At 46.2% G+C, this 60,948-nt stretch overlaps 2 protein-coding genes across 3 annotated transcripts; both read right to left on the reverse strand.

The window, feature by feature from the left end:
* Window positions 1-18,907: 18,907 nt before the first annotated feature.
* LRRC23 (leucine rich repeat containing 23) lies at window positions 18,908-27,681 on the reverse strand. Of its 2 annotated transcripts, none has more exons than XM_075842334.1 (8): window positions 27,533-27,681; window positions 26,168-26,311; window positions 25,754-25,866; window positions 23,898-24,154; window positions 23,501-23,631; window positions 20,716-20,852; window positions 20,422-20,641; window positions 18,908-19,651 (listed from the first exon to the last, which is right to left on the reverse strand). In XM_075842334.1, the coding sequence occupies exons 2-8, from the start codon at window positions 26,306-26,308 to the stop codon at window positions 19,637-19,639; spliced, it is 1,014 nt and encodes a 337-aa protein (XP_075698449.1). In that variant the 5' UTR covers window positions 26,309-26,311; window positions 27,533-27,681; the 3' UTR covers window positions 18,908-19,636. The 2 variants fall into 2 exon arrangements, with proteins under 2 accessions (XP_075698449.1, XP_075698450.1); XM_075842335.1 differs by lacking the exon at window positions 27,533-27,681 and adding an exon at window positions 27,455-27,516.
* A 19,559-nt stretch (window positions 27,682-47,240) lies between these two features.
* On the reverse strand, window positions 47,241-59,616 carry TPI1 (triosephosphate isomerase 1). The gene is made up of 7 exons (XM_075842949.1): window positions 59,417-59,616; window positions 53,034-53,157; window positions 52,870-52,954; window positions 52,290-52,422; window positions 50,446-50,531; window positions 49,002-49,089; window positions 47,241-47,522 (listed from the first exon to the last, which is right to left on the reverse strand). Exons 1-7 carry the CDS (start codon window positions 59,526-59,528, stop codon window positions 47,404-47,406), a joined length of 747 nt encoding a protein of 248 aa, XP_075699064.1. The 5' UTR covers window positions 59,529-59,616; the 3' UTR covers window positions 47,241-47,403.
* Between the last annotated feature and the right edge of the window lie 1,332 nt (window positions 59,617-60,948).

Consider the following 60,948-nt stretch of genomic DNA (forward strand, 5'->3'; position numbering starts at 1 on the left):
GAGATGAGCGTGCAGATTCAGTGCTGCTGTGAACTCTGCTCTTACCATTACGTAGCTCTCAGTCTGTTACCTCTCCTCCACTCCTGTCCTCAATAACACCTTCACATGATTGGCAAGTCACCACCCCGCACAAGATCCGCACGCTCATCTCCTGAAATACTCTGTGCAGCTGTGAACTCTACTCTTACCATTACGTGGTGACTTGCCAATCATGTGAAGGTGTTCTTGAGGACAGGAGTGGAGGAGAGGTAACAGACTGAGAGCTACGTAATGGTAGGAGCAGAGTTCACAGCAGCACTGAATCTGCACGCTCATCTCCTGAAATACTCTGTGCTGCCTTAAACTCTATGGACAGGTCAGGATCCTGTTTCTTTTAAATGCTGCACTGTAGCGCAGCCTTATATAGTGGATCGAGCGGGTTCCCCAGCAGCATTTAAAAGAAACAGTGTGTGTGTTTGGGTATGTGTCTTTGTCTGTTTTTGTTTTTATATGTGTGTTTGTGTTTATGTGTGTTTGTGTATATATGGGTGTGTTTGTGTATATATATGGGTGTATTTGTGTAGATGTGTGTGTGTGTGTGTGTGTGTGTGTGTGTGTGTGTGTGTGTGTGTTTATATATGTGTGTGTTTGTGTATATGGGTGTGTGTATATGTGTGTGTTTGTGTATATGTGTGTGTTTGTGTATGGTTGTTTGTATGTGTGTGCGTGTATATATGTGTGTAGGTGAGTAGAAGTATTGTTATTGTTCACATTGATAACTGTTTTTTTATGTTGTTGCAGATTTTGATGTACCGATTGGACTACATCTTCGATTCGTTGGACTACTGCGTAGATCTACGTTTTTTTTAAATTTTAATAAAATGGTTAACGAGGGTTTTGTTGGGGATTTCTTATTTCAATAAAAAAGAATTGTCTTTGTGTTTTTTTTTAAACTTTATTAGTGCCTAGATAATGGCAGTTGGCTGATTGACAGCGTCCATTATTAAGGCGGTACTTAGTGTTAGCCGGTGCAGAGGCTAGCACTAACCACCCATTATTACCCCGGTACCCACCACCACCAGGGGTGCCGGGAAGAGCTTGGTACGATCCAGTACCCGACCATCTGTTGTGATGGTCGGGTACTGGGGCGGCCGTAGGCTGGTATTATGAGGCTGGGAAGGGCCAAAAACAGTGGACCTTCCCACCCTTGTAATGCTAGGCTGCTGCTGCTGCTGTGTTGTATCGGGCTGGTTATAAAAATGGGGGGGACCCCACGTCGGTTTTTTTTTGGGAATTTAACAAATTTAACAATAGACGTTGGGTCCCCCACATTTTTAATAACCAGCCATATACAAGGCCGCAGCAGTCTGGCATTACATGGGTGGGAAGGGCCACTGGTTTTGTCCATTCCCAGGCTAATAACACTGTGTTGTATGTGGCTGGTTATGATAAATTGGGTGGAACCCCATGTCTTTTTAAAAAAAAATTAAAAATAAATAAATAATAAAAAAAAAATGACGTGGGGTCCCCCCCACTTTTATAACCAGCCAGATACAACACAGCAGCAGCAGCCTAGCATTACAAGGGTGGGAAGGTCCACTGTTTTTGGCCCTTCCCAGCCTCATAATACCAGCCTGCGGCCGCCCCAGAGCCCGACCATCACAACAGATGGTCGGGTACTGGATCGTACCTGGCTCTTCCCGGCACCCCTGGTGGTGGTGGGTACCGGGGTAATAATGGTGGTTAGTGTTAGCCTCTGTACCGGCTAACGCTAAGCCTCGCCTTAGTAATGGATGTTGTCACTCAGACAGCGGCCATTACTAAAGTGGTAGTAATAAAATTTGAAAAGAAAAAGACAAAGATATAGATAAAATATTTTATTGAAATAAAGCACCCCCAACACAACCCTCATTAACCATTTTATTGTAGAAAAAAAAAAACGTAATCTAAGTAGTCCTCGAAACCGACGTAGTCCAAACACCAAACCTGTAAAAAAAAGAAAAAATGAAATAAAACATGTTGTAAGCTTAGATTCAGTTTAATGTGTGATACTGACTGTTATACCATGTATAGAAGCCTGCCGTGAAGTTGACTTAGATACAGGGCGCCAGCAGACAGTATCATACATGGCCATACAGACATGTATACAAACAAACATACATACATGCAAACTATCATACATACATGCATACACACACACATGAAACCATACATACAAACATGCAAAGATACATACATATATACAAGCATGCACAAATATACATGCAAACATAAATAAATGCAAACATAATTACATACATGCACATATATATAAACATACATGCAAAAATAAAAACATGCAAACATACATGACAACATACATACATGCAAACATACATACATACATACAAACATGTATACATACATGACAACATACATACATGACAACATACATACATACATACATGCAAATATACATTCATGCAAACATACATAAATGCAAACATACATACATGCAAATATATACATGCAAATATACATACAAACATGCACATATATACATACATGACAACATACATACATGACGACATACATACATACATAAAATGCAAACATACATACATACATTCATGCAAACATACATGCAAATATATACATACATGCCAACATACATACATACATACATACATACATACATACATACATGACAACATACATACATGCAAACATACATTCATGCAAACATACATTCATGCAAACATACATACATACATGCAAACATACATTCATGCAAACATACATACATGCAAACATACATGCAAATATATACATGCAAATATACATACACATATATACATACATGCCAACATACATGCACATATATACATACATACATGACAACATACATACATACATACATGCCAACATACATACATGCCAAAAAAAATAATAATACGTTCATACTTACTTTCCTCCTGTCCGGGCTCCAGCGATGACGTTTCATCCATGTCGCCGCTGCAGCCTGTGATTGGCTGCAGAGGCGGTCACGTGGGATGAAGCGTCATCCTGACGTGCGTGACCGCCACTACAGCCTGTGATTGGCTGCAGCGGCGAAAGGGATGAAACGTCATCGCTGGAGGCCGGACAGGAGGAAAGTAAGTACGAACGTATAATTTTTATTTTTTTATTACATTTAAATTGTATTTTCCGCGCGCCGAGCATGTACTGTCAAGGTTGCTGAAAGAGTTAGTGCAGCCCATTAACTCTATCAGCACCCGAGACAGTAGCATGCTCGGCGCACGTAAGTGACAGGTTCGGTCCGAACTAGTTCGGTCCGAATCGAACTTTTTTGTGAAATTCGGCGAACTAGCCGAACCGAACTTTTGAAAAGTTCGCTCATCTCTAATCCTGTCCTTGGACCAGGCCAAGGCTTTTGACCGGGTGGACCACGAGTACCTCTGGTCGGTCCTTCTGAGGTACGGCCTACCGTGGGGGTTTGTCAATTGGCTACAGACCTTATACACTGGGGCTGAGACTTTTGCGCTGGTGAACGGTTGGGTTGGAACCCCCTTTGAGGTTGGGTCTGGTGTCCGCCAGGGTTGTCCCTTGAGCCCTTTGCTATATGCGTTCGCAATTGATCCTTTTCTTAAAAGGATCGATCGTGGGCCATTGGCGGGAGTCAGGGCCGGCCTGGAGGGGCCGGAGGCCACTCAGAGGGTGGTTGCGTACGCAGACGACGTCTCCATTTTTGTCTCCTCGAGAGGGGAGGCAGAGTGGGTGATGTCGGAAGTGGAGCGTTACTCATTGGCATCTGGGTCCAAGATCAACCGGGATAAGTGCAAAAGTCTCTGGCTGGGAGGAGGAGATCCTGGTTTTGATCTCCCGGACACCCTTCCAGAGCCTCAGGGGTCTGCTAAGATCTTAGGAGTCGAATTTGGCCCGGGTGATTACCCCAAGAAGAACTGGGAGGATAGGCTGAATCTAGTTGCCCAGAAGGTCGACCAATGGAAGGGTTGGTCCTTAACCCTGAGGGAAAGGGTTCACTTGGCCAAGGCCTACCTGGTGCCCATGTTGCTTTACCTGGGCAGTGTGTGCATCTTGCCAGAACCTCTCTGGACTCGGGTCTATAGCCTGTTCTTCCAGCTGTTATGGGGGAACAGGCTCAACCTAATCAAGAGGGAGGTTACTTACCTACCAAGGACACTAGGCGGGTTAGGTATGGTTAACCCGGTGGTGTTCCTAGTGAACACCTTTGTTAAGATCAACCTGGCAAACCTCTGGCAAGAGAGGGCTCCTTGGTGGATATCCTCCTGCAGGGGGTGGTTTCGGCCTTTCTTCCAGGAATGGGAGAGAGGAGGGCAAGTGAAAGACCTGCGTACACCTCACGGACATCTCCCGGCTTATGCCACCCTGGCGCTGAAGATTGTTCGCCGGTGGGGTCTGGAGGTGTGGGAGATCAGGACCATGTCGAGAAAATTTCTTGACAAGAGGGTCCTGATGACCCACTTCCAGAAGCCCCTGGCGCTCAAAGACTGCCCAAGTAGTGACCTCGGGGTGGGATTAAAACTTTTAAATTCAGCGAGGATTCCCCAGAAGTTTTGGGATCTGGCTTGGCGTTGCTTCCATGGGAGACTGTATGTGAGGGACAATCTAAAGTGCAGAAGCTCTGATGATCGGGATTGCCCCCGGGAGGAGTGTGGCGGAGTGCTGGAAAGCATGGAGCATTTCCTGCTTCATTGCCCTTTCAATACAGAGGTATACAAAAGGGTGGGAGCCTCCATTGGTTGGCCAGGCCTAACCAGCCTCTCCTATGCTGGGTGGGCCTATGGAGTGTTCGGAGACCTCGGTGGTAGGGACCATTGCACCTTGTTTCTAGTCAGTATAGTGGTCAGGCACTTTATGTGGAATGCACGATGTCTAGTTTCTACCCAGAAGAAAATCCTCCTAGTGGATGAGGTTGTTAGCAATATCATGGGTGACCTGGTGAAGGTGCATTCTTTGGAGGTCGGCAGATTGGGAGCATCCAAAGCCTCTCGTCTTTGGAGGGGCTTTTCCTTTTGGGTGCCTTAATGTGTCTGCCTTCATGAGGGAGGGGGGGTCGTCACCGGTGCTCAACTGGAGGTGGGGGTCTGCGTTCCGCTGAGGCACCAAAAAATTATAGAGATAGGGCTCGGAATAAGGGAAAGGTGAGGGTCAGCATAGGGTCAGCTTTCAATAGGGTCAAGAAAGGGCTAGTAATAGGGTAAGGAGATAGGGCAAGCGATAGGGAGGGTGCAGCGGTGGACGTGGTACCTTGGCCTCTGGGGGGGAGCTGGGGGGGCTTTCCCTTCTCTCTATCTGGTGATGGGCTAGGTAAGCACTGGAAGATTTTTGTTTTGTTTAGGATTGAAATGGCAGGAAAAAGGTTTACAAGCGACCGAACTTGGTGCTTTCGGGTACGGTGTATTTTGTATATGGTTTGGTATTTGGACAAGTTGGTGATGTGTATTGTATTATATTGTAGAAATGTTGTTAGAATAGGGATAGACTTAAGTGGGTTAATAGATAGGTTGGGAGGGGGTCGGGTGGGGGGGGGGGGGGTTTGCCTGACCCAGCCCCGGACTATGCGGACATGGGAGGACATGGGGCGGGGGGCTGGGCTGGGGTGTTGGGTGTGGTGGTGGGGGCCAGCATCTGGACTATGCGGACGTGAGAGGACATGAGGCGAGATGCTGGCTGGGGTGGTGGAGTTTAGGTAAGAAGGGTAAGGTTAGGGAAAGTCAGGATGTGTATAGTGTGTTTAAAAAAAAAAAAAAAATTGGGATTAGTATTATTATATTTTGGATTGTTTTTGTTATTATTATTATTTTATTTGTTATCATTATTATGTTGTTTCTTTAGGCCCTTGGTTGACGCGGGTCGGGGGATTTTCTGTTGGTACTTTTGATTACGTTTATATGATGTTTGTATATATTCTAGTTATTGTTTAGTTTCGGATGAAGTGTAGATGTAAGTATATAAGAGTGGGGTGTATGTGGCCGGGTCTGGTATGGTTTTCTCTTCTCATATACAGAAATGTATATAAGAAAATTTGTTTATAAGAATTTGGTTGTGACTTTTTGGTTATATGGAATTAGTTATGTATTTGTTTTTCAGTTTATGTTTTGTAAATTTATATAAAATAAAGAGATACAGGATGTAACTCAGGATCAGTACAGGATAAGTAATGTAATGTATGTACACAGTGACTCCACCAGCAGAATAGTCAGTGCAGCTCTGGAGTGGGTGGAGTAGGAGGTGTGGAGAGAGCTGCTGAGACTTCCGTGCAGGCCTTGGATCCAGGGACTTTCCTTATCCTATCTGCCCAGGCCTCATACCATCTGCCTGGGCTTGGAAAGTACCCTGAGGGGGGTTCCATCCTAGGATGGAGCCTCAGACCTCTACCTCCCGGAGCATGCCAGCGGGGGGTAGAGGGTCATCCCAGCTGGCTGAGAATATGCAAACGGTCGCGGGGGTGAGGAGATCATCTCGGGGCAAGGCTATCCTGGCTCCCCCCGTGGCTGGAACCCTGGATAAGGGTATGGAGACGCGGTCCGGCATGGTGATAGAGGTGTTGTCGTCTGGAGAAGGACCAGCACTGTCCGGACATTTGGATGGCGGTCGTGTGGAGGAATGGGGATAGCTGAGGACCGGAGAGATGGTGGAGAACTTCAGCTCCTGTCTGGCTATGCGGTTGGAGGAGTATCGGGACCTCAGGAAGTCGCTGCAACGGCTCCGTGCGGACTTGGCGGTCTCCAGAGGAAGGGCTGCAAAAGCCACAGGAGGTAAGAGGTCCCGATACCGTTTAAATGTGAAATCCTTGTTGGAGGAAATAAAAGAAGTGTAAGAAAGACGTGAGGAGATTTTAGCAGGCGGAGGGGTGTTTGGAGAAAAGTTAAAAAACGAAGAGAGGTTTGCCGAGATCGCAGCACCTATAAAAATAGAAAGCATGGAGGAAGACAGCAGAGCCCCAGACACAGCAAAGGAAAATGTGGTGGAGACAATGGAGCATGAAAATGCAAAGTCCAGAGAAGGCACAGATTCTGAGGCACCCAGGAGCAGTGAGGAGGAGGAGGGTGGACTCACAGCTGGGAATAATCAGGAGTGTTTTGAAACTGACAGTGAGCGGCCTCCAGGATTACTCACTCAGATCCGTAATGTGGAGTCGCCGGTATCCTTCCAGGGATTTTGTTTCGGTGCGGAGTTACCCGCAGAGGAGGAAAAGGAAAAGAAAAAAAAATTTAAGAAGAAAAAAAAGGAAAAGGAAAAAAAATGTGCTAAAGGTTCATTTAAACTTGTGTATACAGCAAGATCCTTCCTGTGCTCTGAGCCAGATGAAAGTCAGGATCAGGGCGCAGGTCCCGCAAGACCCCCAGCTCAAGCCTCTGCAGTGGGGCTGGAGCGGGAATGCGGGGAGAGTGTTACGGGTCCGGCATTAGAACACGTGGTGGTCAAAATGGCGCCGGACGCCAACCCCTGCAAAGGGGGCGGTACTGGTGGCCTGGTGACGCCAGGGGGTGTGTCCCCGTGTCCGGTGAATGGCGAGCCCGGGAAACTGGTCTTTGATGCGAGTCAGGGGTCAGGAGAACGGGTAAACCAGAAACCGGATGTGGTGTCTGAAAGCCGGAAGTCTGTCGGTGTCGCAGTAAAGCCGTCAGACGTTCCGGACAAGGGCGGTCACAGAGGGGGCTCCGGCTCTGTTGGCCACTCCTCTGTGGGAGGGGGGAGTGGTCCGGCGCCGGAGGCGGCTCCAGTGACGTCAGTGGCTCCTTCGTCCGCATCGCTGAAAAGTGGTGTAGGCGAGAAGGGGGCTGCTGGCGTCGGGGGCGACGGTGGCCCCTTTCCCAAAAATGTTCCGCGCATAGAACAGATGGAGGTTAATGAGGCGGAGGGCACAGCAGGGACACCGCTTATAACATCTGGTGGCGTCCCTGCAAAGGTGCCTGATGATGCGGAGACTGAAGCAATGTCTAATCAAACAAAATGTACAGCAAAAATACATAACATAGAACCAGGCCTGGCCAGAAGGATGACTGCAGGGGGACCTGGTGGGTTAAATGAAAAAGTTGCAGCTGTGGATGTGGAAACTGCTGGGGGTATGCAGGTGTCTGTAAATAAAGTTGCTGGAGTGTCTGCTGGTAATGGGGTGTTGAGTGCTGTGTCTGTGGGTGGTGGGGATGGGGTATCAACCAGGGGCAATGGGCCTGGCGCTCCTCTTGCTGAGACATCCGGCAGGTCTTATGCTGGTGTGGCAGCGGGGGGACAGCGGGCCCACCCATCTTCATCCTCAAGGTCCGGGGACGGTAACTTGCAACAACGTCTCTTGGACGCTTTAAGAGAGGGAAAGCAAACCCTAACCATAGGGGGAGTGCAGAAGGACCTGTCTTTCTGGATAGACAGATATGGTCTAAATGCCTTCCGAGAGCAACGAGGAGATCAGTGGTCGCTCCCAACAGCCGGGCAGGCTGTAGCCAGGAGGAATGTGGTCCGTCTCCGGTGGCGTGGCAATGATGCGTGCCCTCCCAGAAAGAGGGTGGTGGAGCTGCTGCTGGGGATGGGCTTCAAGGCGAGTGACATCTTTGCCTTGATACATCCTCATGGCTCGGTCGAGTTTGACATCAGCTTTGTTCACCTAGGGGGCCTTGAGGTCTTCTGGGGGAACTACGAGCTGATGAAGGACGAGCCTGGCTGGCGAGACTTTGCTGCACAAGCAATTTCTCGCCAAAGTGGTCCCAAGAGAGTGACCGTTCTTACCCGTAATGAGTCACTCTCTTGCATTGATATCATGACCTGGTTGGGAAGGTACGGAGAGGTAGTAGAGATGCCACGGAAGAACATGGATGAGTTTGGCATCTGGTCAGGGGCCTGGACGTTCATGGTTAAATTAAAGCGTCTGGGACAGACGGTGTCCCACATACCATCGTCTGCTTTCCTGGGAAGAGATCGGATCCTTGTCTTCTACCAGGGGCAGCCGAAGTTGTGTTACCGGTGTGGCAACCCCTCACATTTGAGTGCAGGCTGCAAGGTGCAGAAGTGTGCTCATTGTGGGGGGATTGGTCATCTAGCCGCATCGTGTGACCGTATTCGCTGCAACCTGTGTGGTGACTTAGGTCACCCGTTCAGTCGGTGTCCTCGCTGTGTTGTCAATGCTTGTTCCAAACCTGCGGAGGATGAAAGGAGGGAGGCCTCCGTGGGTGAGGGTGTGGGCAGGGACGATGGGGCACAGGGGCAAGGGAAGAATGCAAAGAAGGGTCTCCCTTCTCGCCAGAGAAGGGCGGAGAAGCGAAGGAAGGAGAGGATTTGGAGGGCGCTCCAGGAAACTGGGACGACCTCTGATTCGGATCTGGATGCCCCCCCTGAAGCTGATGCCCCTGGGGAGGCCGAATTGAACGGGGAGATGAGGAGGATCCACAGGGAGCAGAGGGCTGAGGACTCTCAGTCCTCCCACTATGAAAGTGTGGGAGAGGAAGAGAGGACTCAGCCTACAGCAAAGGGGACACCGGGCAAAACCCAAGGGCCAAATACATCTGGCCCCGCCCTGGCCAAGGAAGGTAAATCCTGTACCCCCCTGGTGCGCTCTACTGATCGATACCATGCTCTCGTGGACATTCCAGCCTCTCATACTAAGAGGGAGGGCATGGTAGGGCACCCTAGAGTCGTTGAGCCTCCCCTGCTGCAGGGGCCGTTGCCCCCAGAGGGGGAGGTTGACCCGGAACTTGGGGATGAAGATGGGAATAGGGTGGTGAGTATGGACTCCTCAGTTTGCAAGAAGCGAGGCAAAGAAGGGGGGTCCTCATCAGATAGAGGGGGGGTGGGAAGAAGAAAGCCGTCTAACTCAAACATCCATGATGGCGGCACCCACTCCGTTGACGCTGGCATCAATTAACGTTGCCAGCATTAAGTCAGATAGGGCGAGATTTGCAGCCTTTGATTTTCTTGGCCGAGTTGAAGCCGACATTTTGTTTTTGCAGGAGACCAGGCTGTCATTTTTTTGCAGACGTCGTTAAATCTAGGAGGGAGTGGCGACGCGGGCCCTCCTACTGGTCTCTTGCGGCTGAGCCCTATAGCGGAGTGGCGGTCCTTTTCACCGCACCGGTAACATGCCGACGGATGATTGAGTTAGAAATGGGGAGGTGCTTGATCTTAGATGTCCTCATGAGGGGACAGGAATTAAGACTAATCAATATATACGGACCCCAGAGCAAATGGGACCGTAAAAGTCTCTTCATGAGGATTAAGCCTTTCCTTTTTTCAGGTCGACAAGTTATCTTTGGAGGGGACTTCAATACTGTCGTGAGGCCCCGAGATAGAGGAGGTTCCGGAGATAAAAAATTGACCTATGATAGTGTAGCATTAAAAAATATAGTTAGAGATGCTCGCCTGGTGGATATCCACATCAGGCATACCCCAGGCCACTCGGGGTTCACCTATCGTAGAGGTAGTTGTAGGTCTAGGATAGACAGGTTTTTTTTGAAGGAGGAAGCCATCTCTTCACCAGTGTCCGTTGTTGAGGTGGAGTTCTCCGATCACTGTATGATTATTTTCTCTTTGAACATCGCAGAGTCCCTCCAGATGGGAAGAGGTATATGGAGGCTGAATTCTACTCTCTTGGAAGAAGCGGAGATAAGACAGGCCTTTGAGGATTTTCTTCAGAGCCAGGTACCTTTGTTGGATCTCAGTGGTACTAAGTCTGAGTGGTGGGAGTTGTTTAAAGTCCGGGTGGCAGGATTTTTCCGCAGGCTCTCGAGCCTCAGGTCCATGAGTAGGTACCGCCTATATCAGGAACTGAGGAGGAAACTCGAACATCTGGTCTCAACCGGGGGTAGTGGGGAGGAGATCTCCGTGGTGAAAGCTTTGCTCAGGAGGTGTCAGTATGATAGGCACACATCTTTAGTTCTTGAGAGGGATTTCGGGAAGTACCGCTCGCCCGACCCCTACAGGAACTGTAAGATGTCAGTGAGTCGTAAGGTAGTGACAGGACTGATTGATAGTACAGGATCTCTGAAGAGATCCAAATCAGAGATCTTGGAGGTCGTCAGATTCTTCTACTCGCACCTCTTGGGGAAGCAAGATCCAAACCGAGACGAGATGTCGGCTTTCCTGGCTGAAACCATCCCAGAGCCAGCGGTAGACCCCTCTCTCGGTGTTTTGATAGACTCGATCAAGGAAGAGGAAGTGGGATTGGCGATTGATGGGCTTGCCCTCAAAAAATCGCCAGGGCCGGATGGCTTAACATCCGAGTTTTATAAGACTTTTAAAGGAACCCTAGTTCCCCTCTTGACTGAGGTGTTTAATGAGTGCCTTTCCTCGGGTACTTTGCCAATGTCAATGAGGAGGTCGGCCTTGATCGTTTTATCGAAGGGTAAAGACTCGACCCGTATTGAGAATTGGCGTCCCATAGCGCTGCTCAATACGGACAGAAAGGTTCTCGCAAAGGTGCTGTTTAATCGGCTGGTGAAGTTTGCATCCCGGCTCCTTTCGCCGGTCCAGCATTGCTCTGTTCCAGGCCACAGCACATTTAGTGCTGTCCTCAGTGTCAGAGAGGCAGTGGAGCAGGGAAATTCTGGTCGGTGGGAGGGGTACATCCTGTCCTTGGACCAGGCCAAGGCTTTTGACCGGGTGGACCACGAGTACCTCTGGTCGGTCCTTCTGAGGTACGGCCTACCGTGGGGGTTTGTCAATTGGCTACAGACCTTATACACTGGGGCTGAGACTTTTGCGCTGGTGAACGGTTGGGTTGGAACCCCATTTGAGGTTGGGTCTGGTGTCCGCCAGGGTTGTCCCTTGAGCCCTTTGCTATATGCGTTCGCAATTGATCCTTTTCTTAAAAGGATCGATCGTGGGCCATTGGCGGGAGTCGGTGCCGGCCTGGAGGGGTCGGAGGCCACTCAGAGGGTGGTTGCGTACGCAGACGACGTCTACATTTTTGTCTCCTCGAGAGGGGAGGCAGAGTGGGTGATGTCGGAAGTGGAGCGTTACTCATTGGCATCTGGGTCCAAGATCAACCGGGATAAGTGCAAAAGTCTCTGGCTGGGAGGAGGAGATCCTGGTTTTGATCTCTCGGACACCCTTCCAGAGCCTCAGGGGTCTGCTAAGATCTTAGGAGTCGAATTTGGCCCGGGTGATTACCCCAAGAAGAACTGGGAGGATAGGCTGAATCTAGTTGCCCAGAAGGTCGACCAATGGAAGGGTTGGTCCTTAACCCTGAGGGAAAGGGTTCACTTGGCCAAGGCCTACCTGGTGCCCATGTTGCTTTACCTGGGCAGTGTGTGCATCTTGCCAGAACCTCTCTGGACTCGGGTCTATAGCCTGTTCTTCCAGCTGTTATGGGGGAACAGGCTCAACCTAATCAAGAGGGAGGTTACTTACCTACCAAGGACACTAGGCGGGTTAGGTATGGTTAACCCGGTGGTGTTCCTAGTGAACACCTTTGTTAAGATCAACCTGGCAAACCTCTGGCAAGAGAGGGCTCCTTGGTGGATATCCTCCTGCAGGGGGTGGTTTCGGCCTTTCTTCCAGGAATGGGAGAGAGGAGGGCAAGTGAAAGACCTGCGTACACCTCACGGACATCTCCCGGCTTATGCCACCCTGGCGCTGAAGATTGTTCGCCGGTGGGGTCTGGAGGTGTGGGAGATCAGGACCATGTCGAGAAAATTTCTTGACAGGACGGTCCTGATGACCCACTTCCAGAAGCCCCTGGCGCTCAAAGACTGCCCAAGTAGTGACCTCGGGGTGGGATTAAAACTTTTAAATTCAGCGAGGATTCCCCAGAAGTTTTGGGATCTGGCTTGGCGTTGCTTCCATGGGAGACTGTATGTGAGGGGCAATCTAAAGTGCAGAAGCTCTGATGATCGGGATTGCCCCCGGGAGGAGTGCGGCGGAGTGCTGGAAAGCATGGAGCATTTCCTACTTCATTGCCCTTTCAATACAGAGGTATACAAAAGGGTAGGAGCCTCCATTGGTTGGCCAGACCTAACCAGCCTCTCCTATGCTGGGTGGGCCTATGGAGTGTTCGGAGACCTCTGTGGTAGGGACCATTGCACCTTGTTTCTAGTCAGTATAGTGGTCAGGCACTTTATGTGGAATGCACGATGTCTAGTTTCTACCCAGAAGAAAATCCTCCTAGTGGATGAGGTTGTTAGCAATATCATGGGTGACCTGGTGAAGGTGCATTCTTTGGAGGTTGGCAGATTGGGAGCATCCAAAGCCTCTCGTCTTTGGAGGGGCTTTTCCTTTTGGGTGCCTTAATGTGTCTGCCTTCATGAGGGAGGGGGGGGGGTCGTCACCGGTGCTCAACTGGAGGTGGGGGTCTGCGTTCCGCTGAGGCACCAATAAAAAATATAGCGATAGGGCTCGGAATAAGGGAAAGGTGAGGGTCAGCATAGGGTCAGCTTTCAATAGGGTCAAGAAAAGGGCTAGTAATAGGGTAAGGAGATAGGGCAAGCGATAGGGAGGGTGGACGTGGTACCTTGGCCTCTGGGGGGGGCTTTCCCTTCTCTCTATCTGGTGATGGGCTAGGTAAGCACTGGAAGATTTTTGTTTTGTTTAGGATTGAAATGGCAGGAAAAAGGTTTACAAGCGACCGAACTTGGTGCTTTCGGGTACGGTGTATTTTGTATATGGTTTGGTATTTGGACAAGTTGGTGACGTGTATTGTATTATATTGTAGAAATGTTGTTAGAATAGGGATAGACTTAAGGGGGTTAATAGATAGGTTGGGAGGGGGTCGGGGGGGGGGGTTTGCCTGACCCTTGGTTGACGCGGGTCGGGGGATTTTCTGTTGGTACTTTTGATTACGTTTATATGATGTTTGTATATATTCTAGTTATTGTTTAGTTTCGGATGAAGTGTAGATGTAAGTATATAAGAGTGGGGTGTATGTGGCCGGGTCTGGTATAGTTTTCTCTTCTCATATACAGAGATGTATAGAAGAAAATTTGTTTATAAGAATTTGGTTGTGGCTTTTTGGTTATATGGAATTAGTTATGTATTTGTTTTCAGTTTATGTTTTGTACTTTTCTATAAAATAAAGAGATACAGGATGTAACTCAGGATCAGTACAGGGTAAGTAATGTAATGTATGTACACAGTGACTCCACCAGCAGAATAGTGAGTGCAGCTCTGGAGTATAATACAGGATGTAACTCAGGATCAGTACAGGATAAGTAATGTAATGTATGTACACAGTGACTCCACCAGCAGAATAGTGAGTGCAGCTCTGGAGTATAATACAGGATGTAACTCAGGATCAGTACAGGATAAGTAATGTCATATATTTACAAATAAATATATCATAAATGTTTAGAAAATTGACTAAACTACAGTGTGCAAGCTTTAAAACCACAGGCCCCTAAATACCCTATATGACTGCACCGAAAACAACATGATTGCATGACATGTTTGGAATGGACTATTGAGGGACTCTTTACAGTACACAAAATTGTATAGATTTAAAAAATAAAAAAAATAAGGTGTCAAATATGTACACAGACTATGAGGGTTAGTTTTGTTTTTTAGCAACAAATAGGGTCCTGGGAAATAAGCAAAGAAGCCATCCCTCTTGCCATTTTTAGAAGGTTGTTCTCATTTTTACAACTCTCCTAATAATATGTAATATCCACATAATACTACAATTCAATTTTAAAATAATACCACCATACACCACTAAATCCATATTGTGTCCAAGTTACATTAGTCCCGAGGAGGAAAATCCCAAACTCGTGTGACAAAGTATAAGGGTATGTGCACACACACTAATTACGTCCGTAACTGACGGACGTATTTTGGCCGCAAGTACCGGACCGAACACAGTGCAGGGAGCCGGGCTCCTAGCATCATACTTATGTACGATGCTAGGAGTCCCTGCCTCGCTGCAGGACAACTGTCCCGTACTGTAATCATGTTTTCAGTACGGGACAGTTGTCCTGCAGCGAGGCAGGGACTCCTAGCATCGTACATAACTATGATGCTAGGAGCCCGGCTCCCTGCACTGTGTTCGGTCCGGTACTTGCGGCCGAAATACGTCCGTCAATTACGGACGTAATTAGTGTGTGTGCACATACCCTTAGAGGTTTGGATGACTGTCTTTTCAAAAAAGTGATGTCACTAGTTATCTACAAATTTTCAAGCACCGAGCTCCAATCTGCGGCATGTGGGCGGGGGGTGGGGATGAAATCAAAAGCTTTTTAGCCACATGAAACCTCAAAAATCGGATCGCGTGGTGTGGGATGATTGTGCGATGTCTCCTGTTCATCAACGTGCCAGTTATCACCACTTGTCGCAAACTGAGTGGGACAGAATCCTTGAACTGAGAAACCTTGGTTTATCACTCCAGTAGATACGTGCCTAGGCCGAGATGTCATTACTGTTCAACGTTGCGTATCCCAGAGGTTGGGAAAACAACCACGAACGGGAATGACAGCAAGAGTTGTGTGGAGGCGAACCTCTGCACGGCCGGATCGTCTGATTGGAAGAATGGCGCGTAGGGATTCATTCTGTACTGCAAGTGAAATTGGACGTCACATCCCAAACCTAGGGCGGCAACCGGCGCCGACACAAACCAACAGAAGGCGTTTGCACGACATTGGGCTGTGAGCCAGACGTTCAGCTACAGGTGATCCATTGACCACACGCCACCGCTCTCAAAGGCTATCCTGGTGCACAGCAAGACGGCAATGGAGGCTGGAATGGAGGTCTATCCTCTTCAGCGATGAGTCCCGCTTTTGTTTCAGATGCAATGATAGCCGGAGATTGGTCTGGAGACCACGTGGGCAATGCCATGAAAAGAACTTCACAAGGGAACGTCACACCGCTCCTACTCCCGGGATTATGGTGTGGGGCTGCATAATGTACGGTAGCCGGACCCCTCTAGTCTTAATTTCCCGTACACTAACAGCTCGGGTTGTATTGGAGAAATGGCCGTACCACTGGTTCCACGACCAAATCAAAGTGTCCCAAAAGCCATTTTTCAACAGGACAACGCCAGGCCACATGTTGCTCGTGCTACTGTGAGCAGTCTGCGTGGCTCTCAGATCGAGCACATCTCAGACGTCATTTGTCGGCAAATACAAAGTGAGCTGCCAGCAGCTATTCTTGATGATTTGCGTGCCCAAGTGCATGCAGGGTGGCATAACGTTCCTCAGACAACCATTAATAACCTCAGTGATAGCATGCCAAGGCGTGTAAATGCGTGGATTTCTGGTGGTTGGAATATTTTGTTTCTATTTTTTTTATCATTTGCAAATCATTAACATGTCCATCGATCCGGTGACTGGGAATGTATATTTTTATGATGTAGCAGTCAGAGGGGTTCCTCAGGTGTACTTAGGCGGGGGTCACACGGCCCCCATTGCCATGGAAGGGGCTGCAGGAACAGACATGGTGCAATGGTGAAGATGATAACGCATAATTGTGTAAGGAGACATCTTACACCCTGAGCTTGTCTTCCGTTCCATAGTGATCAGGGCGCTCCCAGACCTCCTGGCGTATGCAAACACTGTTCCTATGATGTGGATATTTTTTAACACAGTGTCAGTACATTTAAATAGTGTCACCCTTGACTAGGCCCCTGGCAGTCTCCCTACCCCCACCCTCCTGCCCACGTCTTCACAGTGCAGCACGTGGACTCTACAGAGCTACACAGAAAATATATCAGAGATTTTCTGTATCCCATATACCCCCTCTGCTGCGCCCCTCCCCCGTTACTGTAACACAATGCTATAAATATCCGTGATGGCCTCCTATTCTTCTGTCATATGCACTTCCCTCCGTCTTCTTCTTTAGTCAAAGATTTCTTATCCTGAGGCCTTTATTTTATGGTTTTAGTGGACAACAAAACATTCACTTCTGGAAAGAAGCCAGCAAGGAGTCCTGTTCCATGTGGACACCACTCGTCAGTATCAAAGAGGGATTTACATATTCATATTAAAGTAAAAGGGTTTCTGGTTTAATATTTTTTAAAAAAGCTTAATCTCTGTGCTATCATATTTGTAATATACTTTGTGTTTAAATTCCAATATCTCTGCTTGCGGTCATTGAATGGCAACATTTTTATTTACATTCAGGAGCTGCAAACCATTATGGAATTTCTATTTATGTGATGCCCTAATATATGCATGCAGGTTCACTAGATCTGTCCTGGTCACCAGTAAGTGTTCTTATGATTATCTGCTAGATCTTCCCCGGTCAGCTGTGTTATTAATATCTGCTATATCTGCCCCAGTCACCTGTAAGTGTTATTATGTGTTTCCCGGTCACCTGTAAGTGTTATGCTTATCTGCTAGATCTGCCCCAGTCACCTGCAAGTGTTGTTATTATTATCTGCTAGATCTGCCCCGGTCACCTGTAAGTGGTATTATTATCTGATAGATCTGCCCCGGTCACCTGTAAGTGTTGTTATTATTATCTGCTAGATCTTCCCCGGTCACCTGTGTTATTATTATCTGCTAGATCCGCCCCGGTCACCTGTAAGTGTTGTTATTATTATCTGCTAGATCTGCCCCGGTCACCTGTAAGTGGTATTATTATCTTCTAGATCTGCCCCGGTCACCTGTAAGTGTTATTATTATCTTCTAGATCTGCCCCGGTCACCTGTAAGTGTTGTTATTATTATCTGCTAGATCATCCCCGGTCACTTGTGTTGTTATTATTATTATTATCGGCTAGATCTGCCCCGGTCATCTGTATGTGTTGTTGTTATCCGCTAGATCTGTAGCGTTGTACCTCTTAGTTTCTGACGTCTTTTCTCGGAAAGCCGAGCGAGCCGTGTACTACGTGCGATAGACTTTTTATTGAGCCCTTGCACCGCTCGCTTGGCTTTCCGAGGAAAGCCGAAACAAAGTGGCACAGTGCTCATCCGAGCGGTTCTGCCGCTCTGTTTAGGAGATCGGCAGGGGTCTCAGTGCTCTGACCCCCACCGATCAAAACTTTTGACATGTCACTATGACATATCAAAAGTTTTTTAAAAGTTTATTTACCCTTTAAGGAACAGTGGACACAGGACCCCATTTATGGTGATCCACCAGTTATCCCCTAACCAGCGGATAGGTGTAAACAGGTGAAAACGCTTCACAACCGGAATTCCCCTTTAAATCATCTTTCCCCATTGACCTTCATTGAAGCGGTCGTCCCGGATCCCAAAAATATGTGTTTCATCCAAAAGCAGCGCCACACCTGTCCACAGGTTGCATCCAGTATTGCAACTTAGTCCCATTCACTGCAACGGAGCTGAGCTGCACAACAAACACAACCCATGTGTGGCACTGTTCTTGGAAAAAGTAGCCATGTTTTTCTAGTCCTGGACAGCCCCTTTAAAAACGGTTTACCATATGATTAAATACGTATGTTGTACAGCCCTTGGAAGTTGTTGTGGGTCACTTGTGGGGCTCCTATAAGGTAATAAACTGGTCACCACTGCTGCAGATCACAATAGAAAACGCACTGTGCACTTGTAGTGTCTCTTATCAGACAGCAGATATTAAATTATAAAAGCACTGGAGGGGACAAATGCCCATAAGAAATGTAAGACTATGCCCTGGCTGAGAATAAGGAGCAAAGGCTGGCGCTATATTGGGGAGACGGCTACAAAGCGAAGGCTAGAGATTGGCCACAATCTCTAGGAGAGATATCGATGAACTTGGCCTCCAGCTTTCCCTGTTAGAATATTGCACCAGGCAATCAGGATAGCTGGGGTATGTCGTTCTTCTAATGTTTGGCAACCAAAGCAAGTCAAAATGTAGCCAAAAATGACCTCCTGCTATGAACTCGGACTGCTGGAGGGTTCTCTGCACAGTAGGATGTGACCTGTCAGCTACATAAACATACGCTGGCAGAGCGGGAAGGCTCCAGATGTGAGAGTCCGTATTGTGATAGGGACTTGTGCGCAGAACCTCAGAGAAATATATTATGTAGTAATAAAACATACCGACACAAGTGATAGAAACGGCTCTTCATTTACTCAGATTATTTGCAGTCATTTTCAAATACTGTGCACTAAAGTCCTTCTGACACCTGCAGACCAAACATGGTGCCAGCGCGGTTGTTAGCCACGTTGCGACCGCGTCAGGGCCGCTCCGTGTGGCTTTACCCTAACATAGCAACCTTCCCTTCTGAGAGTACTTTCTGGCACCTGCAGAGTATTGTAGAATGATACCTGCAAAAGTATTGCAAGATAGGATCCTCCCATATGGCACCCAGAATGGTTGAAAAATATGATCCCCCTACCCTAATCTGACCCTTGTACAGTATTACAGGATACCAAGCAATTTCCTCTGCTGCAAAATTTGATGGCAAATGATTTTAAGAGCAGGCCCTTTTACATGGGTCGATGATCGGGGCAACTGAATGATCATTCCCAATCATCGGTCTGTGTAAAAAGACCCAGCAATCCGCCAACAAACGGACACACGCTCGTTTGACGGATGATCAAATCATTGTTGTCGGCAGCACATCTCCCCGTGTAAACATGGCTGCGCTGCCGACAATTATGTAATTGTATGGCGACGAACGAACAAGCACTGATCGACATGCTACAGTCCATTGTCAATCAGCGCTCATATATCAGCCGGTGTTAAAGGGTCCTCACACTATTACATCGCCCCTCTTCCAGCGATAACGGTGGAGGACATTTTTCTTTGGCGAGCAGCTGAAACTCAGGATTGTTTTACGGCTCAGCAATCTGAAAGAGAATAGATAATTGTGTAAATATACTACCTCCAAATTGTTACATATAATACACAACCTAAAAGGGGTCGTCTCACTAAAAATATCCCTTTCATTATGCCCTTTAGGGCTCATAGAGGGGGGGGGGGGGTACACCTCTGGGGAACTTTCTCTATAAGCCAAGTATCAGCGTCTACTGCTCTGGCGGAAAAATATATATCGCTGGCTGCAACTTACCCTGGTAATACCTCGCTGGAGGTTTCAGAAGCTGGACCCGCAGCGATCACCTCAATGCCGGGACGGCTTAATCTCAAAACGGGGTTGACGAGATGAGGGAACCCCTTTAACAAATCGCTGTAATCTCTTCTTAGGGTATGTTCACACGAGGGCGTCCGTTACGGCTGAAATTAAGGGGGATGTTTCAGCCTGAAAACATCCCCGTAATTTCAGCCGTAACGGCATGTGCAGGCTCTTGAACGCCGTGTCCATTACGGGCGTAATTGGCGCTGCTATTCATTGAAGTCAATGAATAACGGCTCCAATTACGGCCAAAGAAGTGACAGGTCACTTCTTTGACGCGGGCGTCTATTTACGCGCCGTCATTTGACAGCGGCGCGTAAATTACGCCTCGTGTGAACAGACAAACGTCTGCCCATTGCAATCAATGGGAAGATGTTTGTCAACGCTATTGAGGCGCTATTTTCGGACGTAATTCGGGGCAAAAACGCCCGAATTACGTCCGTAATTAGTGCGTGTGAACATACCCTTAGAATTTTCTGTACGTACCCCATCCTCTAGTCTAGACCTCTGGGTCTCTGTAGCCTCTGTCCTTTCTTCCTCCTCAAAAAAATCCTTATCAAGTCTTTCCAGATGAGGTAGAGCAATCAGAGTCTCCAGGCGATAACTGTCTTCCTCCTCGCATGGGTTCTCCCGCAAAACCAGTGCCCGCAACATGGGCAGGACCTTGAGCTTCTCCACCTCCTGGAGCCTGGATATGAGATTACCTCTACACAGGAGGATATAGGTGGGTGAGGAACGGTCTATTTGCAGCAGAAGACATCTAAAGGTCTCCATACCAACCTGAGATTGAGATACTGCAGGGCCCGCATGTTCCCCGAGAATCCATCCAGAGTCTCCAACTGGTTCTCTCTTAGGTGAAGGCTGGTGAGATGTACCAGGCTATCCAGTCCTTCCAAGGTCTTCATATTATTCTGCGCCTGGAGTTAGAGAGAACATAGTCAACTAGAGATGAGAACATAACACAAGTACAAGACTAATCTACAGTAAACCACAAGAGGAACGACCCATTCACTTCTATGGGAGAGTGTTGTGGGCATGCTCTACGACATGTACAGGGAGGAGAGGAGCTGAGCTGTCCCCATCACCTATTGTGAGTGGTGTGATCCTGTGTTATCTGCCTCCAGCTTTATTTATAATATAGTGACAGAAAAACACAGCAAAACTTTAAACCATAGATAGTTTTCTGATGAGAATCTCCACTTGTTAAGCGGATCCCTTGAAAACAAGCAGATCGCAAAGTGTCCACCCAGCGATCAACTGTAATCAGTGGGGAAACCTGGCAGTAAGTGTTCAATTCTCCTGCAGCGCCACCACCAGGAGAAATTAAGCATTACACAGTGTCAATTCATATCAATGTGCTGTCTGTAATACAGGACCGGACAGGTCCTCCAGAGAAAGAGACACTCTTTGTAACCGCTCCCCACTCTGACCAAGGGATGAGGATCCTCCCCCCCAGGTATTACCTCAGAGTTCCCTAATAGGATATAGGAAAATGGGTTTTCTAAACTGGACAATCCCCTCAAGTGCATAATAACCTCCTAATAAAGTAGCTGATTTTGTTCATATCTCTGCACTCTGACAGGCAGAACTATTCGTTTTCCCCTCAATGTAACCGTGTAAAGCCTTAATTTTTGCGATTGTTCTTTTTAATTTATAAACCATTTTGGGGGTATATATATATATATATACACATACACACACACACACACACACACACACAGTCGAGTCACATTATTATGACCACCTCTTACAGCGCGTATCCCATGAAGGCAGTGATGTGTCGGGGGCTGGTGGGTATATAAGGGGTGCGATAGTCTGTATGATCACATATCACTCGTTGTTGTCATGGGTAAAAGGGGCGATTCATCAGAGTTGCAAAAAGGGCTGATTATTGACTTTCGGGCCCAGGGTGTCGGTATTTCTCACACTGCGCAGTTTGTGAACGGTTCGCGTGCTGCAGTGGTGAAAGTGTATCGTGAGTGGACAAATGGCACCAATGGGAATAATTGACGAGGAAAAGTGCGGAGCATCACGTGCCATTGATGTGAGAGGTGAACGTCGGCTACAGGGGTGCGTGAGGGCCGAACTGCACTCTACAGTGGAGCAGCTCACTGTGAATATCAACCAGGGGGCGACCAGACGTGTCTAAAACAACAGTTCAGCGAACCGACTGCGTATGGGGCTCAGAATCAGACGGACGGTCACCGCTCCTATGTAAAAAAAAAGGTGCAGCGGAAAAAAAGGCTTCAATTTGCACGGCAGTATCGGAATTGGACCACCGATAATTGGCACAGGTTGTCTTCTCCGATGTGTCACGTTTTCTGCTTCATCGAAAGGATGGACGTTGGCGTGTCAGGCGAGAAACATCAGAGAACAAACACCCGGCAGCCATTGCTGGAAGAACTTGAGCGGCAGCGTTATGGTGTGGGGGATTTTTCATGGCATTCTCTGGGCCACTCATCCATGTGGACGGCTCTGAACCGATTTGGGTGTGAATCCATTGTTGCAGATCACATCCCCCCCCATACATGCGGATTGTCTTCCCTGGGGCACATGGAATCTTCCAGACAATGCGACATGTCACACGGCTAGAAATGTCCGACAGGGGTTGGAAGAGCCCGACCAAGACCTCCAAGTACTTCCCTGGCCTAATTCACCAGACTTCAACCCAATTGAGTAACTGTGAGACCTGGATCGTCTTGTTCACTCTATGGATCCTCCCCCACGCACGCTCCAGTAAATGTGGGATGCTCTGCAGTCAGCACAGCGCCAGATACCGGAGACCCCCGACCAGCACCTTATTGAGTCACTGCCAGCCCGTCTACTGCTGTCCACGCCGGTTACTCTGGATAGCTGCTGCTCATAATAATGGGACTCCACTGTGTATATAATACGTTTTTATCCACATTTCATTGTCTTTATTTAGGTTTTTTTTTTTTACACTTCCAGCAGAAAGCATTATCTCATCAGAGACAACCCCTTTCATATTGAAGCCGTCTATCACCTCCCGGCACCCGGTTTACTTCTCCGGCCACTTCAGTTGGACTGTAGTATTACATGGCAGCAATTCATGGGCATCTTGAGTCTCAGAGAATGGAAGCCACGGCTTTCCGCCCTATGACATATGGACAGGGGTTGTCTTCATGAGACAACCCCCTAACTCTACAGCAGTTTGAGAGGGGAAAACAAAGGATTACGCGGACAGCATGAAACAGAGGAGAGGCAATACAGAGAAAAAAAAGTGCTGAGCAATGGGGGCAGCAGAGAGGAGTGGGGCAGATCAGGACCAAGAACATGCAGGGGAAGCTGAAACATACAGTGCCCCCTCCCGTATTAAATACAGAGAAGATTAATGATTGGGCAAAGTGTTCCTCAGGAGCGCAGACCGAAGCGAAGTCCTTTTCTCCAACTCCCTCCTTTACTTGGACTGGTGTATAATGCGTCTGTCTTCAGCCATTGACTGTATAGTGAAAGCCATGTGAATGCCTCCTGGAGTCTACCAGCCATCATACCACTAGGAGGACCCTACATAATAAGCCAATACCTGGCACCGTCACGCACTCACCAGGTAAAGTTCCCGCAGGTTGGGCAGGTGGAGGCCGGCGGGGCTCTGCAGTTTATTTCCTCTTAGCTCCAGTGTGTGCAGACTATTCAGCTTGGAGCAGTCCAGACTTTCCAAGGTACGGAGCTCATTACCTACAAAGCAGACCGTGCAAAGAAACAGCCTGTATTATACTCCAAAGAAAGCTGAATAATAACGCTACAGAAGTTGTAATGGCGGCCATTTTGGTTGGCACCCAGCTTTTTCCCCAAATACAACCAAGAAACTACCGAAAAAAATGTCACCAACTGGACAGAAGGAGCCGACCCGATTTTTTTCATCTCTCTTGGGACCATGATAAAAAAATAAATATATATATATCATAGGGGACATTTTTTATGATATGATGATCAGCACCAACCTAACAGATTGAGAGACTCCAGTCTTGGGTGTGCAATTCCTTGAAGGTTCTGAATACGGTTCTGAGTCAGGCTTGCTTGTTGTAGGTAAGGCAGCTCCCCCAGATCATTGACTGTGACCAGCTGGTTCTGGTCTACACGTAGACACAGCAGGTGGGTAAGGGATCCCAGCGGAGACAGATCTCGAAGGGAATTCTGGGACAAATCCACATAACGGAGATGTATAAAAGTCTCCAGGATTGAGATGTCTGTGAGCTCCCTGCAAAAGAATCACAACACTGGTACTGAACATACAATGGTCAATTTTCACATAGGAATACTCTCACCAATGATCACCAGTTAGATCAAAAATGAATCTACATAAAAGGTGAAGTCACTGTGTACATACATTACATTACTTATCCTGTACTGATCCTGAGTTACATCCTGTATTATACTCCAGAGCTGCACTCACTATTCTGCTGGTGGAGTCACTGTGTACATACATTAAATTACTTATCCTGTACTGATCCTGAGTTACATCCTGTATTATACTCCAGAGCTGCACTCACTATTCTGCTGGTGGAGTCACTGTGTACATACATTACATTACTTATCCTGTACTGATCCTGAGTTACAGCCTGTATTATACTCCAGAGCTGCACTCACTATTCTGCTGGTGGAGTCACTGTGTACATACATTAAATTACTTATCCTGTACTGATCCTGAGTTACATCCTGTATTATACTCCAGAGCTGCACTCACTATTCTGCTGGTGGAGTCACTGTGTACATACATTACATTACTTATCCTGTACTGATCCTGAGTTACAGCCTGTATTATACTCCAGAGCTGCACTCACTATTCTGCTGGTGGAGTCACTGTGTACATACATTACATTACTTATCCTGTACTGATCCTGAGTTATATCCTGTATTATACTCCAGAGCTGCACTCACTATTCTGCTGGTGGAGTCACTATGTGCATACATTACATTACTTATCCTGTACTGATCCTGAGTTATATCCTGTATTATACTCCAGAGCTGCACTCACTATTCTGCTGGTGGAGTCACTGTGTACATACATTACATTACTTATCCTGTACTGATCCTGAGTTACATCCTGTATTATACTCCAGAGCTGCACTCACTATTCTGCTGGTGGAGTCACTGTGTACATACATTACATTACTTATCCTGTACTAATCCTGAGTTACATCCTGTATTATACTCCAGAGCTGCACTCACTATTCTGCTGGTGGAGTCACTGTGTACATACATTACATTACTCATCCTGTACTGAGAGCTCTTCATCAGGAACTGTAAGGCTATGTTCACACGGGGTATTTTGCCGAGTTTTTTTGACGCGGAAACCGCGTCGCAAAACTCGGCAGAAACGGCCCGAGAACGCCTCCCATTGATTTCAATGGGAGGCGTCGGCGTCTTTTTCCCGCGAGCAGTAAAACTGCCTCGCGGGAAAAAGAAGCGACATGCCCTATCTTCGGGCGCTTCCGCCTCTGACCTCCCATTGACTTCAATGGGAGGCAGGAGAAAGCGTATATCTCGCTGTTTTATGCCCGCGGCGCTCAATGGCCGCGGGCGAAAAACGGCGCGATAATTGCCGCGAAAATCGGCGTGCAGGGAGAGGAATATCTGCCTCAAAGTTCCAAACGGAATTTTGAGGCAGATATTCCTCCCCCAAAATACTCCGTGTGAACATAGCCTAATGGCGACCATGTTAAATGTCACCCGCTGGACAGAAGAGGACGACTCACGGAGTTAACCCTTAATAACTAGGTGGGGGTAATCGCAATGGTTGTGGTCATAGAACAGCCATAGATAAGTCACAACCGACAACATAGACGACCAGACTTACTTGTCTTTTACTTCTAATTTGACGTAGGCGTGAGCGAGGCCGTTTCCAGTCTTACACAGCAGCGACAGTCCTTCCCTGAGCATCTCTTCAGTCAGCGGCACATGAGGAGGGGGCTTAAACAAAAAAATGGGGGCAACCTGGTCAACTTTAAAGAGTAAAAATCAAGAATAAACACCAAGACTAAATTACAGCATAATAATTTGACATGCAGAAGTCTCGAATGGTGGGTAACACCCCATCTTCAAGCTGTAAAGACTTGCACCCAGCTTTCCCAGACAGAGATAAAACTGACAGGATAAAATTTTGGACTTTCTGATAGAAGAAGACGACTCGATTTCTCAAGGAGGGAAATGCTCCGGTGTCTACGGGTTCCCACTTCACTACAGCAAGTTCTTGTTTTACTTTTCTCATCACCTCTTCTATTTCAGGCTCCTCTTCTTCTCCCTCCTCTTCCTCCTTCTCCTCTCCCTCATCGTCTCCTTCGTCATTTGCATCTTCTAAAGGCTCCTCCTCTTCCTGCTCCTCATCCAGAACGTCGTCTTCAGCATCAGACATTTCCTGAAAAATTAAAAATGTATTAAGCAGTGGAGCGCAGAAGCATTATGATAATCCGACATACTTGGGACTGCCGAAAGTGCCGTATTATCAGACGTCCATATGTAATCTCACCACTGCACACCTTCTCCTGGGGCTTGTTGAAGGACAAGATGTAAGCGTATCATCACCAGAGTGTGCCCACCGCCCCTATAGATAAGATGCCATCAACCCCAGCTTTAGACCCACCACCAAAATGATTTCCGGATAATTCGGCACGGGTGTATATTTGTCACATGTCGAATTATCAGGATTTCCAGACCATCAGGTGCCGGACTAATGGACTTTTACTGAAGGAAACATTTCCAAAGACCTCCCAACCCCTAGAATTCCCAATATGACAACTAGAGAGAACACAGAAGCCTTGGCGGTCATCCCACGGATTGGATACGCTGCGTAAAACCCATGCAGCTTATCCGACCTGGAACACCGGTGCGTTTTTTTGGCCGGAATTTCCGCTGCGGAAATCAGCATTGGAAAAAAAAAAAAAGGGCGTCATACTTACCCCCCCCCCTCCCCCTCTCTCTTCTGCACGTAGTCCGGCCTCCTAAGATGACGATGCAGGCCATGTGACCGCTGCAGCCTGTGATTGGCTGCAGCGGTCACATAGGATGAAATGTCATCCCAGGAGTCTGGACTGCAGGAAGGAGGAGGGCATTCTGGGTAAGTATGATTCTTTCTCTGTTTTCCATAGTTGCGATTTTTGCGGCGTAATCACTGCGAATACGCCGCAAAAGTCGCAACACTTGGCTTTCTGTTGTAGAATTTGAATCCCCATTGGATTTAAAGGGGAAACCCGCAACGGAAAATCAACTAAAACACAACATAAATTGACATAGTGCGGAATTAAATTCCGCACCGCTGGTCAATTTATTAACGTTTCCGCTGCGGTTTTTTTACGCAGCGGGGGCAGGGGATTTTCTAAATCTCATCCAATTTACTGCTACTGTAAATGCTGTGGAATTTGCGCACAGAATTCCGCAGCGTTACGCTACGTGGGAACCCGCCTTAGGTTTTACCAGCAAAAGCCGCTCCCTTACATATACTACATTACCCAAATCCACGTGATCTTCTTCACATATATTGATCAGATATTATGCTACATACATTCAGTGCTCAGATAGAGGAGACAGCACACACAGACCATGCTGAGGCCCGATCCCGCAGGAAGAAGCCATCACTCACCTCTCTGCCCGGGTCTCCGCGGTGGTTACAGCAGAAAACCAGCACCGGAAGTCCGAGAAAGCGTTACTGGTTGCTGTAGAAACGGCCGGAAGTGTATAAGCCGGGCTCCATGACGACGCATATATGGTCAGGTGACTCCATAGCCCCGCCCACTCTTTTTGACTTGGCGGGTCGGCGTCGGCGTCGGCCATTTTGTTAGAATTTACCTCAGAAATGTCTCACAGTTGCTGTCAGTGTAATGTGCTTCTGAGGAAACGCTGTACCAGCCTAGTGTATATGTATATTATATACAAGTATATAGAGGGAGATTTAATCATTAATTATATAAAAGCACCATACAAGTGGCGCACCAGTATTCCATGCACGTGCCATGTTGTCAACTCTAGAAATCAGTAATCAGGCTGGACCATGCGTTGTTTTCTACCATTTTTCTAAGTAGAAAGTGGCAGAAATTGTTAATAAATACAAAATACAATAATTTTCAAAATAAAATAATTAAAAAAAGCGTAAGGGCCTGATCACATCACATCCGGGGTTCCGTCGGAGGTTTCCGTCGGGTGAACCCCGCAACGGAAAGTCAAACAAACCACATCTTCTGTTTCCGTCACCATTGATATCAATGGTGACGGAAACATTGCTAATGGTTTCCGTTCGTCACCATTTCGGCAGGTTTCCGTTTTTCTGACGGAATCAATAGCGCAGTGGGCTTCGCTATTGATTCTGTCGTTAAAACGGAAACCTACCGGAATGTTGACGAACGGAAACCATTAGCAATGTTTCCGTCACCATTGATATCAATGGTGACGGAAACGGAAGCTGTGGTTTCAGTTTGACTTTCCGTTGCGGGGTTCACCCGACGGAAACCTCAGACGGAACCCCTCAATGGAAAGCGAACGGTGATGTGAACAGGCCCTAAGGGGAGCGTCTATTATGAAAATAGGCGCCTGTCACCTCTGGAGTCGGTGCGTGCACCCTTTTTGACAGTTCCCATCATGCCCAGCGCCACCGACATCACATTCCCACCTGAACCCGCCATATTTTGCAGCTGTAACTAAAAGAGCGTTAATAAATTTGAATTTTAGCAGCGCTCCTATAGTCCCAGATCTAGCGGGTTCAGTCCACGCCACAGGGTTTTGTGGGAATGAGAGGATGCGTGCGCCGACTGCGGAGGTAACAGTCGCCTATTTGCATAATAAGCCTGCGCCTCAATAATTTTTTTTTAAAAAATTAGTTATATTTAGAAAAACTTTTTTGTGGGGGCTGTTTATCAATTAAAAATAGGGGGCCTCTCCTGGTGATAGATCCTCTATGATAAATATGGCGGTCTACCCAAACACTGTCCTTGGTTTAGACAGAAACCGGCAAATTTATCACAATGGCGCACACTGGTGAAAGTAGTGCATGCTGCAAGTAAATAGACCCATTGAATGTGTCAGTGTGCTGTCTGTGTGTGCAGCATTGGACGCACGGACGTGAGATACGCTCGTCTGAATAAGACCTTATAAGCATGCTCGGATTGGCTGCTTTCAAAAGGCAGAAGAGGATAAGCAGCTTCCATACACCTCTTATCTCTAAAAAAAAAAAAAAAGATCAGACGGGGGATGTTTAGGCTCTCACCAATGTTGGGCACCATGTTGTACAATGCCATGGATGATGATATCACGAAAAGTAGATAATAATAATAATACTAGTGTACAAAGTTTTATCAGGCAATGTTGGTGACGTACACATTAAATTAATATATATAGTTTATTGAATAATTATCAAATAACATACGAAGCAATTAAAATACATTCTAGAAATTAGATACACAAACACACAAAGATCAAGATACTCCGAATTTACTGTTAAATAAGTAAGACTTACATTGCTCCAGTGCATCTACAATGGAAAAAAAATTGGAGGACTTTTGCAAGTAGCCTTAATTAAAGAATCTTCTACCGTTTTGTGGCTGTAGCATCTATGCAGAGCTATGTGTCTCCATGGTTACAGACTACAAGCAACCCCTAAGTGTAGTCTAATCCTGCAGTCAGGGGTGGGACAAGCTCTCTTGGTGCTCAAGTCAGGGGTTTTTATGTCTTCCACCCCCTCAATGTACAGCATGATATCTGTTGGATGGACAATCATTCAATTTAATTACTTACTGTCGCCCACCAATCCCTAGCGCTCTTATATTATAATAATTAGTATTATAATTATATTATAATTGGTATTATATACTGTATGCAGTATAATACGTATTACACATTTCCCTCGACGCCCTTCCTCTCTATTCATGCGCAGTTCTCAATTCAGGACGGGTTGGCTATTCCACCACGTGTCTATAGTGGGGTCTGCCGGCTCCTGCAGCACCTCTCCTGGCGCTATCCCTCACCTGTCTTAGGCTCTGTTCACATCTGTGTTGGGGTCCCATTCTGATGTTCCATCAGAGGTTTCCGTCAGAACGGGACCCTGAGCAGACACAAACTGACACCGACCAGAGGTTTCCGTCTCCATCACCATTGATTTCAATGGTGACGGAGCCGGTGCTCCTGTTTTCCGTTTGCCTCTTTTGTGCACCGGACCCGCCGTTTTGCCGGAAGCACTCAGTGCCTGCTACGTAGAAATTCTCACCTTTGCATTGCCTCGAAGTGAGAATAGGTTAGCTCGTAGAGGCGCCACACGGCAGCACCTAGAGTTCCTTTCGCTTTGAATATATTCTGGATTACAGGCATTGCTAAAAAATTTGGAAAATGAAAGGGGTTTTCCGAGACCAAAAATAATTGCCTAAGGGCAGGGAATGTTATAAAATTACAAAATGAACATTACTCACCTGCTATTTTCCCCACCACCAGTCTTTCTTGGCTGTCCTGCATTGATGACGTCATCAATGCAGGACAGCTAACAAAGACTAGTAGGGCCAACAAGGTGGTGGGGCTGGAGCCATGGGGGATATACCAGGTGAGTAACATTTTTTTTATTATTTTATCACATTCCCTATCTTAAAACCAATTTTTTGGGTCTCTGAAAACCCCTTTAACTGGTATGAGTTCAGAATCTTAAGAAAGTCAGTCCAAAATATAACACACATGGGGAGATTTATTAAGACTGGCCTTTCACACGCAAGTCTTGATATACAAATCTCTGGAGCAATATACACACGCCTCTTAGTAAATTACGCACTCCTCATGCTGACCTTGCGCCAGAGAGTCACATCTTCGCCAGCCTTGAGCTGGAATAGATTTGCGTTATAATTTACACCAGTTTATGGCAGAATTTCTAATAAATTTCTCCGTCCGCGGTTGATCTCGCCCCTTTTGCTAAACTCCGACCACTTTTTGAAAAAGTGTTGTGAGCGGAGGAAACGGCACCAAAGTCGCAACTGTTCACGCAAAATGCGACTTTGGTGCCGTTTGCGACTTTTCCACACCAGAAAACTGGCATAAAAAAAAAAATTAATAAATTCCACCGTACTGTATACACTTCGTTTTGTATCAGAGTAGTCTCTTAATTGCTGCTCAGTCATCTGGGGGTCCATATTATTAATTGCGTATGTCAAAAAAAAATACAAAAAAATAAAAATGAAACGAAAATTAGATTTTTGGTAAAACAACTTATTTTATCGAAATAATGTGGACTGACGCGTTTTCTTTTTTTGATGTATACAGCGTCAACGTTCCAATTACTTTCTTTTTAATTCGGCTTGCCACCCTCCTGAGTTTGGAATTACCTCTAACAAGTACAATTCCAAGCGACGGCGCATATAATCTAGAGATCAATTTACAGAGATTTAAGCGGAGATCTTGTTCAGGAAACACCTCCCGCAGAATAATAACGGATGTCACAAAGTACATAAGGATCGAGACCGCTAAAGAGAACACAGTAACGGCAGCACGGCGGTGGACATCAATAAGGGCGCCATGTTTTTTTTCCATGATGCCTCGCATCCTCTTCATGTGCTTCGTAAGAGATACTACTATACAACCAGCTGAAACCAAACTTATCAACGACGGATACGTATACCCAAAGACCAAAAGAAAAATTTTATATCCATCAAAATACCTTTCCATTTCTGTATCATAAAAACTAATGTTAAGAAAAGGAGAGTCTGAGTTAGTGGACGTTTTTTTCATTTTCATCCAGAATAGTGGTAACCCCAGTACGATGCAGATGAGAAAAAATCGAAAGATGGTTCCTCTGTATAATTCAGAGAGTTGTCGTCTGCCCGCCTGCAGTAACCAGTGGTTGAACGTCAAAATGTTGCAGCAATAAAACCAAGCACAAGTTTCCAGCCAATATAAAGCTAAAATGCGTGGTGATCATGGTCAGGGCAAAATTAATTCGACATAAAGTGTCGTAATTCCAGCTATCGTCACAGAGCCAAGTTAACGCTAAACACAACTGGAGGAAGAGATTGGATAAAGCAATGCTACATATATAGTAATCGGAGGCATTCAGTACGCCGCAGAATTTCCAGTCCCAAAGATTCACTGCCACGGCAAAGCCATTGGAGGTTATTCCTAGGAAATTGCCCGCAATAAGAGCTAATCGAATAGTTGCCTGCATCATGGAGGTGCGTGTGAAAATGGAGTCAAAGTAGGTAGAAGAGAGATGGATGCAAAGTACAGGAGCATTGGGTTACCTCTACCACCAATACCAGTTTTAGAAGAGGGAGGGTGAAGGGAAAAAGATCAGTGTTTTGTGAGGATATGTTCACACGCAGTGTTTTCTGACGTAATTCGGGCGTTTTACACCTCGAATTACGCCTGAAAAAACGCCCCTAATACGCCTACAAACATCTGCCCATTGCTTTCAATGGGAATTACGATGTTCTGTTCCCACAAGCCTTTATTTTACGTGTCGCTGTCAAAATACGGCGCGTAAAATGTTGGCTCGTCAAAAGAAGTGCAGGACACTTCTTGGGACGTTTTTGGAGCCGTTTTTCATTAACTCCATTGAAAAACATCTCCAAAAACGGCAGTAAAAGACGCCGCGAAAAACGCGAGTACTTGCAAAAACGTCTTAAATTCAGGAGCGGTTTTCACCTGAAAACAGCTTCATAATTTCAGACGTATTTTGCCACTGCGTGTGAACATACGTATTCTATCATCAGTTTTCAGGCGTCTGACGCCGCTAGTTAGCTATAGAGTAAAGGAGTAGAAACAAACCAGTGTTGAAGATCTTAGTAAAAAATAAGTTTTATTCTGCCGCATGCAAATTGTTTTTTCTGCGCTCCAACCACTCCCTTGTACATTTAATGGACAGCTCTGCTTGTCTTCAGTGTCATAAAAGCAGAGCTGTCAATCAACTGCAGAGGGGAGTGGTTGGAGCGCCAAATGCCAGATACTTCCTGGTTGTGGGCGGACACTCAAACCTAATTTGCATACAGCACATGGCAGAATATCATGTATTTTTTACCCTGATTCAAGCACTAACATTTTTAACAGTGGTATGTTCCTACTCCTTTACCCTATAGCTAGCTAGCGGTGTCAGCCTAAAATGTGATGATAGACTCCCTTTAAGCTGGTATGTCCTTCGAAAAGCCATAATGTAGTAGGTGCACCTATATATTACAGAAATACTGGACTAAACTGAAATTCTATTGAAATACATTGTACTAAAGGTAAGGGGTGGTCTGAAAAACCCAAACTAAGGCCCCATGCACATGACCGTAAAAAAAACTCCGTAACTGCGGACCCACCCCCGGCTCTATTGGCTGAGGACACCTTTCCTTAGCGCTACGGAAAGGTGTCCGTGCCAAAGAAACGTGCCGGGAAATATGGCACATGTCCTACTTTTCGGATTTTGCTGGCCGTGCTCCCCTACTTTGCAACTACCCGTGCCTGGACAACAATATTCTGATACAATAGAACTACGGTAGTAGATACCAATGTAAGGATCATTTTATTTGTTCGGATACATTTTTAAAAACAACTTCAGATCGAAATTATAGCGAGTCGACAACATTCTAAACACATTAATTTTTATATGTAACAATAATCGTATGTTTTTGGGGAAGTATTTTTGAGAATTCATCATGACTCGTCCAACATTCCCACATCTCCTGTCTCGTCTGCGAACTACTAGCAGATGCCTGTTTACACGAGTGGACGTACATTCGAGAAACGAGAAGTTTTAGGCCATCATAAAAGATTCGGTCCGCGGCCAACAACCATTTTATCTCTGACCGTGCATTCGCGGAACATGTTTACATTGGACAATGATTGCAAATTTTTAGTCGATATTACAAAAGTTTACACGATTTGCCCCATGTAAAAGGCCCTTAAGGGTACAACAAGTATAAGTAGTAGTAATAGTCATTGGCACTATATATGTATACAAAATATTACAAATAGATCAATCTAAAATTACAGTCCCAGTCCCTTATTATACTGTATGTATACACACATTTTCACCCTCATTCATGTCTGTAATTTTAGATTGAACTATTTGTAATATTTTGTATACATATATAGTGTTTTTTACTTGATCAATGTTTTATTGTCAATTTACTCTGTGAGTCCTTAAATACTTGTGTTTTGATGTGTTCACTATGCTTGAGCAAGGTCCTGGTGGACTGAAACGTTGCATGGGTGATTAAAGGCTGTTATATTTTTGGAAGTGCTGCCTCCTTGTCCATTCTTGTTTGCCAGACGTATGAGTTAGTCTTTCCGTCTTAAAATTAGAAATAGAGTTAGTCCTTGGATGAAGGATCCAATAATTGAGCGAAAGATGACTTTTCGAAAGGATTTATAGAGTCGCCTTGAGTAGAACCTAAATACCCAATTTTTGGACGTCACAATGCTGGTACAGTAGAACGAGCACAGAAGTCCCCCACCCTAAAGCCACAGTGAGTAGAGATCATCGTAAGGTACTTTGGCAGAAGGTTTCTGACAAGATCACAGAACCAATTGAATCCCGACCACAATTGAAGAGAGCAATTGGATAAGGCAACGCTACATATAAAAGTAGTCAGAGATGGACAGAACACTCCAGAACTCCCAGTCTTCTAGATCGCCCATCACAACAAAGTCATTGGTGGTAAACCCCAACGAACCAACCACAATCTGGACTGCAGTAAGAACTAATTCAATAGGTGAATACATGACGGAGTCGGAAAAATAAGGTCAAATAGATAGGAGACAAACACATGCAAAATACAGGAGTATTCGGTTACGCTTTCCACCAGTGGCTCCAGTGCATTAACACGCCAGGTTTAGTCGAGGGAGCGTAAAGGGAATAAGATCTATCTTTTGTTATGCTTGTTGTCAGGACAAGCGATAATGCAAGTATGTATTAGGCTGGGTTCACACGACCATGTTACGTCCGTAATGGACGGAACGTATTTCGGCCGGAAGTCCCGGACCGAACACACTGCAGGGAGCCGGGCTCCTAGCATCATAGTTATGTACGAGGCTAGGAGTCCCTGCCTCTCCGTGGAACTACTGTCCCGTACTGAAATCATGATTACAGTACGGGACAGTTGTCCGGCAGCGAGGCAGGGACTCCTAGCGTCGTACATAACTATGATGCTAGGAGCCCGGCTCCCTGCACGGTGTTCGGTCCGGGACTTCCGGCCGAAATACGTTCCGTCCATTACGGACGTAACATGGTCGTGTGAACCCAGCCTTAGTAATGATAATAGTTACCACTTCAAAGCTTTCCACTTTTTTACCAGGCCTCCGGCGGCATTTCGTAGTTTGACGTTTCCTTTAATCATTACAAGACTATGTACAGTGGAGTACAACATGGGTGCAGAATAACATACATATGAAAATGGGCTACCCTGAGGAACAACTTCTATTAAAAGCAATATAGAAAGCACAAAGTACACGCTGAACAAAATGAGCAGGGACAGTACTGTGCAACCGGCTTGAAGGTGGGCATCCATGCGGATTTCATGCCCCATTTCCATACTCACTTGCATTCGTCTCATGTGATGTATAAGGGAACGAAGTATAAGACCAGCCGCCGCTAAGACATACATAAGTGGTATCGTGTACCCAAAAAATATTACTGCCGAACGATATATATTCACGTAGGAATATGCGTAAATCGTCTGGTTACATGGAGCGGACGAGCTCAAGCATAGAGTGTTGTACTCATTATCGGTCCATGCCAAAGGTAGTCCTAAAAAAACACACAAGACGACAGAGCCAAAGATCAGATATCGGTAATGTTGGATGGCGTGTTTCTGAATCCATTGAAAAAGACGGGACTTGAAGACCACAATCCTACTGCAGTAGAACATGCACAGTGATGCGGTCAGCAGGAGGCTACAAGTACTGGAGGTCATCTTAAAGGCCTTCATTAAGCGGCATATAAAGTCTTCTTCTTGAGCGACGTTACATATCCAATTGGCTGTGGTCCAGAACTGGAGAGAAAGGTTGATTATTGCCAAATAACACATATAGAAGTCTGATTTAGTCTGAGGGACTGAATGTTTTTGGGTCCAAAGGTTGACTCCAAGGACAAAACCATTCGTGATCAAGCCGGAGAGGCAAGCCAAGATCTGGACTGCACTAAAGACCCATATAGTGGTGGAAGACATGGTGATACTGAGAGAGGAAGGTGTGACATGAAGTAAAGGAACAAGGGGAAGATGCAAATGTGGCAAGGATCGGTTTACCTCCACGGGAAGTTGATTGCAAACTCCCCCTTCCCAAGAGAGGAGTGTCTGTACCGTATACACCGGCTAAAAATTATTCTGTGAACAATACATGCAATTTCAAGCTTCTGAACATTATAAGTAAGAATAACTTACATAAATAATCTACAATTCGGTTTCTGGTGCGTAGGCAGAACCACTTTAGAGAAACCAGAATACTTGGATATAAAGCAACAACATCTCTATTGGAAACGTCCTGACTGTTCACGTATATGTGATATAAACAGAACGTAGGTGATTGGATCATATGCAGACCAGTAAGTGGTCCATGCAACCATTTTCGATCTGCATTTCTGGTCTTCAAGTTATTGGTGACGAGTGAATTTTTCCACCACGTTAGGGTCTTGCTGCTTTGCCGGCTATAAGGATGCATTAGCAGGTCGATAGTTTAGGTTTGGGAATTTGCTTTTGTAAAACTTGCGAATATAAATAGGCAAGCGGATTCTCTCATTGTGTTCTATGAACAGGTAAATATGTGAATATGGCAAATCAGGCGTTCACCCATTTATAGTGTAGTGTCTTGCAGTACTTTGGATGCTTAGGGTGCCCAAACACATTAGGTGAAATATGACCAAACCCAGCAATTTTAGCAGGCACGGTCGACTAATGTGTATAGGGCTGTCCCGACCCTCCCCGATGGCAGATGTTGGGGAAGGAACGATTAGGCATTTTTGTGGGAGACTATAGCTGCTTATTCCACGTCTCCCCACTTAAATTTTTTGCACGCTCAGCTGAGTGGGAATGTGTATGGGGAAGTCGGGAGGAATAGCTGTCGGCCAAACAGCAGCCAATCCTGATGAATGTTATGCCACGCTCAGGGGCGTAACTAGGAAAGACTGGGCCCCATAGCAAACTTTTGACTGGGGCCCCCCTCCCCTGGGTGTCACACAACACCCCCCCCCTTGTAGATAACGCCATACAGCCCTCTCTGTAGATAACGCCATACAGATCCCCCCTGTAGATAACGCCATACAGCCCTTTGTAGATATCTACAGAGGGGGCTGTATGGCGTTATCTACGGGGGGACTGTATGGCGTTATCTACGGGGGGACTGTATGGCATTATCTACGGGGGGACTGTATGGCGTTATCTACGGGGGGACTGTATGGCGTTATCTACGGGGGGACTGTATGGCGTTATCTACGGGGGGACTGTATGGCGTTATCTACGGGGGACTGTATGGCGTTATCTACGGGGGGACTGTATGGCGTTCCCTACAGGGGGGACTGTATGGCGTTCCCTACAGGGGGGACTGTATGGCGTTCCCTACAGGGGGGACTGTATGGCGTTCCCTACAGGGGGGCTGTATGCCGCTATCTACAGGGGGGGGCTGTATGGCGCTATCTACAGGGGGGGGCTGTATGGAGCTATCTACATTGGGGGGCTGTATGGCGCTATCTACAGGGGGGGGCTGTATGGCGCTATCTACAGGGGGGCTGTATGGCGCTATCTACAGGGGGACTGAAAGGCGCTATCTACAGGGGGAACTGTATGGCGCTATCTACAGAGGGGGCTGTATGGCGTTATCTAGAGGGGGGACTGTATGGCGTTATCTACGGGGGGGGGCTGTATGTCGTTCCCTACAGAGGGGGCTGTCTGGCGTTATCTACAGGGGGGACTGTATGGCGTTACCTACAGGGAGTCTGTATGGCGTTCCCTACAGGGGGGGTCTGTAGGGAACGCCATACAGCCCCCTGTAGGGAACGCCATACAGCGTCCCCCCCCCCTGTAGGGAACGCCATACAGCATCCCCCCCCCCTGTAGGGAACGCCATACAGCATCCCCCCTCCCAAAAAAATGCGACCTACAGTGTGTCCTAATAAAAGACATGTATCCCCTATCCACAGGAGAGGGGACACATGTGTGATCGCTGGCAGCGATAGGGAGAACGGGGGACCGAAAGTCCCCCTGAAGTTCTCCATGACTAACCTCTGACTTCCGGCGTCTGCGCAGCTCTGTAGAAATGAATGGAGCGCTGGTCACGCATGCGCACAAGCGGGACCGGCGCTCCATTCATTTCTACGGAGCTGCCGACACAGACCCCGGATGTCCGAGGTTTGTGATGGAGAACTTCAGGGGACTTTCAGTCCCCTGTTCTCCCTATCGCTGCCAGCGATCACACATGTATCCCCTGTCCTGTGGATAGGGGATACATGTCTTTTGCTTAATGGCAGAGCAGGGAGATACCTCCCTGCTCTGCCGTACTGTTCAGTGGCATCCCGCTGTAGCAGCCATAGCGGCTGCTAGCGGAGCCTCCGGCCATGGTGGGGGCCTGTGCCGGCGGGCGACACGGGCCCCCTCATGCCGCGGGCCCCGTAGCAGCCGCTACTGCTGCTACGGCGGTAGTTACGCCACTGGCCACGCTGAATGCACGCAAATCCTCAGACAACCATTAAAGTATAGCTAAACGTTCTTTCTGACATGTCATAGTGACATGTCAGAAGTTTGGATTGTTGGGGTTCCGAGAACTGAGACCACCACCAATCGCTAGAACGCGACAGCTATCGTAAGTGTTTAGGCAGCTTAAAGTTGTTTGGCCATGATGTAGCCGGACCCCTAACAAGGAGCTGACTGCATGATCCGTGCTAAAACCACAAGATACAGCTTAGGCCTTTGCAAGTCAAAGATGAAAAAAACAGTAGATAGATTCTAAATATTCCGGGGGAGAAACTTTATAACAATGGCGCACTTAACATAATATATTTTGTACAACTTGGTAGGTATGGCCAAGGTCTTTATATGGTGGATTTTATGGATTTATTAAGCCTCTTTTCTCTACACCAGTGTTTCTCCAACTTTCTAAGCCTAGTGAAAGAACATTTGAATTACACTCCTCAACATTGAAATTGCAACACCAAGAAGGAAACATTTTGGAATTGTGGAAATTACAGGCTTGATAGACATGTTAATAATGTGCAAATGATATCAAAATGGAAACAAAATATTCCAAACATCTTGATTTATTTAGTATCGAGTATGAGAAATCCACGCACTTCCACGCCTTGGCATGCTATCAATGAGGTTATTAATGGTTGCCTGAGGAACGTTATTCCACGCTGAAAGCACTTGGGCAGGCAAATCATCAAGATTGGCTGCTGGCAGCTTCCGTTGCAATTGCCAACCAAAGACATCCCAGACGTGCTCAATGGGAGACAAGTCCGGAGATTCTACAGGCCATAGTAGCACGTTTAGGCCACGCTGGCAGCTCACAGTAGCACGAGCAACATGCGGCCTGGCGTTGCCCTGTTGAAAAACTGCTTCTTGGACACTTTGAGAAATGGCCGTACCACAGGTTCCACAACAAAATCAATGTAACGCCAAGCTATTAATGTACCTGAAATTAAGACTAGAGTAGTCCGGCTACTGTACATTATGCCAACCCACACCATAATCCTGGGAGTAGGACCGTTGTGACGTTCCCTTGTAAAGGCCTCTTCATGGCTTTGCCCACGTGGTCTCCAGATCAATGTCCGGCTATTATTGCATCCAAGACAAAAGTGGGACTCGTCACTGAAGAGGATAGACCTCTATTCCAGCCTCCATTGCTGTGCAGCAGGATAGCCTTTGACTGCGGTGGCATGTGGTCAATGGAACACCTGTAGCCCAATGTCGTGCAAACGCCTCCTGATGGTTTGTGTCGACACTGGTTGCCGCCCTAGGCTTGGGATGTGACGTACAATTTCACTTGCAGTACAGAATGAATCACTACTTCTAATCACTAATTCTACCAATCAGACGAACCTTTCCATGCTATCAATCATGTTCGTTGTTCTTCCCCCAACCTCCGGGACACCAACACTGAACAGTAATAACATCTTGGCCTAGACACATAAGATCTGCCAGGGTGATAAGCCAAGGTTTCTGAGTTCAAGGATTCTGTCCCTCTCAATTTGCAGCAAGTGGCGATAACTGGCACGTTGACAAACAGGAGACATCGCACAATCATCCCACACCACGCGATCCGATTTATAAGGTTTCAAGTGGCTAAAAAACGTTTCATTCTGACTTTTATGCCGTCATGTGTGGAGACAGTTAGGGTATGTTCACACGCAGTGGGCAAAAATGTCTGAAAATACGGAGCTGTTTTCAGGCAAAAACAGCTCCTGATTTTCAGACTTTTTTTTTAACAACTCGCGTTTTTCACGGCCGTTTTTGGAGCTGTTTTTCAATGGAGTCAATGAAAAACGCCTCCAAAAACGTCCCAAGAAGTGTCCTGCACTTCTTTTGACGATCCGACATTTTACGCGCCGTATTTGGACAGCGAAGCGTAAACGAAAGGCTCGTGGGAACAGAACATCGTAAACCCCTTTCCTATCCCACTTCCCCTTTCCCATCCCTTGGTTGAACTTGATGGACATGTGTCTTTTTTCAACCGTACAAACTATGTAATACTATGTAATACTATGTAATACAAACCCATTGAAAGCAATAGGCAGATGTTTGTAGGCGTATTAGGGGCGTTTTTTCAGGCGTAAAGCACCCGAACTACGCCTGAAAACACTGCGTGTGAACATACCCTTACGCTGGGTGCCTGCTGCGTACCCCCGGGCTGAGAGCCACTGCTCCATGCTATAGCTTTATCGTGTGGTAGGAGTAAACCGTGTCTTTAACACATCATACATTTGTACTCCATTATTTTCAACAATTTGCTTAGTAAATCGCTCTCATTTTACAAAGCAAAAATATAAAGACTTAACACGTTACCTTACGTGGAGTTAAACATGTGACCTCAGACCATGCAAATGTTGCGTAGGCAAATACACGCTACAAGACCGTCTGTTCTACGCCACTGATGACATTTTTACGTTATTCGTCACGTCCTATGATGCAGATTTCCAACTACTGCTTTTACATTTCCCTAATCTTGGCTGAAACATATATGGAGCATTATTTTAGGCATATCATAACTAAAGCATGTGTGGGGGAGGGTAAGCGACAACCACTTATTTCAGACTTCCCAAAAAATGGTTGTAGATTAAGGCGATTTTCAGGTTTTCTATTTTCTATTCATAAAGTTGAATAGTCTACGGGTAGATACACATGTGGCTAAGGCCCCACGCACACAACCATAATTTTGGCCCCATTCAGTTCTATGGACACCTTTCCATAGCGCTATAGATGGGTGTCACAGCCAGCCGTGCCGCAATCGCAGGCTGTGTGCAAGGGGCCTTCGTCATTGCTTATTCAGTCCATACTGGAAATCTGCAACAAAAGTACAGTACAATGCAAGTCAATGGGGTTTAAAGAAACCCCATTCACATGCAGCAAGTCCGTAGCATGCCCCATCCATTGCAGATTTTACTCATTGTATTGCATCTCTCAAAGCAATGCATGTATGCAGGAGAGGAGTATACAGCAGTGCATGGCATATCGAGCGGTGTACGGTCATTGTACTGTCATATCCGCTTCTCCAGACCCAAGAGTCCCAGACAGTAACCTGTAATGAATCCGGGTAGGGAGACGGACAGGTGAACCCTAATCTACCCACAACTCAGTCCCTGCCTACTTGCACGGCCCGTCCTAAGTGACAGCGTACAACTGGGCGACGGTCCCTGCGCTCAGTAAGTGCAAGACAGACAACACAAGACAAGGGCACACAGAAGCAAGGGGGGGGGGTTGGGGCAGTTGCTCACGGATACACCGTGAGCAACAGGCAATGGTGAACGAGCCGAATCAAACCAGGGGAGTACATAGTAGCAAATCAGAGCAGGAGAATAGTCAGGATCAAGAAGTAATAGCGGTCAATCGGGTGAATAGCAGGAATCGCAGAGCCAGGAAACCAGACAATCAGGCAAGGAGCATGCTGCAAGTGAGGCTGGGTTCACACGACCTATTTTCAGACGTAAACGAGGCGTATTATGCCTCGTTTTACGTCTGAAAATAGGGCTACAATACGTCGGCAAACATCTGCCCATTCATTTGAATGGGTTTGCCGACGTACTGTGCAGACAACCTGTCATATACGCGTCGTCGTTTGACAGCTGTCAAACGACGACGCGTAAAAATACAGCCTCGTCAAAATAAGTGCAGGACACTTCTTTCAGACGTAATTTGAGCCGTTCTTCATTGAACTCAATGAAGCACAGCTCAAAATTTACGGCTGTCAGAGAAGCCTCGCAAAATGCGAGGAGGAGCAATTACGGCTGAAACGAGGCAGCCGTTTTCTCCTTGAAAACAGTCTGTCATTTCAGACGTAAAAGCCTCTCACCGTGTGTACATACCCTAAGGGTATAAATAGACCAAGGGCGGAAGCTAGAACGGTCAGGCCAGGCTGTGATAGGTTCTCCCTCTCCTCAGCCTGCCAGCCTGAGTGGTAACAGATCGCGTCACTCTAGCAGACCTTGGAGCTGATGAGGGCGGATTAACCCCGGGCGTCGACACAGAACCTGTGTCTGGCAAACCCTTTACATAACCATTTTTATTGATCAAGTTTCGACCTGATTTTTAGGCATGAGTATAATCGGAACCACTGACTAGGGTTGTCACACTTGGCACATTTTAAACAGGATCTGCCATAACTGTTTGATCGATGGGAATCCACATATTTCGAAACCAAAACACAGAGAATATGAGCCTTGTATTCCCCAGTTTGGAGGGATGGCCGCAGATAAACCATCCACCTCCATTATAGTGAATGGGCAAAGCAGAGCACGCTCAACTAAGCTTAATATCTCCATATTCCGAAAAAACTATAAATGGAGAGTGACCTTTGATGTACATCCACCCCACCAAATGCCAAGGGGGCGCAATGAACATAATATTGTCAAGTGCCCCATAATATGATCAGTTGACCACCACCACCCTAGACCAACGCTGCGCAGCTCCTAGGGTATACATACCCCCAAAACTATGATCCAAAATAAATTTCTTGCAAACCCTGAAGTTAAAAAATGAACGTGCTTTTGTACAGACTTCCAGACCTGACTTAGAGGTGTATATATTTAGGAGGAATGTCTGGGAAGTATAGCACATTTAGCTCTGAGAGCAGTCACATCATTATGATTTCCCTATTGCATTCTCAATTTATTTCTCCAGAACCTTATTATAAGGTTGCCCACGGGCTAGCAAGGGAGAAAAGATCTCATCGCATAAATTATCTAAGTGTTACGTGGCTGAATTTATAGAAATTCTCAAGGTCAAGGACATTTCATATTAAGGTCTATGGTTAGCCTGATAGCCCAGGCATGGACAGGATCTATAATTTACTCGTTTTCTGTATTGTATTTATGTATTTTGTTTTTCAGAACAGTGCTTCTTCCAGTAGGTGTAATACACATTGGGTTTCCAATCTTTGTGGTTGAATGGAAAGCGGTCAGCCATGCCTGTGTACAGCACGGATATACGGTAACACTTGGTTCTGCAATGACATGTCCATTAGATCTCATGCACACAGCCATGTTTAGGATCTATATCACATGTACTCGTACCCATAGAGTTTCTCATGGCGGGACAGGATTCAATGAGGGCAGGGGTACATATGGGGCAGTCTCTGTGCTCCATAATCTGTGGGTATCAGCTGTGTATTACAGCTGACTGCCAGGAACAGTGGTCGCACACTGTTCCTGGCTATTCAACCCCTATTCAATTGTGACCACAGCATCTAAGGCATTAAAGAGGGCCCAAACACAACAGCGGAATAAGCGGTTTCCAGTTTCAGGCTGCAAAGTATTTTTTTTCCATTTTCCAGTACATTACATGGTGCCAATAGACACTACAACTCCTCCCACAAAAAAAAAATAAGCCCTCGCACTGCTGTATTGACCGAAAAAAAAGTTATGGCTCTTGGAAGGCAGGGCGTGAAAAGCAAAAAAATAATGGCTCCGTCCTGAAAGGGTTAAGCCACACCCCTTTTCATAACTTATGTTTCTAGTTTGGTACAAACATCAAAATTGTACCAAAACTTTCTAAACTCCGACATAGTAGTAAGTCTGCCCCATTGTTCTTCCTTCTCTCCCGGCTGCATTTGGCAATGTTGGGCTGTGCATGGTCATAAACTTTGGGAATGCTATCTGCCAAAAGCTGATCATTCATCTGTTGGCGGGTTGAAATCTCATGTTTATTGCCAGAATAGGCAGGGAATCCAACCTCCAGGACCATCACTGTTGCACAAGCACTGACCATTTACAGCTGAAATGGATGCTTGAGGCTCCTAGTCCTTGGTGGTCGCACCCCCACTTCTCATACCTTTATAACCTGTCTTATTGACAGGTTGGTCAAAGTAAAGGGGGGGGGGGGAATAGTGTGACAACCCTATAACTCAGTTCTCATCTGTGGCATACCTCCCAACCAACATGCAGCAGGACAGTCCCGGATTCAAAGCTTCTGCAAAGTACAGAGTGGAGGGGGTGGCTTCTCCACTAGACCACTCCCCGGGCTACTTTAAGTGCCGAGTCTGGGGAAGCCCTTGATGTCACTATCCATATATGGACAGTGACTCCTCCAGGAGCGGAATCCCTAGCAAGATCATAGCAGACGTTCTGGCTGGGGATTCCTCTCCTAGAGGGAACCCCTGACGTCACCAGTATATAGTATCATGCTGCTGGCGCTAAATTTTGACCCTCCTAACACGCTGCCACAGAATTATGGATTCATCGGACCAGGCAATGTTATGCCACTACTCAATGATCCAAATTTTGAGCTCTTGCGCACTAGAGCCTCGCCTTTTTTTTCCCTTAGACAGCAATGGCACCAAAATTGATCATCTTAGAAAAGACAATAAATTAAGCACTGATCTGTACAGTAAACCTACAGATCGTAATAATCTGTTGAGGTTTAAAAGCTGTCATCCTCATCCCATGATTGCTTCTCTCCCTTATAGCCAGATGTTGAGAGCGAAAAGGATTGTGCAGGATCCTTCCACGCTAGAAATTAGGTTGAGAGATATGTCCCAAAAATTTAAAAATCATGGGTATCCTAGAAAGTTACTAGATAAGAGATTAAAAGTGGATGAGATCGAGACATGATCTTTTAAAGCACAAAACGCAGAGTACATCACATAGATTAACATTAGTATCTACATATTCTCATAAAAGTAATGAAATTGCAAGGATCATTAAAAAGAATGGGGGATATTAAGGAGTTCTTATGACAAGATCCCAGAATTTGAGGCCCCACCACGTATGGCCTATCGTAGGACCAAAAATCTGAGGGATCGCTTGGTACATGCGGATGTGGGGTCCTCGGTTAAAAGCTACCAGTCTCTTTTAGCACCTAAAAAATTGGGCTGTTTCCCGTTTGGGGTTCAACGATTGTAAAAAGATGGTCAAGGATGAGGTCTTTGTTCATCCAACTAAAGGTACTACAATTAAATCGGATTATGTGGTATATATCATACAGTGCCCCTGCAACTTTCTATATGTAGGTGAAACCACCCTTGAGTGCAGAAAACGCATCAATAACCACAAGTCCACAATTCGTACCCCTGCCCAAACATTTTGCCGGAAAAAAAATCACGGTGAACATGATTTTAAATTGTTCATCGTGGATCGTGTGCCCCGCCATAGACGTGGCGGTGATAGGATTTCAAAATTAAACCGATTGGAGCTTGAGTGGATCTTCAAATTAGACACTTTATCCCCTAGAGGCCTTAATATGGATTTTAAGATCTTCCCTAGATAGCCCAGAGTCGTACTTAGATGTGAACATCTGCCCAAGGTTCCATCATGATTTCTATATCCCTCCCCTTCTTCATGGATAGGTAAACAATAAGTTTGACCATCTTTATAAATCTATTTATTCCCTATATATTTTTTTTTGATATGTATTATTGGTGATGGCATATATATATAGAATGGTTTAGGCTACATGGGTGCTTTTTGCACCATATGTCGTTAGTACTATTCCAAATATTTATATGGCCAATTAGTTTCACTTACCAGTCGAGTAATGTCAGTTGAAGATGGATACGTAGTATGACAGATAGGGCTGCCCTCTTTCAAGATGGCGATAGGCATTACGAGAGTCATACGCATGCGCGAGTTGACGCTATGACACATACTAACATCTGATAGGCTGTGACGTAATCTACAGACATGCGCAACGAAGAGTGTGAGACACCATCAGCCGATCCAGCGAGGTTAGGATGTTTTTAAAGTTTCATAACAAACACTTGTTACGATACTGTTCACATGTTACTACACATATGTAGCCCATCCTATTGATTGGCCTTATTAATGCAATATGCTGTTTACACTATCCACATATATCCCTTTGTATATATGTTTATATCCATAAGGGATCCTATTGACACAATATCATGTACGTTTTCACTATGGTTTTTTCACTATTTTATTAAATGTATGTAATTGGTTTATTTTGAAATATATATATATGCTTTGTGTGTCACACTGTTATGCTTGAGAAAGGCTCATACTGAGCTGAAACATCGCACATGGAATAAAAGGATCTTTATCCAATATTTGGTAGTGCTGCCTCACTTTCTTTTGTCAAAATTGATCATCTGATGTTATAAAAGACAAAACCGTCCGCTCACCTTCACACTTATTCCCAGACACTACGCTTGAAATGCTACGGACAAATATCCAGTCGGTAGAAGGTAGGGCAATATGAAAGGATAACATCCAGCACTCAATCCACAATATAAAAGCAAGAGACTTCTCATCTGAATAAAACTTTCCTGCGAAGAACTCTTAGGTGTGATTATGAACCTCTTGTTTGAAACGCGTAAGCATCCTTCCTACTGGTTTTCAATGGGATGAAAAAATGGCTCTTGCTTTTAAATCATGGATCAAGTGCTGGAGATTATCCTTCCTACTTCCATCTGCGTGGAAGATTCAAAAGAGATGCAAAAATGTAACACCTTCCAAAAAAATCCCAAACTTTAGATCCACACAAAAAAAAAAAAAAAAAAAAAAAAAGATAGCGTGTACGTTTAGCATATACTCATGCGTCAGTATAAGTTTTGTTTTTTTTACTAAACAAAAAAAAAAAACAGACAGATATTACTATATCTAAATCGTTACAAACTTATTGCATTACGTTTGCCTGCGTAAGCATTATGGTCCTTTCCTGCATACTGTAAAAGAATCCCCACAACGCACAGAATTTTAATTTTTTATTTATTACAGATCAACCACACGGCTCCTGTACAGTCACCCGAGAAGAGGCGGCTCACACCAAGGGCCTACTGGACATGTAAACGAAGGACGCAAGAGCCACAACACAAACCGTTAATGCGATGGGAACAGTAGAGGAACAAAACTGATTATTGCTTGGCATTGATGATCTCGATAAATTCTGGCTTCAGTGAAGCGCCTCCCACCAGGAAGCCATCGATGTCAGGCTGGGACGCCAGCTCTTTACAGGTTCCTCCAGTGACTGAACCTAAAAACACAAGAGGGTAGAGGCAGAAAATAATTGTAGTTCAATAAGAACGAAGCAGTAATTACCTAAAAACAGCAACAAACCAAAAACAAGCTCATAGTGCAAGGTAGAACCACCATACAGCAGTATCTGATGGTCAACACAGATATAATCTACATCCCGAGTGATACTCCAGAGCTGCATTCACAATTGTGCTGGAAACAAAGCTCGTCAGCCCATCCCAAAACAGCTGATGTGAGCTCCAATAATCAGAGATTACTACAGTATCTGGTGTAAAGAATGTACAGATCTTGTCCAGGACTCTGATGTGCAGACGCACAAGCAGGGAATGCTGGGAGATTTGACCTAAAGCAGGTTTATGAATAAAGCTCTGGAGTACAACAGCCTGGAATTCAGGACCAGTACAAGATAAGTAAAGTAATGCATTTGTGTTCAAAACGTGGACATATGCTCGAGTGTTAGGGTATGTTCACACAGTTCACAAAATACAGCTGAAAATACTGAGCAGTTTTCAAGGAAAACCATTTCCTGATTGTCAGCTGTTTTTTAATCAAGCTAGTGTTTTTGGAGCGGTTTTTCTATTGAGTCAATGAAAAACAGCTCCAAGTAGCGACATGCACTTTTTACGGGGCACCTTTACGCACAGTTTTTTTTAAAATGAGGCATATAACAAAAAAAAAACAAAAAAAACACACCCCATCGGAACAGAACAACGTATTTCCCATTGAAAACAATGGTGGATGTTTGTAGGTGTTCTGCTGATTTTTCAGGATGTTTAGGGCCAGAAAAACGGCTGAAAATAGCCCGTGTGAACATACCCTTATTCTGTGGAGAACTGAAAAACTTAGTTTTTTTGCCTGGAATACATGTGGGACTAAATCATCTTCATCCTCTAAGTTTAGCACTTGCGAAAGTGAAAGTCTTCATTTCATGTGCAGTCCCTTTAGAACTTTCACTATGCATAGCAGTTCTACATGCTCATAGTATATACACATCTCTAGAACAAGTTTTCTGAAAGTGGTTTTCCTCCTGACACGGCTCCCACTCTGAGGAAAACAAATTTAGCAGAAACCAGTCTGTGTGCCTTTATTTAATGGGCAAAGCACCTGTGAAACCCACTCTTCAAATCTCATCTCCTTAAAGAGTCTCTGTCACCACATTATAAGTGGCCTATCTTGTACATGTGATCGGCGCTGTTATGACCTATATTAGCTTTATGCTAATGAGTTTCTCAATGGACAACTGGGCGTGTTTTACTATATGGCCAAGCGGGCGTTGGAGAGAAGTGTATGACGCTGACCAATCAGAACATAACTTACATGACTAAATTCCTCGTTTGTAAAAGAAGTGCCAAGTGTTAAATACTCGGATACACCCTCCCAGAAAAAAATCATAGCCAACATTTCTGATAATGTGAATAATCCCAGGGACGCCATACTAGCAGCAGGACCTAGAAGCTTTTTAACGGCGATACTTTACCTCCATAGATAATGCGAACTGACTGGGCAACTTTTTCAGAGACGTTTGACTTCAGCCAATCACGTAGCTTTATGTGCACCTCCTGAGCCTGGATACAAGAGAGTACAACATGAAGGTTCAATATAAAACGTTTATACATTATATAAAAAGAGCCCCCACTCTGGACCCCTCTAGATCCAAGAACATATGCTCTGCAAGAACAGCGCCAAGTCTGGTGGACCCAGAAAGTCCATACGTGACATGAATAAGTGGCTCGTATGTAATGCTACGTGTGGTTAGCTGTGGCTTTCACGGTGATCGCGGATCTGAGGGGGCGGGTAAAGAAGCCAGTCCCATGATAAGCTGCACTGTAGGGTTAAATGATGCGTTGACATAGCGATACTAGTCCGATGCTGTGCACCTGCAAACGGTTCAATACCGTAAATTCATATATCTGGCTACTAACCTGTGCGACTGCACAGGTTAGTAGCAAGACAGTACGTAGTCACTGGTATGATGTGAAGCGGCCAGCGCCACACTAGTGAGCAGAGGCGCCCGCACTGAAAACAGAACATGGGGGTGCTGTGCAGCGCGTGCACCATTTTGTTTTCAGTGCCGCGCCAGCTGCACCACATCATGCTGATCGCGGAGACACAGCATGGTGCGCGTGCGTGCGATCAGGTCAATGGCTGTAACACAGCCGCAGCCTCGCTCTAACAGCGGCGATTAGAGAACCCTCTGATCTCCGCCAGTATCCCCTTGAATGCGGCAATATATAGATATACGCCAGTACAATAAAGTTAGTCAAGTTGAATAAAAACAAAAAAAAACCTGTAAAATACAAACATTAAAATACAAGTCCCAATAGATAAAATACACAGTTGGTATCGTTGCGACTATTTTCCTGCACAACAAATGTAGTGTTATTTATGAGGATCGGTATACGCTGTAAAAAAACAAAACCAATTTATATAAGTTTTTATTTTGGCAAAAAGCATACAATAACGTATTGGTATGGAAGTCCAAATTCTAGTATCATGGCAACCCTACTGCACCGGCTCTTTTCATCAGAAAGTTCTCTTAAAGACAACAAGGCATGGAGATCTGCCCGGAGGACCATTCCCCCCCCCCCCCAAAAAAAAAGAGCAATAATTACTAGTAGATCCAAAACCGTGCTAAAGTGGCTGGACAGGCTGGTGGCCCACATGAACATGGGCCGCCAACTCTTCTACCGAATGTAGTAGAACCGCGTAGAAATCCGGTGAACACATTGGCCACCTCTATTGCCAGGTACCAATCCGGAGAGATTTGGGCTGACTGATTTCTATACTGAACAGGACATGAACCTGTATATTTATTGATGAAAAGATCCTTCAATGGTCCCGATGTCTAGTAGTGATCAAATGCCTATGGAGGGTCTGCTGTGGCCATGGAGCCCGGGGGGGGGGGGTGGTACAGTACTTACTTGTTGGGGTGTGGCGGTCTTTCCAGTACCAATGGCCCAGACTGGCTCATACGCCAAGACGACCTTGCTCCAATCCTTTACATTATCTGCCAGGGAGAAGGGTTTACATGGATTATCTGGTGACAACTGGAAAGATGAGCAATTAACACCAAAGACTTGTGTGACCAGTGGAAGTCCGAGCCCTAATGGAATCCACAACTTATTACAAGCAAAGTCTGTATAGACCGCGCTGCAGGAGGTGCGCAGAGCAACGGGACTAGGAGAGTCCTACAGATCAGGCGAGAGCAGCAAGAAGGATCACAGCCGGCTACGACCATCTCTCCCCCTATACAACCGGTGACCTTAGTTAGGGGATAAGGGAACTGGTCTTCATATTATCACCCCTATTACCAACGAGGGAGAATGTGCTGTCATTTAGAGGGACAGTTGTCTTTCCTATACAGGGATAAGAAGTTGCAAAAAAAGAAAAATGCATGAGGCACCAGAGTGTAGGGCGATGGGTGGCATTTTTTGCAATATTTAAGGAGTTCCCTTCCAAAAAACATGCGTGGCAGGGGGGGGGGGGGGGGTGTTGAATATATTTTATTTTAGAATACAGGTCTTATTTGTGCATGTCAGGAGGGTGACAATTGTAACAGCAGTGGAAGAGTTAAGGCACAATTCCAACTACCCAGTTTTATTGTTGATTCAATGGAGGTTTTTCACATTTTTTTGCAACTATGCAACAAACTCCGCCGACTCCCTAATGAATACTTTTGTTGTTTGCCAAGCAGCAGCCTGAATAGGTTTGCATTGCTGCTAAGAAACGGAGGCCATTATCCAGGCTGTTATGGAGACAGAAGAACGTTCATCTACATCACCGGAGCATCCAGTCCTGCCAGGTCCCAGCGCTGGTTTGGGAGTCTGTGCTTTACACTGTTGGCCAGACAATATTTCAAGAAAATCACGTGTAGCAGCTGAAGCACAGAGGTGGTGAAAGCTCAAGGACTGTTGAGTAACACGATCCAGTTATCAACACAATTTCAGGACTAACCGGAGTGACGCCTATTCTAAACTGACCTATGCATCTCCATGGTAACAGACAACAGAGCTCTGCGTAGTCGGAGGCTCGCTAATTTAGTAGGTTCGTAAGAAGTAGGGGAAAGAGAGAAGTAGGACTGCAAGATCAGGCTACAGAGTTTGTAGTCTGTTACCATGGAGATGCAAAAGTCTTATTTAAAAAATAATAATCTCAAAGTTGCTTCATTTTAGATGCATTGCCCTAATAAAAAAAAAAACAAAAAAAAAAAACCTGAAGGTGGCCAGACCTATAAGGCCGGGTTCACACCGTTTTTTTGCAGGAGGAAAATCTGCCTCAAAATTCAGTTTGGAGTGCCGCAGGCAAAAAATTCCACGAAATACACTTTCTCTGCCTCCCATTGATGTCAATGGGAGGTCAGAGGCGTAAACACCCGAAGATAGGGCATGTCGCTTTTTCCCACGAGACAGTATTTCCGCTCGCGGGAAAAACGCCTTCACCACCCATTGAAATCAATGGGAGGCATTTTCTGCCTTTTTTGGCCTGTGTACAGTAACGTAGCATCCCACAACATGGATTCAGCATCAATAGTGATGTAATGTCGTGTAGCTGCACCATCCAATCAGAGCCCAGAGTTTACATACGAAACCGGAGGACTGAAAGCAAGAAATGGCGCAGGATTGGAGCAGAATTTGGACAGCAAGTACATTAGAATCCCCCTCCCTTTTTTGGGGAGGGGGATTTGTCGAAATACTGGAAAATCCCTCCAAAAAAAAATTACACTATTGGGCTCAGGGCTACTAATATTTTTTGTAGGAAAACTCACCTGCGATGACCTTAGTCTGCTCAAAAACAACTTTCTCTGTAATTCCAGCCTCACGCTGATCCAACTTCTCTCCGATACAGGCGATCACCCCGACATTCTCAGACAGAGCATGTGCCACTTTCTGGCCAATCAGCTGCAAAGCAGAAAAAAATAATAAAATATATATATATAGTGAATGTAGGTTACAAAAGCACTCTGAATTAAAGGGTTATTCCCTCTTAGTCCACAGCTTGCCATTCATTCACTTTTGCAATTTGGGTCTTAAAACCGGTCTGTTTACCAGGACTGCTGCAGCCCTGGCTTAAATGAGTAAGAAACAAGTGAGAAACAGCGCCACTCTTGTCTATAGGTGGTGCTTGGTATTGCAGCTCCGCCCAACTCACAGATCATGGACAGGAGAAGCATAGACACTGGAAAATAAAACTTCAAGCGCACAACTCCTTTAATGCCTGATCTCCTTCTGGTGTAATGCACAGAACCTGCACAGCAGGATCCTGGTGATCCATTGCAAAAAGCGGGTGGAAAAAACCCCCCCAAAAAAACGACTAAATCCATCAATATTACCAGACCATTATCTCACCTCATCAGACTCCCCGAAAACATGTCGCCTCTCGGAATGTCCCAGAATCACCCAGGTGACGCCGACGTCTTTGATCATGGCAGGGCTGGAAGATAAGGGGTTGTTATAGACAGGCAGCAGCTCCTTATACATGGTGTACGCAGGCAACGTGCAGAAATACACACCTGATCTCTCCAGTAAACGCTCCCTTTGCCACTTTGTAACAGTTTTGTGCGGCTACTGCAAATTTTGCGTCCAGCTTCTGGCGGGCAAAGTCCAGGTAAATGGTGGGGGCGCCGCAGACTACATCTGGAAAGGAACAGGTAAGGTTTCACTTGACATGTCCTTCAAGAAGAAGAACTCTACAACATATTGGGATAGGAATCCATTGCCCCAAGCCCATTTTAACTTGATTCTATGATTCGGAAATTAACTTGTCCTGGTCAATGGGAAATGCCTGGAAGCCAAATTATCAGCTCAACCCCAATCTCATGGCCAGCAACAAATTTCAGTTCCCCTTTAACAAACACCATTGCTGCCAGTCATTAAACGGGTTGGAAAACGTACTGTAAATATATCCCTGCGAACAGAACACGTTACCCAGTCTGACCTATAACACTGGGGTAACATGAGGTGGGGGCAACAGGTGCCAGCTCTGCTACACTGCCAGCTGGCTCACAGGGCAGTGAAAGGAGCCACGGTCCAGCATCAGTTCTCCGGCTGGGAGGGTCAAGGTATCAATGAGTCTTTACACTCGTGGCATTTCCAGAAGTTCAGTAGCAGAGACCCGTGCAAAAACATTCCACAGCAAGTAAAAAAGGGTTGCGGATACCCCATGCGTGGGATGCCAGTGCTTACACCCCCCCCCCTGTATTTTACAAGGGGTAGATAGCCAGCAGCACTGGTGCATTTGTTTCTAAAAAAGGACTGACAGTTTCCCCAATATGAAATAATTGAGGCAGCGATCCATTTGCTTAGTAAATAGCATTGTTCCCCTACATACAGACATTACCTGCTTGTTGCTGCCACTAGGGGGCGATCTACATACAGCCTGATATGGCTCCCATTGGAGAATAGGAGTTGAATATAGATTGCCACCTAGTGGTGGCAACAGGTAGTGGAGATATTTACAAGTCTGTATGTGGGGGAACAGAGGAGCGATGCTCTGCACTAAACACGTGGCACACTGCAGCCTCATCAAGTATTTAAGAAAGAGGATTGTTCCCAGAGAGACCCAATCATCAAACGCACAAGAAGTTTCACAAGTGATGCGCTCCTTACAAGCACTGCTTTTAGGCAGTGTTCACACGACTCAAGCGTTACCACGATTTTTGCAATTACAGGAAATGGGGCCGCTTTCACTGCGGCTCGTGGCAAATAAGACTGACCGTGATGTATGAAGTCAGCCTAAGCTTCATTCACAACTACATTTGGTCTATTATTCTACCCAGTCACAGGAAAAAAAAAAAAAAAAATATATATATATACACACACACACACACACACACACACACACACACACACACACACACACACACAGACACTAAAGGGGCGGTCCAGTTTTACAAAATAAAGCTTAATTTTTGTATAATGCAAAGTGAATATACTTTCTGTACCCATCTCAGTTTTCAAGCACTCTGCTTGCTGCCATTAAATAGGAACCTCCATTGTATACTTTGAGGCTGAAAATCTGTCTTGGTCACGTAATAGACAACGGTGCAGGGCACGTTACAGTACAGATATTAGAGTACTGCCGGACACCGATGCAGCGCAGCAATCTGATAACTATGTAACAAGCCCTTCACCTCATCGCAAAATCAGCACAGAAATGTATCTTCTGAAAGTTTTTAAAAAAAACAAAAAGGCTTCAAATCCATAACACCAAGCAGAGATCTTGAAAAATGTAGCAATTTTCCTGTATACTTTCTGTAATTGCTAATTTTTTTATTATACAGAACCAACATTTGCCGAAACGTGACAAAAAGGCTGTGCTAAATTTATGGACACCAGTGGACCCAAATGCAGCATTATTTCTCCCATCGAATATGGGAAATCTGCGTCGGAGGATCTGTTGCAGATGTGAACAGAGCCCATGAGGGAGTGAGGAGGAGAGCTGCTCTTCATACAGTGCTCACCATCTTATTACAATTGGCTGAAATGTCTCTCCAAATCCATCACCCCATATCCATAGAGCTGTCAAACTACCATCAAATTGAAACAAAGTTTTAAATTTTTCAGCTGGTAACTTTTCCTGTTCACCTGGCACTAGTGGCCAAAAACCCACCGGCGACTGACTGCGGCGTTATCGCAGTTTAGGGCAAGTTCACACGTAGTATATATACCGCAGATTTTCTTGCAGAAAATCCACAGCGTTAGGCCTCGTGCACACTTCCATCACCGTTTTAGCTGCAGTTTGACGGATCCGTGTGCCCGTTTTAGCGGCCGTGTGATTTCCGTGTGCACTCAGTGTTTCCATTTCCAAGAATGGTACGGTCCAGGGTGCTGAAAGAGTTAATGGGCTGCACTGATCGGCGGTAACTCTTTCAGCACCCCAGACAGTGACTAGCGCTGAAGAATGACCACGCTCGGCGCTCGCAAAATACAATTTTAATGAAATAAAAGAATAAAAATAAATCAGTTCATACTTACCCAGAACTCCCTGCATTTTCCTCCTGTCCAGCCTCCTGGGATGACGCTTCATCCCATGTCACCGCTGCAGCCAATCACAGGCTGCCGCGTCATACAGGAAGGTCGGACTGGAGGAAGAGGAACTTGTCCCCAAGACAACGACCGGGTACGTATGAGCGGCTTTATTTTATTTTTATCTGCAGCCTCTTCTCTCTATCAGTGCTGGATAGAGAGAAGTGGCTGCCGATTAGTGTAATATATCTGTAATGTATTTCTGCCCGCCCGGCCGTTGCTAGGCAACGGCTCAGTCACACACGGACGCCTTCCGTGTGCCTTCAGTTTTTTTGACGTCCCCATTGACTTGCATGGGCCTCACAGTCACGGAATCTGGGACCAAAGTAGGACATTTTCTACTTTTGTCGGAACGGAGCAACGGGACCGGCAAAAAACCTGAAGTGTGCATGGCCCCATTGAAATGAATGGGTCAGGGTGCTAGTCAGAAAAACGGCTAGCAGCCTGAAGGAAAAGACTGAAGTGTGCACGAGGCCTTAGGCCACGTGCACACTTCCATCACCGTTTTCACAGAGAGACGCGTCGCCATGGCTACACAAGTGACAAACTGTTTTACGGTGTGCAGTTTTCGGCAGTGGCCGGAAAACTCCACCACAATTTGGTTCGATTTTTCGGCTGGAATTTCTCGCGGCGCCCGGGGCGGATATGTTGTGTGCTTTTAAGCAGCACGTGTGAATATAGCCTTACTGCGGTTTTTGGTCACAAGCCGTGTACAGGTGAAACATGTCACCAGTACAAACTACATGGCCAAAAACAGCTGGTGAGGTGGCAAATCACAACATTTATAGGGACAAAGGAAATTTAAAAGGAACACTTCCGGCAAAATTGATGGGGAGGAGACGGACGGTCACTCTGTGAATCACTGTTGCGTGCGCTGCCTCTCAGGCCCCCCCACTTAGGGTAATTTCACATGGGTCGAAATTGCTGCAGAAAACGTAACCATAAAGGAGACCCAGATTCTGCAGGGAATTCCGATTGCAAGTCTGCACCAAATAGTGTTTAATATGGTGCAGATTGTCAGCTGGATTTGCTGCAGAGAAGAGGGCGGGCGCGCGGGGAGGGGGGATTTAAGAAAACAAAGCACAAGACCACTATACTCCCCTCCCCGACACTTTGGTTTCCGTTTTTCTGACGGTATCGATAGCGCAGTCTACTCCGCTATTGATTGTCAGAAAAACGGAAACCTGCCGGAATGATGACGAACGGAAACCATTAGCAAGGTTTCCGTCACATTGATATCAAACGGTGACTGAAACGGAAGCTGCGGTTTCAGTTTGACTTTCCGTTGTGGGGTACAAATTGCCCCATGTATGGTCGCGTTATGATCATATCGTGGAGGTGAAGCCACCACCCCCCCCCCTCCTATTGGACACATTAATAAAAGTACCTACTGCAAATAATCAGATTTTTGAAGGATCCGTGCATTAAGTATGCCAGATGACTATTTTTTTCCCAACACATCTGCTTGCGGTCAGTGTATGGAAGTTTACATTTAAAAGCTATAGACACGTCCGGATAATGCCCCCAGACACGGGTGTAGAGTTCGCTACAAGAGAGCTCCGATACATCACAATGGTGCAGGCAGACAGCCGCAGCATGCAATCGCACCCGACATTGTCAAGTCATTGTGGTTTTTATATCAATTTTGCTGCGTTAAGGGAATGGTATGACACTTCGCCCCTGGATGTACACAAGCTCATTCACTGACAGCAAGCAGATCTGGACAATGGTGATAAATTGAAACAAACTGTAGATAGAAGATACAAATATGTATAAAAACTCGATAGGTACAGACAACTAATCCGGCATTGGACCAATCTTGTATGGAGAGGAGACTGGAGAGGGTGCGGTGTTTTGAAGATCCAATAATCTGGTGTGATGCCGGATTATTGGACATTTACTATAGGATCCCGTATACCGAGCCCTCCCGCCATCAGTATATGCAGCCTGAATCCCGGCACATCCCCACCCCCTTCCCTCTGCTATTTTTGGACAACGACTCCGTTTATTTTGGGCACATGAAAAGGTTAAAAGTCACGACCTTCACATCATCCCAAGTGCAGAGCAGACTGACTGAAAGGTCAGAGCTGTTTATAGGCAGTGCCGCTGACCCAGCTGTCAGACACCATGGGTTAAAGGTCACATGATAGCCTCGAGCCCGGGGACCAAACCAATCCTTGTGCTCTATATCCTCACCCAACGGGCAACGAGAGCCGGGACGATGGCACTGGGTTCAGCAAAACAAGCTGTCCACATCACTGCAGCCAGCGGGCACATCCTGGTTACTGTCTCTTTAAAGGGCTGACACTGCAGAGGGAGAGAGTACGTGCCTGTGAGCACAGAGACCGGCGGCTGCTGCAAAGGGGAAGAAACAATCATGACAGTAATGCAGCCACCCATGCCACAACACTGGACACAGTCAATGCCCAGTCTGCCCTTCCTATATACACACTGCATCCTGGGTCTTGTAGTTCTAGTACATGATGGGCACTGGTCTAGTTATAAAGCAATCAGTCTGTGGCCCCTTGGCATCATTTCCCTGTATTCTAGGTCACCCCTCCCCCATATCTACAATGAATCCTCAAGCCTGGCATCTGGGTGAAGTAGCGTGCCCAGCCTGAGGTCAGTGCATTGCACACGAGTTGGCGCTGTGCTCATTAACGCTGCACTAAGGTCTTCCACTTCACTACGGGCAGCCCAGTGTGGACTTTGAATAGGTTCAACCATCCATCGATATGTTCAAGGACGAAAGGGTGACAGGGGGGGGGGGGGGGGGTGTAGCGGAGGCCTAAACAAGCTGGCACTGCCAACCTCCGCAGCAAAGGGTACATGCAGGTCAGGACATTTCTAGATGGTACATATATCTGCATAGACACAATTACAGAATTAACGGTTAATCGCCATAGTAACAGGAAGTTACGTTACACGTTCCGGGCAGTGACGAATTAACCCATTCACTGCATGGCACACACCCACCAAGTCAATCAGCCAGGCTACACTAGACATCACACCAATCGAGGTTATGTACCAGCATCAGGGTCTACAGTAGGGGTCAACTACAACCTCCGGCTGTCAGTGCATGCTGGGAGTTGTAGTTCCACGACAGCAGGAGGTTGCAGACTACTGGTCTACAGGAGAATACATGAAGGACCAATCTTAACCCCCCTCCCCATGTAATCAATACCAGGAGCCCAGAGCCAGTTAATAACCCACATTCGCCCTTGAAAGATGCAGAACTTGATCTCTAAACCACTCAGGACCGTTCCTGTACCAACAAGATGCAAGAGACAAGACAATTTGGGAATTAAAGGGGGGAGTCCTACTCTATGCAGAAATATATAAACCATAAAGATCTCGGGGGGAATCTGACCTCTGGGACCTACAAGAAGGGGGCCATAGCTTCACTAAGGTCTATTGATCATCATGGGCCCCCAGTTATCCTCCAAGGGTGGAGGATGGAGGTCAGGGTGGGGGGCACCATGCTTGTTTTTTTAATTAGGACCAACAACTGGACCCATCACAGTCCTGACAGATGGAATAAACGATCATTGGTCAGATCCAATCGCTTAAGCGCCATTTATCTAACGGTTACATTGATCGGCAGATCGTTAATAATGATCGTCAGATCTACGGCCAGTTATAGAAGGCATGCACACTGCTGCTTATGGCCAACAGATATAAATGACAAGGACCCAAAGGGCACAGACTATGGCCCATGTAAGGATTAAGGACCCCCAGATCAGGGCACCAACCCTATATGTAATGCCCATTGCCCCCCGCGCATTACAGAATATGGATGAGCTGCAGTGGTCCCTGGTATTAACTCCGTCCCTATAGACCCGGCTATTACGGGATCCGCGCCCCCCACCTGTCTCCGTGTTGACCTTCGCGCTGTTCATGGTGTCGATCAGCTCCCCCAGACTCTTCTTGTCACCGTTCAGCTTCCAGTTCCCACCTACGAAAAACTTCCTTGGAGACATGATGGCGGCAACTGCGGGATCGAGGAGCTGAGGATGAATCGGGCGCGGTGGTAACAAGAACACCTTCTCAGCACGGCGCCTTTAAATACTACTAAGGACACGCCCACTATCTGGGCAAAGGTTCCGAAGCCCCCGCCCACTGACGTTTTGACAGGTCGGTGTACGTCTCCAGGCCCTGGGCGCCATGTTAAGTGTGGGCAAAGTCTAAATCTGCCAATCTATGGTGGAGAATTCAGATGTGATTAGCGTTTTTGCGGGGAGGTCTTATTACAAGGCGCTACATGGAGGGGACATGACTGTAGGTTGTTACATAGATTATTATTATTCACTTTCATCATGTTGATTTTAGCAGCACTTTCTTAGGTCACGATTGCACGGTCGTAATTTCAGTCCGTATCAGTTTTATATATTTCTTGCCATTGGGAAACACATATCCAGGCCGGTTTCACGGAGCGTTAAATGGGCACATTTTTCTGCCTATCGACCAGCCAGACGGCGATGATGCTGTTAGTTCAGGTCATTAGACACGTGGCCGGGCCGAGATTTGTGGCCATAATACACGTGCATTTTATTCGCGTGTAACCAGCTGTATTCCATGTTTCATCAGAAGCCTCCGCCAAAAATCCCACAAAATTGCACAGCATGCAGACCTATTTTGTCCGGTAAAATGACAGAAACCCAACGGAACACATTAAAGTTAATGGATATCGTCAGATGGTATTGGCGTCCATCATGTGACGGAACCGCCACTTCTGTTATTTTCATTTTCCTGTTCCTATAACGAAACCGAAAAATGGAAGTAACGACGCAGATGTGAACGATGACTTACACCAGTGTATCCGGTCCTCAACCTGGAGCTATGGCACATACGCAACACGTTCTACCTCTTTGGGGCCTTTCACACGAGCATGTTCAGTCCGTAATGGACGGAACGTATTTTGGCTGCAGGGAGCCGGGCTCCTAGCATCATAGTTATGTAGGATGCTAGGAGTCCCTGCCTCTCCGTGGAACTACTGTCCTGTACTGAAAACATGATTACAGTACAGGACAGTTGTCCTGCAGCGAGGCAGGGACTCCTAGCGTCGTACATAACTATGATGCTAGGAGCCCGGATCCCTGCACTGTGTTCGGTCCGGGACTTGCGACCGAAATACGTTCCGTCCTTTACGGACCGAACATGCTCGTGTGAAAGGCCCCTAAATCTCAATTTTCTCGCCATTCAAGGGCGGACATAGAAGAGGGGCCCTGTGCAAGAACATTATGTGGGCCCCTTTGTATTCTACACTGAAGGGATCATCATTGAGCTTCTTTCCCAGCAAATCCTTCAATATATATATATCACACCCCAGCAGTAATTGTGAACCAAGGGACTGCATTTTGTTTTTTTCTTTATGGTGGTGTTGGGCCCCCGAGGGCCCCA

The sequence above is a fragment of the Rhinoderma darwinii genome, chromosome 11 (assembly GCF_050947455.1).
Source record: "Rhinoderma darwinii isolate aRhiDar2 chromosome 11, aRhiDar2.hap1, whole genome shotgun sequence".
Classification (NCBI taxonomy): domain Eukaryota; kingdom Metazoa; phylum Chordata; class Amphibia; order Anura; family Rhinodermatidae; genus Rhinoderma; species Rhinoderma darwinii.

Excerpts from the sequence above, each read along its gene's own strand:
- LRRC23 (XM_075842334.1), bottom strand. The coding sequence starts at position 26,308 with ATGTCTGATGCTGAAGACGACGTTCTGGATGAGGAGCAGGAAGAGGAG. Across the intron at positions 20,853-23,500 it reads ACCTGCGGGAACTTTACCTG|GCGCAGAATAATATGAAGAC; the intron begins GTGAGTGCGTGA and ends CTCTAACTCCAG. Across the intron at positions 20,642-20,715 it reads CTGCAGTATCTCAATCTCAG|AGGTAATCTCATATCCAGGC; the intron begins GTTGGTATGGAG and ends CCTCCTGTGTAG.
- TPI1 (XM_075842949.1), bottom strand. The coding sequence starts at position 59,528 with ATGTCTCCAAGGAAGTTTTTCGTAGGTGGGAACTGGAAGCTGAACGGT. Across the intron at positions 50,532-52,289 it reads GCAGACTAAGGTCATCGCAG|ATAATGTAAAGGATTGGAGC; the intron begins GTGAGTTTTCCT and ends TCTCCCTGGCAG. Across the intron at positions 47,523-49,001 it reads AGTTCGCATTATCTATGGAG|GTTCAGTCACTGGAGGAACC; the intron begins GTAAAGTATCGC and ends TTGTGTTTTTAG.